This window comes from Micropterus salmoides, unplaced genomic scaffold (assembly GCF_014851395.1).
Source record: "Micropterus salmoides isolate LMB-PRFRI ecotype aquatic unplaced genomic scaffold, ASM1485139v1 Ms_hic_scaffold_1, whole genome shotgun sequence".
Classification (NCBI taxonomy): domain Eukaryota; kingdom Metazoa; phylum Chordata; class Actinopteri; order Centrarchiformes; family Centrarchidae; genus Micropterus; species Micropterus salmoides.
The window spans coordinates 21,060,422-21,132,510 of record NW_024040040.1 but is presented as its reverse complement, the minus strand read 5'-3'; the positions used below and the strand labels follow the sequence as shown (position 1 = coordinate 21,132,510).

At 41.1% G+C, this 72,089-nt stretch overlaps 1 protein-coding gene across 1 annotated transcript; it reads right to left on the bottom strand.

The window, feature by feature from the left end:
• Positions 1 to 26,872: 26,872 nt before the first annotated feature.
• Positions 26,873 to 61,107, bottom strand: LOC119905283 (activin receptor type-2A-like). The gene is made up of 4 exons (XM_038722152.1): positions 60,186 to 61,107; positions 31,785 to 31,992; positions 30,748 to 30,881; positions 26,873 to 28,499 (listed from the first exon to the last, which is right to left on the bottom strand). Exons 1-4 carry the CDS (start codon positions 60,238 to 60,240, stop codon positions 28,204 to 28,206), a joined length of 693 nt encoding a protein of 230 aa, XP_038578080.1. The 5' UTR covers positions 60,241 to 61,107; the 3' UTR covers positions 26,873 to 28,203.
• Between the last annotated feature and the right edge of the window lie 10,982 nt (positions 61,108 to 72,089).

Here is a 72,089-nt window from a genome sequence, read left to right as displayed (position 1 = left end):
ATACACATGTGACATTACTGTACAACTTGAGAAAGGGAGTTTGTTTTCTGCTCCAGCCTGCCTAAAAGAAAGCGTTTTTGGGATTAAATGGACTTTATTAGCTGCTGCAGTGCAGGATGAACTCAGAATAACCCATTTCTCACCTTATTATTCTAAACTGCAACGAAGAGAAAAATGCATAATAATCCTGGGACAAATCTGTCCACAATACTGTACAGCATGTAGTCTGATGAACAAGACTTGTGTTATCAGCTGACTTGGGCAGTGAAATGTTTTTTTTAATTCATGTGGTCATAGTTGTCCACAACTCAAATCAGAATATAAGAAGAAATGTTTTATACCACCTCAAGAAGGCTTCCTATCAGAAAGGTAGGAAGGTATTTCAATGTACAACTGCAGTACTTAACTAAGTAAGTAATTTCCCTGACATTTTTGTGTTACTTACTTTTAATAGACCATGTAACACGTTTTATACTTCCTGTGAGTATAATCCAATCAATCTTATTTCATACTGTATATCCGATGTGTATTTGATAAATTGTGTTGTAGTCGTGCTCGCATCTCAGAGAAGACTCTGACTGCAACGCGTCTTTGTAAAGAGAGAAACGGACAGAAAAGTCTCTACTCTTCTGCCTGTCAGCTCGCTCTGCTCCGTTAAAACTGAATTTCCATACAGAATTGAATACGAGTGCACTCCAGATTTAGCTGCAGCCAGCTGACCGTGTGCTTCTCCCTATACCGCAGTTCTGTGTCCATGCATGCAGCAACTGAAAGCACTGTCTGTCATAGCGTCTACGTGAAAAGAGAAGACATTGCTGGTAGTATTGTCTTCAGAGTTGTTAAACACTCAGCACTGAGGAAGCCATCTGACTGTGTGAGGGCAAGATCGTTGATGTCTGCAGGCAGAGTAGGCTCTCCTGTCTGACTGGTCCACCAATAGCAGAGAATGACCCCTTGTCAGCACGTAAGTTTGGTTCAGATGTGAGCATGTACACGTAAGTTACAACAACTTCCTGTGTCATGGCGAAGACTTGATCTTGACGCCACGCCACGGACACACCCATTGACGAAAACTCAAATAGCACAACTTTTCATCTTCAATGCCTTTAGAAGGCACAGCACAAATTTGAGGTCGGTCGGACTAAATCCCTAGGAGGAGTTCGTTAAAGTACGAAGTGTGTAAATCATCCAAAATTTGACGTAAAATTCAAAATGGCCGACTTCCTGTTGATTTTAGGCATCGCTCCAAGAGGCTTTTTTGTGCGTCTGGACAAGATACACGTACCACAGAAAATTCGTGCACGTAGGTGAAACGTGCGGCGGGGGCTGCTTCGTTAAAGGTCACTTCCTGTTGCCAGCAGGTGGCGCTATGACTGTGGGTGAATGTCGGCATGTACATGTGTTCAGGGCGGGACTCTCATCCTACATGTACAGTTTGGTCCAGATGTGAGCATACACTGAAGTTACAACAACTTCCTGTTTCATGCGAATCATCGACGCCACGCACGGACACCCCATTGACGAAAACGCGCAAATAGCACAACTTTTCATCTCAATGCCTTTAGAAGGCACAGCAGAAATTTGACGTCGATCCGACTAAATCCCTAGGAGGAGTTCGTTAAAGTACGAAGTGTGTAAATCATCCAAAAATGGCCGTAAAATTCAAATGGCCGACTTCCTGTTGACTTTAGGCTATGGGTTCTTGAGGCTTTTTTGTGCGTCTTGATATGATACATGTCCCCAGAAAATTTCGTACATGTAGGTTGAACGTGAACGAGGGGCTAATTTTTCCAATTTTCTAGGTGGCGCTAGCGAGTCATTTTGCCACGCCCATGTGCGAAACTTGTAGAATACGAAATTTTTCACCGGTTCTGACATGTTTGCAAATTTTGGTGAGTTTTCGAGTATGTTTAGGCCATGTCATTGGCCTACTTTGCAGAAAAAAAAAAAAAAAAAAAATTAAAGCTGCAAGCAGCGTTGGGCGGCCCTCGCACTTATAAGCGCGTCCGCGTGAGCCGGCCGAGTTGCATATTCTGGAGCTCTGCCGGTGCGGCTGTGAATTTCTACGCGTTTGACGCCGCATGAAGGTGTATATGTCACTTCCTGTGTCCCCTATGTGGAGCTACATAGCACTTGCCGCTATGAATATAAATCGGTATGCGTGTAGATGTCTGCGGGGTGGGAGAGTTATCAAGCACGTAAAGTTTGTTTCAGATGTGAGCATGTACACTGAACAATAATGTACCCAAACAATAAAATAAATTCCTTTTATATTTCCCTGCCTTGTTGTTTATGTGTACATACAGAGGAAGAATGTGAGAACAGCACACATTTCATCGTTACTGTGTGTTAGAGCATGGGAGAACAGTGGATACTTTTAATACAGCCCACACCCCTAATACTGTGTAACTATAACAAGTAGAGAACAGAAGAAAAAGATGTTCTTTCTTTACAACTGTCTGCATAGCTTATTCATATTGTGTAATGAATGAAATAAATAGGCCTACTAGGCTCCTCTCTACTTTGACATTTAAGATTAGCTTGTTTGATCCACCTTCATACACATGTGACATTACTGTACAACTTGAGAAAGGTGAGTTGTTTTCTGCTCCAGCCTGCCTAAAAGAAAAGCGTTTTGGGATTAAATGGACTTTATTAGCTGCTGCAGTGCAGGATGAACTCAGAATAGACCCATTTCTCACCTTATTATTCTAAATCATGCAACGAAGAAGAAGAAATGCATAAAAATCCTGGGACAAAATCTGTCCACAAATACTGTACAGCATGTAGTCTGATGACAAGACTTGTGTTATAGCTGACTTGGGCAGTGAAATGTTTTTTTAATTCATGTGGTCATAGTTGTCCACAACTCAAATCAGAATATAAGAAGAAATGTTTTATACCACCTCAAGAAGGCTTCCTATCAGAAAGGTAGGAAGGTATTTCAAATGTACAACTGCAGTACTTAAATCTAAGTAAAGTAATTTCCCTGACATTTTTGTGTTACTTTACTTTTAATAGACCCATGTAAGAGGTTTTATACTTCCTGTGAGTATAATCCAATCAATCTTATTTTCATACTGTATATCCGTTGTGTAATTTGATAAATTGTGTTGTATGTCGTGCTCGCATCTCAGAGAAGACTCTGACTGCAACATGCGTCTTTGTAAAGAGAGAAACGGACAGAAAAAGTCTCTAACTCTGCCTGTCAGCTCGCTCTGCTCCGTTAAAACTGAATTTACCATACAGAATTGAATACGAGTGCACTCCAGATTTAGCTGCAGCCAGCTGACCGTGTGCTTCTCCCTATACCGCAGTTCTGTGTCCATGCATGCAGCAAACTGAAAGCACTGTCTGTCGGAGCTCTACGTGAAAAGAGAAGGAAGACATTGCTGGTAGTATTGTCTTCAGAGTTGTTAAACCCTCAGCGCACTGAAGGAAGCCATCTGACTGTGTGAGGGGCAAGATCGTTGATGTCTGCAGGCAGAGTAGGAGCTCTCCTGTCTGACTGGTCCACCAATAGCAGAGAAGATGACCCCTTGAGACACAGCCCCTCCTCATTTGCATAATGAGCAGAAATGCATACAAAATTTAAAAAAGGCAGAAATAAATACCATGGGTGAAAATAAATAAGGTAAATAAATACAAAGGAAGAATAAAACAGACAAAAATATTAAACACACACATAAATAAATACATTAAAAAATTAGTAATAAATAAAGTTGAATAAACAAATAAGGTAATTATAACAAAGGTGAATAAGTAAAGGCACTAATTAAAATATATACATTTATGTCTCCTTGTATAATTTAATTACTACCTACATTTATTTATTTACTTATTTTTTTGTGTATTTAATTGGATGCTTATTTATTTATTGAGCATTTATTTATTTCTGTATTTATTTCTGACTGTGTCAGGATCGGTCCTCCATAGCGGGGTGGGAGAGTTATCAAGCACGTAAAGTTTGGTTCAGATGTGAGCATGTACACTGAAGTTACAACAACTTCCTGTGTCATGGCGAAGACTTGATCTCTGACGCCACGCCACGGACACACCCATTGACGAAAACTCGCAAATAGCACAACTTTTCATCTTCAATGCCTTTAGAAGGCACAGCACAAATTTGAAGTCGGTCGGACTAAATCCCTAGGAGGAGTTCGTTAAAGTACGAAGTGTGTAAATCATCCAAAATTTGACGTAAAATTCAAAATGGCCGACTTCCTGTTGATTTTAGGGCATCGCTCCAAGAGGCTTTTTTGTGCGTCTGGACAAGATACACGTACCACAGAAAATTCGTGCACGTAGGTAAAACGTGCGGCGGGGGCTGCTTCGTTAAAAGTCACTTCCTGTTGCCAGCAGGTGGCGCTATGACTGTGGGTGAATGTCAGCATGTACATGTGTTCAGGGCGGGACTCTCATCCTACATGTACAGTTTGGTCCAGATGTGAGCATGTACACTGAAGTTACGACAACTTCCGTGTCATGGCGAAGAGTGATCTTTGACGCCACGCCACGGACACGCCCATTGACGAAAACTTGCAAATAGCACAACTTTTCATCTTCAATGCCTTTAGAAGGCACAGCAAAATTTGAGGTCGGTCGGACTAAATCCCTAGGAGGAGTTCGTTAAAGTACGAAGTGTGTAAATCATCCAAAATTTGACGTAAAATTCAAAATGGCCGACTTCCTGTTGGTTTAGGCTATGGCTCCAAGAGACTTTTTTGTGCGTCTGGACAAGATACACGTACCACAGAAAATTCGTGCACGTAGGTGAAACGTGCGGCGGGGGCTGCTTCGTTAAAGGTCACTTTCTGTTGCCAGCAGGTGGCGCTATGACTGTGGGTGAATGTCGGCATGTACATGTGTTCAGGGCGGGACTCTCATCCTACATGTACAGTTTGGTCCAGATGTGAGCATGTACACTGAAGTTACAACAACTTCCTGTTTCATGCGAATCATCGACGCCACGGACACGCCCATTGACGAAAACTCGCAAATAGCACAACTTTTCATCGTCAATGCCTTTAGAAGGCACAGCAGAAATTTGACGTCGATCCGACTAAATCCCTAGGAGGAGTTCGTTAAAGTACGAAGTGTGTAAATCATCCAAAATGGCCATAAAATTCAAAATGGCCGACTTCCTGTTGACTTTAGGCTATGGGTTCTTGAGGCTTTTTTGTGCGTCTTGACGATACATGTCCCCAGAAAATTTCGTACATGTAGGTTGAACGTGAACGAGGGGCTAATTTTTTCCAATTTTCTAGGTGGCGCTAGCGAGTCATTTTGCACGCCCATGTGCGAAACTTGTAGAATACGAAATTTTTCACCGGTTCTGACATGTTTGCAAATTTTGGTGAGTTTTCGAGTATGTTTAGGCCATGTCATTGGCCTACTTTGCAGAAAAAAAAAAAAAAAAAAAAAAAAAAAAATAAAAAAGCATTCAATAGGGACCTCGCACGCGTGCTCGGCCCTAATTAAAGCTGCAAGCAGCGTTGGGCGGGCCCTCGCACTTGTAGCGCGTCCGCGTGTGAGCCGGCCGAGTTGCATATTCTGGAGCTCTGCCGGTGCGGCTGTGAATTTCCTACGCGGTTCCGACGCCGCATGAAGGTGCTATATGTCACTTCCTGTGTCCCCTATGTGGAGCTACATAGCACTTGCCGCTATGAATATAAATCGGTATTGGTGTGTAGATGTCTGCGGGGTGGGAGAGTTATCAAGCACGTAAAGTTTTTTCAGATGTGAGCATGTACACTGAACAATAATGTACCCAAACAATAAAATAATTCCTTTTATATTTCCCTGCCTTGTTGTTTATGTGTACATACAGAGGAAGAATGTGAGAACAGCACACATTTCATCGTTACTGTGTGTTAGAGCATGGGAGAACAGTGGATACTTTTAATACAGCCCACACCCCTAATACTGTGTAACTATAACAAGTAGAGAACAGAAGAAAAAGATGTTCTTTCTTTACAACTGTCTGCATAGCTTATTCATATTGTGTAATGAATGAAAATAAATAGGCCTACTAGGCTCCTCTCTACTTTGACATTTAAGATTAGCTTGTTTGATCCACCTTCATACACATGTGACATTACTGTACAACTTGAGAAAGGTGAGTTGTTTTCTGCTCCAGCCTGCCTAAAAGAAAAGCGTTTTTGGGATTAAATGGACTTTATTAGCTGCTGCAGTGCAGGATGAACTCAGAATAGACCCATTTCTCACCTTATTATTCTAAATCATGCAACGAAGAAGAAGAAATGCATAATAAATCCTGGGACAAAATCTGTCCACAAATACTGTACAGCATGTAGTCTGATGAACAAGACTTGTGTTATAGCTGACTTGGGCAGTGAAATGTTTAATTTTTAATTCATGTGGTCATAGTTGTCCACAACTCAAATCAGAATATAAGAAGAAATGTTTTATACCACCTCAAGAAGGCTTCCTATCAGAAAGGTAGGAAGGTATTTCAAATGTACAACTGCAGTACTTAAATCTAAGTAAAGTAATTTCCCTGACATTACTGTGTTACGCATGTAACAGGTTTTATACTTCCTGTGAGTATAATCCAATCAATCTTATTTTCATACTGTATATCCGTTGTGTAATTTGATAAATTGTGTTGTATGTGCTCTCGCACTGAGACTTCAGAGAAGACTCTGACTGCAACATGCGTCTTTGTAAAGAGAGAAACGGACAGAAAAAGTCTCTAACTCTGCCTGTCAGCTCGCTCTGCTCCGTTAAAACTGAATTTACCATACAGAATTGAATACGAGTGCACTCCAGATTTAGCTGCAGCCAGCTGACCGTGTGCTTCTCCCTATACCGCAGTTCTGTGTCCATGCATGCAGCAAACTGAAAGCACTGTCTGTCGGAGCGTCTACGTGAAAAGAGAAGGAAGACATTGCTGGTAGTATTGTCTTCAGAGTTGTTAAACACCTCAGCGCACTGAAGGAAGCCATCTGACTGTGTGAGGGGCAAGATCGTTGATGTCTGCAGGCAGAGTAGGAGCTCTCCTGTCTGACTGGTCCACCAATAGCAGAGAAGATGACCCCTTGAGACACAGCCCCTCCTCATTTGCATAATGAGGCAGAAATGCATACAAAAATTTAAAAAAGACAGGCAGAAATAAATACCATGGGTGAAAATAAATAAGGTAAATAAACAAAGGAAGAATAAAACAGACAAAAATATTAAAACACACACATAAATAAATACATTAAAAAATTAGTAATAAATAAAGTTGAATAAACAAATAAGGTAATTATAACAAAGGTGAATAAGTAAAGGCACTAATTAAAATATATACATTTATGTCTCCTTGTATAATTTAATTACTACCTACATTTATTTATTTACTTTATTTTTTTGTGTATTTAATTGGATGCTTATTTATTTATTGAGCATTTATTTATTTCTGTATTTATTTCTGACTGTGTCAGGATCGGTCCTCCATAGCGGGGTGGGAGAGTTATCAAGCACGTAAAGTTTGGTTCAGATGTGAGCATGTACACTGAAGTTACAACAACTTCCTGTGTCATGGCGAAGACTTGATCTCTGACGCCACGCCACGGACACACCCATTGACGAAAACTCGCAAATAGCACAACTTTTCATCTTCAATGCCTTTAGAAGGCACAGCACAAATTTGAAGTCGGTCGGACTAAATCCCTAGGAGGAGTTCGTTAAAGTACGAAGTGTGTAAATCATCCAAAATTTGACGTAAAATTCAAAATGGCCGACTTCCTGTTGATTTTAGGGCATCGCTCCAAGAGGCTTTTTTGTGCGTCTGGACAAGATACACGTACCACAGAAAATTCGTGCACGTAGGTAAACGTGCGGCGGGGGCTGCTTCGTTAAAAGTCACTTCCTGTTGCCAGCAGGTGGCGCTATGACTGTGTGAATGTCAGCATGTACATGTGTTCAGGGCGGGACTCTCATCCTACATGTACAGTTTGGTCCAGATGTGAGCATGTACACTGAAGTTACGACAACTTCCGTGTCATGGCGAAGAGCTGATCTTTGACGCCACGCCACGGACACGCCCATTGACGAAAACTTGCAAATAGCACAACTTTTCATCTTCAATGCCTTTAGAAGGCACAGCAAAATTTGAGGTCGGTCGGACTAAATCCCTAGGAGGAGTTCGTTAAAGTACGAAGTGTGTAAATCATCCAAAATTTGACGTAAAATTCAAAATGGCCGACTTCCTGTTGATTTAGGCTATGGCTCCAAGAGGCTTTTTTGTGCGTCTGGACAAGATACACGTACCACAGAAAATTCGTGCACGTAGGTGAAACGTGCGGCGGGGGCTGCTTCGTTAAAAGTCACTTCCTGTTGCCAGCAGGTGGCGCTATGACTGTGGGTGAATGTCAGCATGTACATGTGTTCAGGGCGGGACTCTCATCCTACATGTACAGTTTGGTCCAGATGTGAGCATGTACACTGAAGTTACGACAACTTCCGTGTCATGGCGAATCATCGACGCCACGGACACGCCCATTGACGAAAACTTGCAAATAGCACAACTTTTCATCTTCAATGCCTTTAGAAGGCACAGCACAAATTTGAGGTCGGTCGGACTAAATCCCTAGGAGGAGTTCGTTAAAGTACGAAGTGTGTAAATCATCCAAAATTTGACGTAAAATTCAAAATGGCCGACTTCCTGTTGATTTAGGCTATGGCTCCAGAGGCTTTTTTGTGCGTCTGGACAAGATACACGTACCACAGAAAATTCGTGCACGTAGGTGAAACGTGCGGCGGGGGCTGCTTCGTTAAAGGTCACTTTCTGTTGCCAGCAGGTGGCGCTATGACTGTGGGTGAATGTCGGCATGTACATGTGTTCAGGGCGGGACTCTCATCCTACATGTACAGTTTGGTCCAGATGTGAGCATGTACACTGAAGTTACAACAACTTCCTGTTTCATTGCGAATCATCGACGCCACGGACACGCCCATTGACGAAAACGCGCAAATAGCACAACTTTTCATCGTCAATGCCTTTAGAAGGCACAGCAGAAATTTGACGTCGATCCGACTAAATCCCTAGGAGGAGTTCGTTAAAGTACGAAGTGTGTAAATCATCCAAAAATGGCCATAAAATTCAAAATGGCCGACTTCCTGTTGACTTTAGGCTATGGGTTCTTGAGGCTTTTTTGTGCGTCTTGATACGATACATGTCCCCAGAAAATTTCGTACATGTAGGTTGAACGTGAACGAGGGGCTAATCATTTCCAATTTTCTAGGTGGCGCTAGCGAGTCATTTTGCCACGCCCATGTGCGAAACTTGTAGAATACGAAATTTTTCACCGGTTCTGACATGTTTGCAAATTTTGGTGAGTTTTCGAGTATGTTTAGGCCATGTCATTTGGGCCTACTTTGCAGAAAAAAAAAAAAAAAAAAAAAAAAAAAAAATCCGAAATTCAATAGGGACCTCGCACGGTCGTGCTCGGGCCCTAATTAAAGCTGCAAGCAGCGTTGGGCGGGCCCTCGCACTTGTAAGCGCGTCCGCGTGTGAGCCGGCCGAGTTGCACATTCTGGAGCTCTGCCGGCGGCTGTGAATTTCCTACGCGGTTCCGACGCCGCATGAAGGTGCTATATGTCACTTCCTGTGTCCCCTATGTGGAGCTACATAGCACTTGCCGCTATGAATATAAATCGGTATTGGCGTGTAGATGTCTGCGGGGTGGGAGTTATCAAGCACGTAAAGTTTGTTTCAGATGTGACCATGTACACTGAACAATAATGTACCCAAACAATAAAATAAATTCCTTTTATATTTCCCTGCCTTGTTGTTTATGTGTACATACAGAGGAAGAATGTGAGAACAGCACACATTTCATCGTTACTGTGTTTTCTGCTCCAGCCTGCCTAAAAGAAAAGCGTTTTTGGGATTAAATGGACTTTTTAGCTGCTGCAGTGCAGGATGAACTCAGAACAGACCCATTTCTCACCTTATTATTCTAAATCATGCAACGAAGAAGAAGAAATGCATAATAAATCCTGGGACAAAATCTGTCCACAGCATGTAGTCTATGAACAAGACTTGTGTTATAGCTGACTTGGGCAGTGAAATGTTTAATTTTTTTAATTCATGTGGTCATAGTTGTCCACAACTCAAATCAGAATATAAGAAGAAATGTTTTATACCACCTCAAGAAGGCTTCCTATCAGAAAGTAGGAAGGTATTTCAAATGTACAACTGCAGTACTTAAATCTAAGTAAAGTAATTTCCCTGACATTACGTGTTACGCATGTAACAGGTTTTATACTTCCTGTGAGTATAATCCAATCAATCTTATTTCATACTGTATATCCGTTGTGTAATTTGATAAATTGTGTTGTATGTGGTGCTCGCATCGGGTACTACTGAGACTTCATTGCCCTCTTCAGAGAAGACTCTGACTGCAACATGCGTCTTTGTAAAGAGAGAAACGGACAGAAAAAGTCTCTAACTCTGCCTGTCAGCTCGCTCTGCTCCGTTAAAACTGAATTTACCATACAGAATTGAATACGAGTGCACTCCAGATTTAGCTGCAGCCAGCTGACCGTGTGCTTCTCCCTATACCGCAGTTCTGTGTCCATGCATGCAGCAAACTGAAAGCACTGTCTGTCGGAGCGTCTACGTGAAAAGAGAAGGAAGACATTGCTGGTAGTATTGTCTTCAGAGTTGTTAAACACCTCAGCGCACTGAAGGAAGCCATCTGACTGTGTGAGGGGCAAGATCGTTGATGTCTGCAGGCAGAGTAGGAGCTCTCCTGTCTGACTGGTCCACCAATAGCAGAGAAGATGACCCCTTGAGACACAGCCCCTCCTCATTTGCATAATGAGGCAGAAATGCATACAAAAATTTAAAAAGACAGGCAGAAATAAATACCATGGGTGAAAATAATAAGGTAAATAAATACAAAGGAAGAATAAAACAGACAAAAATATTAAAACACACACATAAATAATACATTAAAAAAATTAGTAATAAATAAAGTTGAATAAACAAATAAGGTAATTATAACAAAGGTGAATAAGTAAAGGCACTAATTAAAATATACATTTATGTCTCCTTGTATAATTTAATTACTACCTACATTTATTTATTTACTTTATTTTTTGTGTATTTAATTGGATGCTTATTTATTTATTGAGCATTTATTTATTTCTGTATTTATTTCTGACTGTGTCAGGATCGGTCCTCCATAACGGGGTGGGAGAGTTATCAAGCACGTAAAGTTTGGTTAGATGTGAGCATGTACACTGAAGTTACAACAACTTCCTGTGTCATGGCGAAGACTTGATCTCTGACGCCACGCCACGGACACCCCATTGACGAAAACTTGCAAATAGCACAACTTTTCATCTTCAATGCCTTTAGAAGGCACAGCACAAATTTGAAGTCGGTCGGACTAAATCCCTAGGAGGAGTTCGTTAAAGTACGAAGTGTGTAAATCATCCAAAATTTGACGTAAAATTCAAAATGGCCGACTTCCTGTTGATTTTAGGGCATCGCTCCAAGAGGCTTTTTTGTGCGTCTGGACAAGATACACGTACCACAGAAAATTCGTGCACGTAGGTAAACGTGCGGCGGGGGCTGCTTCGTTAAAAGTCACTTCCTGTTGCCAGCAGGTGGCGCTATGACTGTGGGTGAATGTCAGCATGTACATGTGTTCAGGGCGGGACTCTCATCCTACATGTACAGTTTGGTCCAGATGTGAGCATGTACACTGAAGTTACAACAACTTCCTGTTTCATTGCGAATCATCGACGCCACGGACACGCCCATTGACGAAAACGCGCAAATAGCACAACTTTTCATCGTCAATGCCTTTAGAAGGCACAGCAGAAATTTGACGTCGATCCGACTAAATCCCTAGGAGGAGTTCGTTAAAGTACGAAGTGTGTAAATCATCCAAAAATGGCCATAAAATTCAAAATGGCCGACTTCCTGTTGACTTTAGGCTATGGGTTCTTGAGGCTTTTTTGTGCGTCTTGATACATGTCCCCAGAAAATTTCGTACATGTAGGTTGAACGTGAACGAGGGGCTAATCTTTTCCAATTTTCTAGGTGGCGCTAGCGAGTCATTTTGCCACGCCCATGTGCGAAACTTGTAGAATACGAAATTTTTCACCGGTTCTGACATGTTTGCAAATTTTGGTGAGTTTTCGAGTATGTTTAGGCCATGTCATTTGGGCCTACTTTGCAGAAAAAAAAAAAAAATAATTAAAGCTGCAAGCAGCGTTGGGCGGGCCCTCGCACTTGTAGCGCGTCCGCGCGTGAACCGGCCGAGTTGCATATTCTGGAGCTCTGCCGGTGCGGCTGTGAATTTCCTACGCGTTTCCGACGCCGCATGAATGTGCTATATGTCACTTCCTGTGTCCCCTATGTGGAGCTACATAGCACTTGCCGCTATGAATATAAATCGGTATTGACGTGTAGATGTCTGCGGGGTGGGAGAGTTATCAAGCACGTAAAGTTTGTTTCAGATGTGAGCATGTACACTGAACAATAATGTACCCAAACAATAAAATAAATTCCTTTTATATTTCCCTGCCTTGTTGTTTATGTGTACATACAGAGGAAGAATGTGAGAACAGCACACATTTCATCGTTACTGTGTGTTAGAGCATGGGAGAACAGTGGATACTTTTAATACAGCCCACACCCCTAATACTGTGTAACTATAACAAGTAGAGAACAGAAGAAAAAGATGTTCTTTCTTTACAACTGTCTGCATAGCTTATTCATATTGTGTAATGAATGAAAATAAATAGGCCTACTAGGCTCCTCTCTACTTTGACATTTAAGATTAGCTGTTTGATCCACCTTCATACACATGTGACATTACTGTACAACTTGAGAAAGGTGAGTTGTTTTCTGCTCCAGCCTGCCTAAAAGAAAAGCGTTTTTGGGATTAAATGGACTTTATTAGCTGCTGCAGTGCAGGATGAACTCAGAATAGACCCATTTCTCACCTTATTATTCTAAATCATGCAACGAAGAAGAAGAAATGCATAATAAATCCTGGGACAAAATCTGTCCACAGCATGTAGTCTGATGAACAAGACTTGTGTTATAGCTGACTTGGGCAGTGAAATGTTTAATTTTTTTAATTCATGTGGTCATAGTTGTCCACAACTCAAATCAGAATATAAGAAGAAATGTTTTATACCACCTCAAGAAGGCTTCCTATCAGAAAGTAGGAAGGTATTTCAAATGTACAACTGCAGTACTTAAATCTAAGTAAAGTAATTTCCCTGACATTACTGTGTTACGCATGTAACAGGTTTTATACTTCCTGTGAGTATAATCCAATCAATCTTATTTTCATACTGTATATCCGTTGTGTAATTTGATAAATTGTGTTGTATGTGTGCTCGCTCGTACACTGAGACTCATCTTCAGAGACTCTGACTGCAACATGCGTCTTTGTAAAGAGAGAAACGGACAGAAAAAGTCTCTAACTCTGCCTGTCAGCTCGCTCTGCTCCGTTAAAACTGAATTTACCATACAGAATTGAATACGAGTGCACTCCAGATTTAGCTGCAGCCAGCTGACCGTGTGCTTCTCCCTATACCGCAGTTCTGTGTCCATGCATGCAGCAAACTGAAAGCACTGTCTGTCGGAGCGTCTACGTGAAAAGAGAAGGAAGACATTGCTGGTAGTATTGTCTTCAGAGTTGTTAAACACCTCAGCGCACTGAAGGAAGCCATCTGACTGTGTGAGGGGCAAGATCGTTGATGTCTGCAGGCAGAGTAGGAGCTCTCCTGTCTGACTGGTCCACCAATAGCAGAGAAGATGACCCCTTGAGACACAGCCCCTCCTCATTTGCATAATGAGGCAGAAATGCATACAAAAATTTAAAAAAGACAGGCAGAAATAAATACCATGGGTGAAAATAAATAAGGTAAATAAATACAAAGGAAGAATAAAACAGACAAAAATATTAAAACACACACATAAATAAATACATTAAAAAAATTAGTAATAAATAAAGTTGAATAAACAAATAAGGTAATTATAACAAAGGTGAATAAGTAAAGGCACTAATTAAATATACATTTATGTCTCCTTGTATAATTTAATTACTACCTACATTTATTTATTTACTTTATTTTTTTGTGTATTTAATTGGATGCTTATTTATTTATTGAGCATTTATTTATTTCTGTATTTATTTCTGACTGTGTCAGGATCGGTCCTCCATACGGGGTGGGAGAGTTATCAAGCACGTAAAGTTTGGTTCAGATGTGAGCATGTACACTGAAGTTACAACAACTTCCTGTGTCATGGCGAAGACTTGATCTCTGACGCCACGCCACGGACACACCCATTGACGAAAACTCGCAAATAGCACAACTTTTCATCTTCAATGCCTTTAGAAGGCACAGCACAAATTTGAAGTCGGTCGGACTAAATCCCTAGGAGGAGTTCGTTAAAGTACGAAGTGTGTAAATCATCCAAAATTTGACGTAAAATTCAAAATGGCCGACTTCCTGTTGATTTTAGGGCATCGCTCCAAGAGGCTTTTTTGTGCGTCTGGACAAGATACACGTACCACAGAAAATTCGTGCACGTAGGTAAACGTGCGGCGGGGGCTGCTTCGTTAAAAGTCACTTCCTGTTGCCAGCAGGTGGCGCTATGACTGTGTGAATGTCAGCATGTACATGTGTTCAGGGCGGGACTCTCATCCTACATGTACAGTTTGGTCCAGATGTGAGCATGTACACTGAAGTTACGACAACTTCCGTGTCATGGCGAAGAGTTGATCTTTGACGCCACGCCACGGACACGCCCATTGACGAAAACTTGCAAATAGCACAACTTTTCATCTTCAATGCCTTTAGAAGGCACAGCACAAATTTGAGGTCGGTCGGACTAAATCCCTAGGAGGAGTTCGTTAAAGTACGAAGTGTGTAAATCATCCAAAATTTGACGTAAAATTCAAAATGGCCGACTTCCTGTTGATTTTAGGCTATGGCTCCAAGAGGCTTTTTTGTGCGTCTGGACAAGATACACGTACCACAGAAAATTCGTGCACGTAGGTGAAACGTGCGGCGGGGGCTGCTTCGTTAAAAGTCACTTCCTGTTGCCAGCAGGTGGCGCTATGACTGTGGGTGAATGTCAGCATGTACATGTGTTCAGGGCGGGACTCTCATCCTACATGTACAGTTTGGTCCAGATGTGAGCATGTACACTGAAGTTACGACAACTTCCGTGTCATGGCGAAGAGTTGATCTTTGACGCCACGCCACGGACACGCCCATTGACGAAAACTTGCAAATAGCACAACTTTTCATCTTCAATGCCTTTAGAAGGCACAGCACAAATTTGAGGTCGGTCGGACTAAATCCCTAGGAGGAGTTCGTTAAAGTACGAAGTGTGTAAATCATCCAAAATTTGACGTAAAATTCAAAATGGCCGACTTCCTGTTGGGTTTAGGCTATGGCTCCAAGAGGCTTTTTTGTGCGTCTGGACAAGATACACGTACCACAGAAAATTCGTGCACGTAGGTGAAACGTGCGGCGGGGGCTGCTTCGTTAAAGTCACTTCCTGTTGCCAGCAGGTGGCGCTATGACTGTGGGTGAATGTCAGCATGTACATGTGTTCAGGGCGGGACTCTCATCCTACATGTACAGTTTGGTCCAGATGTGAGCATGTACACTGAAGTTACGACAACTTCCGTGTCATGGCGAAGAGTGATCTTTGACGCCACGCCACGGACACGCCCATTGACGAAAACTTGCAAATAGCACAACTTTTCATCTTCAATGCCTTTAGAAGGCACAGCACAAATTTGAGGTCGGTCGGACTAAATCCCTAGGAGGAGTTCGTTAAAGTACGAAGTGTGTAAATCATCCAAAATTTGACGTAAAATTCAAAATGGCCGACTTCCTGTTGGGTTTAGGCTATGGCTCCAAGAGGCTTTTTTGTGCGTCTGGACAAGATACACGTACCACAGAAAATTCGTGCACGTAGGTGAAACGTGCGGCGGGGGCTGCTTCGTTAAAGGTCACTTTCTGTTGCCAGCAGGTGGCGCTATGACTGTGGGTGAATGTCGGCATGTACATGTGTTCAGGGCGGGACTCTCATCCTACATGTACAGTTTGGTCCAGATGTGAGCATGTACACTGAAGTTACAACAACTTCCTGTTTCATGCGAATCATCGACGCCACGGACACGCCCATTGACGAAAACGCGCAAATAGCACAACTTTTCATCGTCAATGCCTTTAGAAGGCACAGCAGAAATTTGACGTCGATCCGACTAAATCCCTAGGAGGAGTTCGTTAAAGTACGAAGTGTGTAAATCATCCAAAAATGGCCATAAAATTCAAAATGGCCGACTTCCTGTTGACTTTAGGCTATGGGTTCTTGAGGCTTTTTTGTGCGTCTTGACATGATACATGTCCCCAGAAAATTTCGTACATGTAGGTTGAACGTGAACGAGGGGCTAATTTTTCCAATTTTCTAGGTGGCGCTAGCGAGTCATTTTGCAACGCCCATGTGCGAAACTTGTAGAATACGAAATTTTTCACCGGTTCTGACATGTTTGCAAATTTTGGTGAGTTTTCGAGTATGTTTAGGCCATGTCATTTGGGCCTACTTTGCAGAAAAAAAAAAAAAAAAAAATTAAAGCTGCAAGCAGCGTTGGGCGGGCCCTCGCACTTGTAAGCGCGTCCGCGCGTGAGCCGGCCGAGTTGCACATTCTGGAGCTCTGCCGGTGCGGCTGTGAATTTCCTACGCGGTTCCGACGCCGCATGAAGTGCTATATGTCACTTCCTGTGTCCCCTATGTGGAGCTACATAGCACTTGCCGCTATGAATATAAATCGGTATTGGTGTAGATGTCTGCGGGGTGGGAGAGTTATCAAGCACGTAAAGTTTGTTTCAGATGTGACATGTACACTGAACAATAATGTACCCAAACAATAAAATAAATTCCTTGCCTTGTTGTTTATGTGTACATACAGAGGAAGAATGTGAGAACAGCACACATTTCATCGTTACTGTGTGTTAGAGCATGGGAGAACAGTGGATACTTTTAATACAGCCCACACCCCTAATACTGTGTAACTATAACAAGTAGAGAACAGAAGAAAAAGATGTTCTTTCTTTACAACTGTCTGCATAGCTTATTCATATTGTGTAATGAATGAAAATAAATAGGCCTACTAGGCTCCTCTCTACTTTGACATTTAAGATTAGCTTGTTTGATCCACCTTCATACACATGTGACATTACTGTACAACTTGAGAAAGGTGAGTTGTTTTCTGCTCCAGCCTGCCTAAAAGAAAAGCGTTTTTGGGATTAAATGGACTTTATTAGCTGCTGCAGTGCAGGATGAACTCAGAATAGACCCATTTCTCACCTTATTATTCTAAATCATGCAACGAAGAAGAAGAAATGCATAAGAAATCCTGGGACAAAATCTGTCCACAAATACTGTACAGCATGTAGTCTGATGAACAAGACTTGTGTTATAGCTGACTTGGGCAGTGAAATGTTTAATTTTTTTAATTCATGTGGTCATAGTTGTCCACAACTCAAATCAGAATATAAGAAGAAATGTTTTATACCACCTCAAGAAGGCTTCCTATCAGAAAGGTAGGAAGGTATTTCAAATGTACAACTGCAGTACTTAAATCTAAGTAAAGTAATTTCCCTGACATTTTGTGTTACTTTACTTTTAATAGACCCATGTAAGAGGTTTTATACTTCCTGTGAGTATAATCCAATCAATCTTATTTTCATACTGTATATCCGTTGTGTAATTTGATAAATTGTGTTGTATGTCGTGCTCGCATCTCAGAGAAGACTCTGACTGCAACATGCGTCTTTGTAAAGAGAGAAACAGACAGAAAAAGTCTCTAACTCTGCCTGTCAGCTCGCTCTGCTCCGTTAAAACTGAATTTACCATACAGAATTGAATACGAGTGCACTCCAGATTTAGCTGCAGCCAGCTGACCGTGTGCTTCTCCCTATACCGCAGTTCTGTGTCCATGCATGCAGCAAACTGAAAGCACTGTCTGTCGGTGCTCTACGTGAAAAGAGAAGGAAGACATTGCTGGTAGTATTGTCTTCAGAGTTGTTAAACACCTCAGCGCACTGAAGGAAGCCATCTGACTGTGTGAGGGGCAAGATCGTTGATGTCTGCAGGCAGAGTAGGAGCTCTCCTGTCTGACTGGTCCACCAATAGCAGAGAAGATGACCCCTTGAGACACAGCCCCTCCTCATTTGCATAGTGAGGCAGAAATGCATACAAAAATTTAAGACAGGCAGAAATAAATACCATGGGTGAAAATAAATAAGGTAAATAAATACAAAGGAAGAATAAAACAGACAAAAATATTAAAACACACACATAAATAAATACATTAAAAAAATTAGTAATAAATAAAGTTGAATAAACAAATAAGGTAATTATAACAAAGGTGAATAAGTAAAGGCACTAATTAAAATATATACATTTATGTCTCCTTGTATAATTTAATTACTACCTACATTTATTTATTTACTTAATTTTTTTGTGTATTTAATTGGATGCTTATTTATTTATTGAGCATTTATTTATTTCTGTATTTATTTCTGACTGTGTCAGGATCGGTCCTCCATAGCGGGGTGGGAGAGTTATCAAGCACGTAAAGTTTGGTTCAGATGTGAGCATGTACACTGAAGTTACAACAACTTCCTGTGTCATGGCGAAGACTTGATCTCTGACGCCACGCCACGGACACACCCATTGACGAAAACTCGCAAATAGCACAACTTTTCATCTTCAATGCCTTTAGAAGGCACAGCACAAATTTGAAGTCGGTCGGACTAAATCCCTAGGAGGAGTTCGTTAAAGTACGAAGTGTGTAAATCATCCAAAATTTGACGTAAAATTCAAAATGGCCGACTTCCTGTTGATTTTAGGGCATCGCTCCAAGAGGCTTTTTTGTGCGTCTGGACAAGATACACGTACCACAGAAAATTCGTGCACGTAGGTAAACGTGCGGCGGGGGCTGCTTCGTTAAAAGTCACTTCCTGTTGCCAGTAGGTGGCGCTATGACTGTCTGTGAATGTGAGCATGTACATGTGTTCAGGGCGGGACTCTCATCCTACATGTACAGTTTGGTCCAGATGTGAGCATGTACACTGAAGTTACGACAACTTCCGTGTCATGGCGAAGAGCTGATATTTGACGCCACGCCACGGACACGCCCATTGACGAAAACTTGCAAATAGCACAACTTTTCATCTTCAATGCCTTTAGAAGGCACAGCACAAATTTGAGGTCGGTCGGACTAAATCCCTAGGAGGAGTTCGTTAAAGTACGAAGTGTGTAAATCATCCAAAATTTGACGTAAAATTCAAAATGGCCGACTTCCTGTTGATTTTAGGGCATCGCTCCAAGAGGCTTTTTTGTGCGTCTGGACAAGATACACGTACCACAGAAAATTCGTGCACGTAGGTAAACGTGCGGCGGGGGCTGCTTCGTTAAAAGTCACTTCCTGTTGCCAGCAGGTGGCGCTATGACTGTCTGTGAATGTCGGCATGTACATGTGTTCAGGGCGGGACTCTCATCCTACATGTACAGTTTGGTCCAGATGTGAGCATGTACACTGAAGTTACGACAACTTCCGTGTCATGGCGAAGAGCTGATCTTTGACGCCACGCCACGGACACGCCCATTGACGAAAACTTGCAAATAGCACAACTTTTCATCTTCAATGCCTTTAGAAGGCACAGCACAAATTTGAGGTCGGTCGGACTAAATCCCTAGGAGGAGTTCGTTAAAGTACGAAGTGTGTAAATCATCCAAAATTTGACGTAAAATTCAAAATGGCCGACTTCCTGTTGATTTTAGGCTATGGCTCCAAGAGGCTTTTTTGTGCGTCTGGACATGATACACGTACCACAGAAAATTCGTGCACGTAGGTGAAACGTGCGGCGGGGGCTGCTTCGTTAAAGGTCACTTTCTGTTGCCAGCAGGTGGCGCTATGACTGTGGGTGAATGTCGGCATGTACATGTGTTCAGGGCGGGACTCTCATCCTACATGTACAGTTTGGTCCAGATGTGAGCATGTACACTGAAGTTACAACAACTTCCTGTTTCATTGCGAATCATCGACGCCACGGACACGCCCATTGACGAAAACTCGCAAATAGCACAACTTTTCATCGTCAATGCCTTTAGAAGGCACAGCAGAAATTTGACGTCGATCCGACTAAATCCCTAGGAGGAGTTCGTTAAAGTACGAAGTGTGTAAATCATCCAAAAATGGCCATAAAATTCAAAATGGCCGACTTCCTGTTGACTTTAGGCTATGGGTTCTTGAGGCTTTTTTGTGCGTCTTGATACGATACATGTCCCCAGAAAATTTCGTACATGTAGGTTGAACGTGAACGAGGGGCTAATCATTTCCAATTTTCAAGGTGGCGCTAGCGAGTCATTTTGCCACGCCCATGTGCGAAACTTGTAGAATACGAAATTTTTCACCGGTTCTGACATGTTTGCAAATTTTGGTGAGTTTTCGAGTATGTTTAGGCCATGTCATTTGGGCCTACTTTGCAGAAAAAAAAAAAAAAAAAAAAAAAAAATAAATCCGAGCAGATTCAATAGGGACCTCGCACGGTCGTGCTCGGGCCCTAATAATCCGAGCAAATTCAATAGGGACCTCGCACGGTCGTGCTCGGGCCCTAATAATCCGAGCAAATTCAATAGGGACCTCGCACGGTCGTGCTCGGGCCCTAAAAATAATCCGAGCAAATTCAATAGGGACCTTGCACGGTCATGCTCGGGCCCTAATAATATGATACCGTTTTGTTAGACATATGAATTCATATTTTGTCAGGTCTGTCAGCAAGACCACAACTTTTAAAATAACGTTACGCGTTTTCTGAATGGAGGTCGGATCGATCAGGGCTATGCTATGCTAACCTGTTCACAGTAAAGTACAATGACAGCTGGAATAAAGTTACAGACACACATTTTCTAAACTCACTTACTCATGCTGGCTGTTGGAGGCTAATGCTAAACTGAATTGCTAAACTTCATGCAAGCTCTCATTTCAGCCTCTCTCTTAAACAAGCAGTAGATGCTTCTGTCTCTTTAAGCCCGCCCCAAGCCCACTGTGTTCTGATTGGCCGAGATCCTGAAGCAGGATGATTATGCCGCTCAGCAGTACAGACAGATTATGCATAGGAGTTGCCAGTTGTTATTGAGTTACATAAGACAGAAAATATAAGAAGCCTAATAAGTCTCCTTTAATGTGTGTGTGTGTGTGTGTGTGTGTGTGTGTGTGTGTGTGTGTGTGTGCGCGCGCGCGCACACTGTATACGTGTACTGTGTGACCGAGAGACAGGTGGACTGTAAGACTGAGACAGAGAGACAGGTGGACTATATGACTGTGAGACAGACTGTGTGAGAGAGAGACAGGTGCACTGTAAGACTGTGAGACGGACTGTGAGAGAGAGAGAGAGAGTGGTGGACTAAAAGACTGTGAGACGGAATGTGAGACAGAGAGAGAAGTCTCCTTTAGTGTGTGTGTGTGTGTGTGAGACAGAGAGACAGGTGGACAGGTGGACAATGAGACTGAGACGGACTGTGAGAGAGACACAGTTGGACTATAAGACTGTGACACCGTGAGACACAGAGACCCAACTGTTTCCAATGAAGAGAACAGTGTGTGTGTGTGTGTGTGTGTGTTTGTGTCTCTGTGTGTGTGTTAGTTGTAGTACCAGGTAGTAGTAGTAGTAATTAGTGCAGTAGTAGTGGTTGTAGTAGCAGATGCAGTACACTTGACTTCATTCAAGAAATAGCTTAACGTCTGTCCACCAATCGGAACACAGGACCAAGTATGTGTGTGTGTGTGTGTGAGAGAGAATGTGTGTGCGTGTGTGTCTCCCTTTGATCTCTCTCTGCTTATTAACATCACCTGGGCAACCAGCTATCCTTTATAGACAGATGGCAAAATCTCTCTCAGATTTTGCCTCAAACAAACCTGCCCAGAGACAAAACTGTAGGTTGTATCGGCGAAATGACCTGACCGTCTGCAGCAGCCTTTGCGAAAGATGTGATATATTATTTGTTTGGATAAAGTTGAAAAAAGGGACCACTTTGGCGAGTTGAAAAACTGGTATGTTCTGCTCTGGTCAAGAAATGTTGAGGAGAATTTATTATTGAAGCCTATGGAGGATTTTCTGTCACTCTTGTCCTTTGGAAGGACACAGAGACAAATCTATAAGTCTGAGGGATTTACTAAACACATGTGAGGAACCACAACAAAAATACCTACATTTCTAGCATACATTGATGCCTGAAGAGTTAAAATTGTGGCCAGGCCAGCGATTTAAAAATTATTTTTTACGATGAGTTCTCAAGCTGGCTGCCCTCTAGCGATGACATCACGTGCTCTAGCTCTGAACATTCTGTCTCATCCGCTTCCATTATAAACTCAGAAAAAGCCTGAATTCTTTACCTGACTAAAATCGCGATAGTGGAAAAAGTATCAACCTAAGTAAGATATCAAAAGTTGAATACAAGCTGAATAGCTTAAAGATTTGTGAACATTTTACAGTTGAAATGACAAAATAGCTGAAAGTATGCAGAAGCAGTAGGCTTTGAAAGCTTAATAGTTTAAAAAGTATAAAAAGGTAGAAAAGAGTTATATACAAGCCCACATGTCCTTAAAAAGCTGAACATTTTGATAGCTGAATGGTTTTTGTAGCACAAAGTAGAGAGGAGTTGAAACGTTGCGAAAAACGTACGGAAGAATAATAATAAAGATTTGGATAACAATAGTGTGAATGCTGGAGGCATTAACTCTGACCTCCTCCCGCTGGTAAACGGCGTAGTTGAATTCAGACTACTAACAGGTGTTTATTTTTCCGAAAGCTGCAGTGCTACTCCCCGTCCACTTCCCTGTTCTTTAGCAGCTCCCCGTCTGTCATTACCATAGACTGTATATAAGAAATGGACATAGTCATCGTGACGTCACCCGTTGGTTTGTGGACTGCCGTTTTGAAGCCTCGAGTTTGGCCGACAGGGCGCCGCCATGTCAAGTTTTTGCAACCAGGAAGTGCCTGGAAGTGACGATACGGCGGAGCTAACAGCCGTGTGCGGAGCTAGCTAGCTTGCTTAGCTAGGTGCAACTGTAACTCACGTTAACTGTCATTTTAACAGGGCTGATAACTTTGTCTAGCGAACAACAGTCTTAAAACTAAATGTACTCACCAGAGAAAGTGAACAGCCAACTCCTAATAAGCTTTTTCAACGGCGCTGGTTAAATTTACACAGCGCCGAGAGTACGAGTCGGCTCTAGCCTGATTGACAGGTCACCATGGTAACGACTTGTCAATCATAGATAACCCCGCCCTGAAACATACTCTGCTTTGTGGTCTATTTTAAATAAAAAAGGACCATAATTTACTAAATGAACATCATTTTGTGTTGAAGAAGACTTGAAACTAGTGACTGAGACCATAAACTCATCAGGACAGTGTTTACTGGGGTAATTATTCAGCTGAGAAGTAGGGTAATTTTCCCATTATTTCTAATGGAGCCGGACTTCTTTTTGCAACCAGAAGAGTCGCCCCCTGCTGGATTTTCAATAGAATGCAGGTTTCAGGGACTTCCGCATTCGCTTCATATTGTAGAGCGGAAGCTTCCCGCTTGGTCATTACACCGCTTGCCTGGTCCTCTCCAAACAATGCTCCGAAGCCGCCGGTGACGTTATGGACAATCTCACCGCTGATAGGCTTTTGCAACATCGCGTCAAGCGAATTTCTCTCCCAAGTTGAAAAATTTTAACTCGCGCGAACCAGCAAATTGCGCAAAAAACGCCTATTTCATGCCACCCGGTGTCTTTGCATTGACTTTGTATGTAATCAAGCCGCCAAAAATGCTGGATTTGCTTTCGGTGGGGATGCACCGTAAGTCACATTAAATGCGACCTGAGTGTCCAGACTGAGGTCTGATCTGTATCGGTTTGGACCACATATGGAAGTGGCCCAATTCCGAACTGGAAAAGATCAGATTCCATGTGACTTGGCCTGTTCACACTGTCAGAAAAAGATCAGATTTGAGTCACATATGGGCAACATTGGCCTGCAGTCTGAACGTAGCCTTATGTGATCAAAGGATAAGTGGTATCTGCACATTTCGCCCGATCCCAAATAAGTTCTTAAGTTTGATACACATCTATATGGAACAAAAATAAATGTTAGGGGAAGAAAGCAAATTTAAGTCCCTCGCTGAGGAGATTTAAAGCATAGGTAAGTATGAAAAAAAACAACTATCTCAAATACAAAAAAGTAGGCCTTTCTCAACCTGTGTCATTGTTTGCTCTGTATTGTATAGAATTCATTGGAATTTCACATGGCAACATGTGCAGAACAGCTGAGAGCAAAGACAAAATAGCAGGTGGTGAAACTACAATCACAATTCAGACGTCATAATTTTTATTTCTTTAACAACGTGTCAAAATCATTTTGGAGCAATCAAAGGGATTTACAGGCTTTTCAGGACATTTGGTGACCACTGGCCTTTTAGTAGTTCTTTGGAAAGCTGCACCCAGACAAACAAGACGCAAGTAGCTCCATAATAAAGCAATTGATGAGATTTTGGTCAGAATCAATCTGCGAGATGGATAGAGATAAGAAAATAGGGTCCAGGTCGAAAAATGGACTTATGTTTAAGTGCTCCAGGCCTCTCGGTGTGAAAGCTGTGGGTCTGTGTACTCAGACAGAATCAATTCCAGTTTGCCTCCACTTGGCACTGTGGTGTGAATAATGGAGGATTGGTAGCAAATATGCAGCCCGTGATGGACCACGATGATGACATAATGACAGCGTGCAATAAAGTTACTTTGCTGCATAAAATTCCCTGCGTTTCGCACTGGATCATTTTAACGTTTGCAGAGTCTATAAAGGAAGTACGGTGTGGAGGAAAATAATTTTTTTGATTCAATAACCCCCCTTCTTTTTTTGAACCAGCCTGGCCCAACATAAAGCTGACATTTATATGTGAAAGTACAGCAGGAGCTCTTTCCACTGGGTTGGTTTCCTTTCCTTCCTTTCTTTCTTTCTTCAGTGCCCTGCATCATAAAATTAGAGAATAGAGGCGTGATAATGAATCCATTAATGATCATTAAGTGGGAACAATTACGTTTGCATCATGAAGACTGCATGTTTCATTACTTTGCAAAGAAAATAATTTAATGCATTTTTCTTTGACTGACTTTTTGACAAACTGACAAACTTTTGAGATCAAAATCAATGTAGAAAACCGCACGAGACATTTTGGACTGATAGGTTTCTATGCATGTGATTCTAAACCTACATGTGTATTTCTACATTTATCTATGTTGTTTGAATATCACAATACAGCCCTTTAGTTTATGATCCCATTGCCAATTTCCAGTAGCATGAAGAAGTTCAAGGTTCAGTGCCATAGTATCCTGAAAAAAGTATGTAACGCCTTTGACTCTGGCTCTGCTCAGACTGCAGCTGCTTGTTTATGACATAATCACATTCCTGATCCTTTTAATTAGAGATTTTGATTAAATGTGAACAGTGTGATGCAGGCCTTTGCCCATTTTAGAAGACGCAGTAGTATAGTTGGCAGAAAAAAATTGTCTGTTACTAACAACACCTATGATGAACAACTATAATGACTGCCCATACACACAGGAACTATCAACAGGTGAGGGCAATTTGATGCTGCCACATTACAAAATACACGAGTACAGTGCATTATGCTCTGATGAATGCAGTACAGAAACCAGCACGATAAAACATAAAAGAAAGTCCAGTCTACTGGATAAAATCTATAATCTTTTTTAGGTTTCACTGAGTTGATGAAAGTTGATATGAAAAATAATGAGTTATTTTAATGTAATGAGTTCATGTCTCTTTCAAAATCTAGACAAATTATTCAAATTGCATCTGACAAGTGTTTTAGTGGTGTTTACACAGAGAAGTGCAAAAGGCTGTTCACAATTTGTTAAGTGTATTTGGACATTTGGAGAGTGACTTAAAGGAACAGTTCAGCATTTTATGAAAAAAGTTTTCTTGCCAAGAGATTGATTAGAAGGTTGATACCACTCTCATGTTAGTGTGTCCAGTATGGAATTAGTTTTGATTTCATGTCATTTTTAACCGTAGGCGTCTCAAATGTCAGATATTACATATATATGTAATTCAGTAACCTCTGGTGGAACAGATGTGGGTTGCGGTGTGTTTTTACTCTCAACAGCGCAAGAAGTGCTGGAAGCCGTCCTCGATGACTTTGCAAGAGTGAGCTCTTTGAATGATTGTCGGAGTCACCTCAGCTTTTTTTAAATACAGCCTGTGGTGCAACAAAAAACACATCCTTCAACAACAACCCCCAAAATGAAGATAGAAATAAATACCTCCACATGCCCCCTCCTGCTGCCTCCATCTCTTTGCTCTCCTGCTTTAATCGATTACAAAACAAGCTACAGACGCCACAACAACTTCATGTGTATTAGATAGTGATTGTTTGTTTTAGGTGAGGTTTACTGCATCACCTCCTTCCAGAAAAGCATGAGTTGACTTCTAAATACATTCCTGTACGAGTGACCTCCTTTCCTTCTCCTGTCCTTGTACACCTACTCATTCATGCACTAATACACTTCTGCATGCGCACACATGCACATGATTACACACATCCGGCTTGACTTCATTTATTCTATCCCAGCTATTTCATTTCATTTTCTTCCCCTTGTGATTTTATGAATATTTTAGCTGTTTGTTTTTTTTTTCTACTGTGACATCATTAGTTATCTGATCCACTCTTCTTTGGTCGTGATCTTATTTTGTTTTATGTTGTTTATTTATTCATTCATCTGTTTCCAGGTAAGACTTTCATAAGCCTCTTAGCAGTGTCGTTTTTCCAAGGCACATTAGCATTTGTTTCTGGATTGTATTGTGTCACTGTCTTTTTATCTTCCCTGCAATGCTTTAGCACTGTGCAAATACAATAACTAAGTTGAGAGAATTGCATGTCTCTCCTCTCTTCCTCCCACGCACTCCCCATCCACCCACCACCACCAGGCAAAGCTGTGAGTGTCTCTGTGTTTAGTTTTGTTTGCCTATATAAAGCCTCATCAATAATGCAGAGGCCCCTGACTCCTCTTCCATAAGGTGGAAGCTCAGCATGGGTTTTCTTTTTCCCCTGCTGCCGAGCAGCAGAGAATATAGCTCTGCTGCTGTCGGGTTAAAACCGCCTCGGAATTGTGAAAAACGAAATGAATCAGGAGTTTGGAAAAGCAGCCTTATTCTCAGTCCTACAAAAAAGGAGATTTGAGAAAATGTTTACAAAGGTGATGAAACATGGCTAATTCAAGTGAAGACATGAAATGGATCAAAAGTGTAGATATGAGATTTTCCAGTGTGGGTCTCTATTTTGCCAACAATTATTTTAACCTAATCAGCCCTATGTGCACTTAAAAGTTTTTAAGAAAATAAATATTAATCTAACAACTTGTGTGTGATTAAATGCCTTTCTGGCACAATATGAACTGTCCCAATTACAGTCATATCCAAACACTAGTCTGGCGAATTAAAAGCAAGTCTGGGAAGTGTTTACTCAGAAAGAAAAAAGATACAGACAGAAGCAGGGCTCATCTTGTCCTTCTATACAACTTTGAAAGAAGAAACTGAAAAAGCAATTATCCCAACGTAAACTCTCCACACAGTGTGTCTGCTCTGGCTGCCCGTAACTCTGTCCCTCTGCTGCACGGGGCAGGAAAGGCCAAGGCTGTTTCAGCCCACTGAGAAACTAGATCAGCTGTGGAGTTGAAGGTTGGTTAAATAGAGACGGCAGAGTACAATGTTTCTACTGTTTCATGCTGCAAACTTCAAACAACACATGAGTCTTTTTACAGCAGCAACTAATGAGCATTGACTCAGGTAGGAAATAAATATCAACACAATCGACCAGAGCTGAGTCAAGACATTTTCTGCAATAAATAATTTGAGATTTTTTTTACCTGCTTGCAAGTTCTATGTTTATTCCCACTGCACTTACAGTATGTGTTTCCAGGAAAGAAATCATTTGCCCCCCTGCAACTGATGCATTTTACATTTCCCTTTTGTTTGCAATTAACAGACGAAGATAGACACGATGGCCACTACAGCTGAACAGACAAAAAGAGAAACTCTAAATGCATCATCAGCAACTTTGAAAGAAAGAGGTCACCCCAGTCCCTGCACCACTGTTTGATTGACAGGTGACCTCTGCAAATGCACTACAGTGATGAGCGCTGTGGACCAAACATGAAGACAAAAAAAGTGGTGAAGGGATTTACACGTTTTCACCCTGCTGGTGAGACTTACATGTGTGGGGACGAGGGCAGCTGGATAGGCCAGTTTGTGATGTCTCCACATCCAGAAAGAGAAGAGGACAACGGCGGCCAGGCCTATGATGGGAACCAGCGAGTAAAGCAGAGTGCTGAAGAGCTGGGGCTTCTGGGAAAATGGGTTGGAGGTGGCTGTGTGGAGAGAAATAGAGAGGGTTGTGGGAAGAAGAAGAAAAATTTGATATGACTTTTGACTGGCTTATTATATCTTCATAGGAAGAAAAATAAAGCAATGAAATATCAAAAATGATGGACATTGTCAAGGAGAAAACAGAAAGAAAAAAAGAAAGATAAAAAAAGGATGCCGGATTGGCCTGACATTGTGCTACATCATCAGTAAGTGCAGCACTAACCCTGCTTTCAGCTTACTGCCAGGGTGTTTTGGGATCATATCAATACACACACACACACACACACACACACACACACACACACACACACACACACACACACACACACACACACACGGATTAGCAAATACATCTCGTGACATAACGTAATCCGCCTGCCAAAAATAACGGACTCTGAACTGTGTCCGACCCCTGTGGGAGTCGCCTGCTGGCTCAGCCTGTCCTCCCATCACAAGGTGTGACAGTCTGATTCGGCAGGGCTGTCAAAGCGTTCACGCTTGGCCGTCGATTGCCACTGCCGTCCCTGGGGTGGCAGTGAAAAGCAAGGGGAGAAACTGGGTAGGGGCCGATGGGGCTGCACCAACTGCATCATGGGACTCTAGAGGCGATTGCCAGAAAAAAATGTGAAAGGTTCTTCTCTACAGGGTGTCCTGCAGGTTCCAGGAATTCAAATTAAAAAGGAATACTAAGAGACAGACTGGCCTGTTGGACAATTTAGCTAAAGTCAAAAGTGCAAGGACACCAGAGCTGCCATTGGCTGGTGAATGCACACAAGCACTCAGCTTTTTTACTCCGAGCTAGCTCTCAAATCCATCTGAAACACACCTATTATTGTAAATTCTGTGGTAAATAACTCCTTTGCTAATTGTCTCTGTTTTGAGCTTATTTTAGTCTTCTCAGTATTGTTATCTGTCTTTCAGTAATGTTTCATCTGTTGCTTGATGTTGGGCATTCACTTTATTGAGTGATAACAGGCACTGTGCTGACTCTTATTGATTATTTGGTTTTATAGTAGGTTCAGTGCTTTGGGCCTACTACATTATACTATAACGCATTGGCAAGTATAAATATATGAATATAACACTACATGCTTACACTTTTGTCAGTGGTTGACAATGATATGGATTTAACTGCAATATGTTCACTAAATTTCAAATCAGATTTTAATATATATTATGTTTTATCCTGGGCATTATATTTATCAAGAATCATTTAGTTCATTTTATCCAGGTGAGAACTTTGCCATTTCAACTCTGCCTGCACCAACTAAAGCACACGTCTTTTTGAATCTTTTGTTACTTCTATTTATCCTTCCTCAAATCCTTAAATATTTTATAAGCCTTGAACACCTGGAAGCTCAGTAGCTGGCAAACATCCAGTATCTTACATCACACACTTTGTGGAGGACTGTGTCTTCAATGTAAAAGCCTGGATGTTGCATCAGTGTTTCGAGACGGTAGAAGAAAGTTAAATATACATCTAACTTCAGAAAAATTCAGCTAAACATATGTGCTCAGGCAACAAGTTACTTTGAAAAGTTACTTTTCCCACTATTGCTTTTGTTGGTAACTCCTGGTTCATCTGTACAGCTGGGTATCTGGAACCAGTTCCCAGTTGGAATCGGTACCAGATTTCCAAGAACCGTGGAATTGTTAAGACACATGCATTTGGATGCTGCTCATCCTCATCCCCCCCCTCCCTTTTTTGCATATTTCAGTCAGCATTTCACAGTCCATAAAAGTGTCACTTATCTGCTTAATGCTAACAGTAGCAACGTCTCACGCTCAGGTACAAAACACAAGTGAGTTGACATTCACCTTTTATACTGAAGGCAAATGAATGATGTCTACAAATGATTCTAATATATATTTTTCTTAGATATGAGTCCCCAGAGACGGCCCTCTAGTACAGAGACTCCTTTCACCTTAGCCATGAGGGGGAAGATGAGCAAGGAGGAACAGGATGAAGGTCACAGAGCGATTAAGATATGAGGTTAAGGAATCAGAACCGAGATTCCATAAGAACCGGATTTGATAAGAAGAATCAGAATAGATAAAATTAAAACGATACGCAACCCTGTTCATCTGTAATAGAGTGGTGTAAACCTTAAAATACAAATAATATCTAAATGCTGACTTTTAAACTCAGACCAAAGAATCAATTCAAGGTGTGGTTGCACATTAAAATAAACACTGACATTTTCAGTGCACTATATCTGTGTGTGTGCATGCATGCGGGACTGTACATACTGTAGGCAGTTGAATGGTGCGGGTCACTCTGTGGGGGCGCATCAGGGGCGTACAGGAACCTCTCGTTGCACATGTTGCCTTCACAGCAGCAGAAGAAAACGTCAGGACTCTCCTTCCTCTCCACACACTCGTTACTGCAGAGGACATGGAGGTGGAAATGAGAAACAAAAAAAACACACTCCCAAATCTCTCTCTTTCCTCCCTGCACACTGCTAAGGACATAGAACCAATTTAATTTTTTAAGTGCATGTGAGTGCACACACATAGACAAAACACTTTTGCACAAATGAAGCAGCAAGCGCTTACACACTTTTCCATGCACTCACTGCAGGAGACACAATGTTTTCTAAAAAAGTACGCGCACACACAGGCGCACACACACCTCTCCTTCCTCTCCAATCCCTCTGCCGCCAATACACACATGCAAACAAACGCACATGTAACACTAACAATCTCACACATACACTCACTCTCTCACTTTCACACTCACACAGTCATCAGATAGAAGCCAAAGGAAGTGGCAGCCGCCCTCGACTTGCTCTGGACTCTCCAGGGAGGCGAGGCGGCGCCGTCTGAGCAGAGGTACCCAAACTGTGAGGGCAGCAGAATCTACAGCAACTTTATTGCTCAGGAATCAAAGGAAAACACAAGCAGGCTGTAACCAGCATCTGATGCTAGGTGGATGTTCTAGCAAGGAAGAAACTAGAATAATACGCTCTATTAATTACATTAACTGTTTATTGTTCTGGGCTTGGATACACACAATCAGGCTGAATCCATTTTCACTAAGCAATTTATATTTCCTTATTCTGTGCTGATGTGCAAGGCATTCAGGTGGAGAAGCACGCAGAGGGACAAAAACTGTGCTCATGGAGATTTTAGGTGTATTCAGAGTCCAACCTGCCTCAGGGTGTGCTGGTTTGAGGGACACTTTACCTGACTTTTTCAAAGCCCTGCTGAAGGCCTGACTTTGATTTGGTAATGTTGGTAATTTATCATTTGCTGGATGCCTGTATCTCTGGCTGCTTCCTGTGTACCTGTCGTAGCAGTTGACGTCATCCAGCCAGCAGCCTTGCTTGACGACCTCCACGGTTCCAGAGACATTCTTCCACGTGGCGAAGCAATGTCGCCGCTTGTCTTTCTCGCCATAGCAGGGCTCGATGCCACTGCGGTTGGTGCGCTCCTTTTCCCAGCTGGAGTTGTAGTAGGCGCACTCCTGCGTCTCCGAGCGTCCCAGGATGGCACCTGGAGAGGACGAAGACAGGATCCTTTACTATTTTTTGTCTTTGAATTTGAAGGGGTGTCATTGTTAAGACAGCATCAATGCATTGTTGACTTTTCCTGTGGGAGGTACAGATTGAAAATAACAATTACTCTATCAAACATCTTGCCGACTTTTGAATTTGAGAATTTACAAGGCACCGTGGCTGCAAGAAGAAAAAGTTATTTTCCTTCCCTGTCATTGACAGAAAATATCATTTAGTTTTTATATCAATAACCGGTGGAAGGACACGTTCTTTACAGGCTCAAAGTATGCGATACAGTGAAGCCGTAAAACATTTAGTGATAATAAAATTCACTTCTGTGGTACTTTTTAATAAGAGTTCCCAAGTGCTTTAGAGTCAATACACCAATGAAAAATTAAAGCTTTTCTAAGATGAACAATAAAAACCTGCCAGGCATGAAAACGAGGTTATAGAACAAAGAAGAGAAACCAAGATCTTGTTCACAAAAACAATTGAAGCGAGCCAATCCACTTCTCTCCCCAGTAAGTTTCCTGCAGATGAACACAGGCAGCAGCTCTCCACAAACCGATATCCAGGGGAAAATACTGCATGACAGCTCGTCAGTTTCGCGTTGCTGCTGCCACCTCTCATCACCTGTCAGACAGTTAGTCCCGTTTAGACTGCTGACAAGACTGAAGATAGTCCGCCTCCGTTTGCTTGCTTCCTGGCGCAGCAAACCAAACGGTTCAGACACACAGGAAAACAGGATTGCTTCCTACATTTCATTTTGTTTGTGCATTTAAAAGCGTTTTTACTGTTCTGATGATCGGATGCATTGTCCAGTGCTCAGTGCCATGATAAATGAGTTCTTGACACAAGAAACCAAATTCATTTACTCATTTTATTCTTCCAGTATTTATCAAAGTGATACTTTTTGTTAGACATTTCTGCTGCAAATCACACTTGACAGCCAGCTTACTTACATATGCATTATGAACTTCCTTGGCAGCCCTAATCCTGCAACATGTGTGATTTGTGTTTAGTAAAAATGTAAATGGCACATAATGCCAGGTGTATCTCTTTTATTTCCTTTGACTCCACTGGGGTTGTGTGTCCATTTCAATTCCATAATGTTTATCATTTTCTAAAAATGTGCTTTTTATTGGGAGTTAAATGCTGTAATTTAGGTTCTAATGTGTGATTACTGAGGTTTGGGATGTATCAGGGCTGTTAGCAGAAATGTATAGAAATAGGATCTGTTATTTATGTCTTTTATTTACTTTAAATGATTTTTTTTAATTCTTCCAGCCTGCAAAGATCTGCACTCTTAACCATACCGTTTTTTATTTATTGTTGCTTTTAATGTCTCAAAAGCACTCTGTAATTTAACAGAAAAGCACAGGACAAATAAAGAATAATGCTCCAATTTATGTGATCATTATCCCCTCTCCTCTGCCAGTGAAATAACGTTGCAGAGGAAAAGTGTTTTGACTGCCCTGAACGTGTCTCTAGTCACAGTAGTGGCCACAAATTAGGGCTTAGCTTGCGTAGTGCAGGTTACCTTTAGGAAGATAATGTATTTTTTACTAAAATGGCTGTAAAGCCAGTTGATGCCAATCAGGGCCCTGGAAGCGCTGCAGGTCTCTTTTCAACTACATCAGTAGCTGCAGATGGAAGAGAGTGGAGTGGCTACTTCACTGGCAGGTGAGGTCACTGTCTCTTAGCAGCACTGACGCCTTTTTCTCAATGCAACTACAAACTAATGCCTGTGCGATCGAGAGCAAATGGTAAAGAGAGAGAAGAGAAAAATAGTCCCCAAGCAAGCATGTTGAAAATGCAAAAACAATAGTTTAAAAAAAAAAAGCACAAGTATTTACATAGAAAAAAATAACGCATGGACCAAACTGTATGTATACATGGAAGGAAAGAAAAACACATGTAAATAGACACACAAAGGTATATCACTATCTGCTTGTGGAAAAAATTTGTTTGCCCAAATGTGCACATTAGCACCTCAGGGAAGATTACATCATTTGGCATGTGGTTCATGTGGTCGTAATTTCACTCCCTCCTGCAGACTCCTGGAAAAAATGCCTTTAGTGCAAACAGATCACTCCAGATGTTTTTAATTGAAAATTTGGTTTAATCAAATAAAAAAAACATATTTCATTACAATGTCTGCACCAAATCAAGGTAAACAGGAGTTCTTAGACATGAAAGCAAAAAGTTCAAATCACTGCTTGAGCTGGCAAAAAAAACCCAAAAAAAACAACAACTGTGCCATGGAAAAGGAAAATTAACTTCTTTCTTCAACACTTAATGCTGCCAAGATGCCCTTGAGCAATATATCAAAATGCGCAGAAGAGATTAGGTGTGAAAAAGAGTTACTGAAAAGACAGGGCCTCCTGTCAGAACCATAAAATGTCACCCCTAAAAACACACTTAAAATTAAAGCTGCAAGCAGCGTTGGGCGGGCCCTCGCACTTGTAAGCGCGTCCGCGCGTGAGCCGGCCGAGTTGCACATTCTGGAGTTCTGCCGGTGCGGCTGTGAATTTCCTACGCGTTTCCGACGCCGCATGAATGTACTATATGTCACTTCCTGTGTCCCCTATGTGGAGCTACATAGCACTTGCCGCTATGAATATAAATCGGTATTGACGTGTAGATGTCTGCGGGGTGGGAGAGTTATCAAGCACGTAAAGTTTGTTTCAGATGTGAGCATGTACACTGAACAATAATGTACCCAAACAATAAAATAAATTCCTTTTATATTTCCCTGCCTTGTTGTTTATGTGTACATACAGAGGAAGAATGTGAGAACAGCACACATTTCATCGTTACTGTGTGTTAGAGCATGGGAGAACAGTGGATACTTTTAATACAGCCCACACCCCTAATACTGTGTAACTATAACAAGTAGAGAACAGAAGAAAAAGATGTTCTTTCTTTACAACTGTCTGCATAGCTTATTCATATTGTGTAATGAATGAAAATAAATAGGCCTACTAGGCTCCTCTCCACTTTGACATTTAAGATTAGCTCTTTTGATCCACCTTCATACACATGTGACATTACTGTACAACTTGAGAAAGGTGAGTTGTTTTCTGCTCCAGCCTGCCTAAAAGAAAAGCGTTTTGGGGATTAAATGGACTTTATTAGCTGCTGCAGTGCAGGATGAACTCAGAATAGACCCATTTCTCACCTTATTATTCTAAATCATGCAACGAAGAAGAAGAAATGCATAATAAATCCTGGGACAAAATCTGTCCACAAATACTGTACAGCATGTAGTCTGATGATCAAGACTTGTGTTATAGCTGACTTGGGCAGTGAAATGTTTTTTTAATTCATGTGGTCATAGTTGTCCACAACTCAAATCAGAATATAAGAAGAAATGTTTTATACCACCTCAAGAAGGCTTCCTATCAGAAAGGTAGGAAGGTATTTCAAATGTACAACTGCAGTACTTAAATCTAAGTAAAGTAATTTCCCTGACATTTTTGTGTTACTTTACTTTTAATAGACCCATGTAAGAGGTTTTATACTTCCTGTGAGTATAATCCAATCAATCTTATTTTCATACTGTATATCCGTTGTGTAATTTGATAAATTGTGTTGTATGTCGTGCTCGCATCTCAGAGAAGACTCTGACTGCAACATGCGTCTTTGTAAAGAGAGAAACAGACAGAAAAAGTCTCTAACTCTGCCTGTCAGCTCGCTCTGCTCCGTTAAAACTGAATTTACCATACAGAATTGAATACGAGTGCACTCCAGATTTAGCTGCAGCCAGCTGACCGTGTGCTTCTCCCTATACCGCAGTTCTGTGTCCATGCATGCAGCAAACTGAAAGCACTGTCTGTCGGTGCTTCTACGTGAAAAGAGAAGGAAGACATTGCTGGTAGTATTGTCTTCAGAGTTGTTAAACACCTCAGCGCACTGAAGGAAGCCATCTGACTGTGTGAGGGGCAAGATCGTTGATGTCTGCAGGCAGAGTAGGAGCTCTCCTGTCTGACTGGTCCACCAATAGCAGAGAAGATGACCCCTTGAGACACAGCCCCTCCTCATTTGCATAATGAGGCAGAAATGCATACAAAAATTTAAGACAGGCAGAAATAAATACCATGGGTGAAAATAAATAAGGTAAATAAATACAAAGGAAGAATAAAACAGACAAAAATATTAAAACACACACATAAATAAATACATTAAAAAAATTAGTAATAAATAAAGTTGAATAAACAAATAAGGTAATTATAACAAAGGTGAATAAGTAAAGGCACTAATTAAAATATATACATTTATGTCTCCTTGTATAATTTAATTACTACCTACATTTATTTATTTACTTTATTTTTTTTGTGTATTTAATTGGATGCTTATTTATTTATTGAGCATTTATTTATTTCTGTATTTATTTCTGACTGTGTCAGGATCGGTCCTCCATAGTGGGGTGGGAGAGTTATCAAGCACGTAAAGTTTGGTTCAGATGTGAGCATGTACACTGAAGTTACAACAACTTCCTGTGTCATGGCGAAGACTTGATCTCTGACGCCACGCCACGGACACACCCATTGACGAAAACTCGCAAATACCACAACTTTTCATCTTCAATGCCTTTAGAAGGCACAGCACAAATTTGAAGTCGGTCGGACTAAATCCCTAGGAGGAGTTCGTTAAAGTACGAAGTGTGTAAATCATCCAAAATTTGACGTAAAATTCAAAATGGCCGACTTCCTGTTGATTTTAGGGCATCGCTCCAAGAGGCTTTTTTGTGCGTCCGGACAAGATACACGTACCACAGAAAATTCGTGTACGTAGGTAAAACGTGCGGCGGGGGCTGCTTTGTTAAAAGTCACTTCCTGTTGCCAGCAGGTGGCGCTATGACTGTCTGTGAATGTCAGCATGTACATGTGTTCAGGGCGGGACTCTCATACTACATGTACAGTTTGGTCCAGATGTGAGCATGTACACTGAAGTTACGACAACTTCCGTGTCATGGCGAAGAGCTGATCTTTGACGCCACGCCACGGACACGCCCATTGACGAAAACTTGCAAATAGCACAACTTTTCATCTTCAATGCCTTTAGAAGGCACAGCAAAAATTTGAGGTCGGTCGGACTAAATCCCTAGGAGGAGTTCGTTAAAGTACGAAGTGTGTAAATCATCCAAAATTTGACGTAAAATTCAAAATGGCCGACTTCCTGTTGATTTTAGGGCATCGCTCCAAGAGGCTTTTTTGTGCGTCTGGACAAGATACACGTACCACAGAAAATTCGTGCACGTAGGTGAAACGTGCGGCGGGGGCTGCTTCGTTAAAAGTCACTTTCTGTTGCCAGCAGGTGGCGCTATGACTGTGGGTGAATATCAGCATGTACATGTGTTCAGGGTGGGACTCTCATCCTACATGTACAGTTTGGTCCAGATGTGAGCATGTACACTGAAGTTACAACAACTTCCTGTGTCATGGCGAAGACTTGATCTCTGACGCCACGCCACGGACACGCCCATTGACGAAAACTTGCAAATAGCACAACTTTTCATCTTCAATGCCTTTAGAAGGCACAGCAGAAATTTGAGGTCGGTCGGACTAAATCCCTAGGAGGAGTTCGTTAAAGTACGAAGTGTGTAAATCATCCAAAATTTGACGTAAAATTCAAAATAGCCGACTTCCTGTTGGGTTTAGGCTATGGCTCCAAGAGACTTTTTTGTGCGTCTGGACAAGATACACGTACCACAGAAAATTCGTGCACGTAGGTGAAACATGCGGCGGGGGCTGCTTCGTTAAAGGTCACTTTCTATTGCCAGCAGGTGGCGCTATGACTGTGGGTGAATGTCAGCATGTACATGTGTTCAGGGCGGGACTATCATCCTAGATGTACAGTTTGGTCCAGATGTGAGCATGTACACTGAAGTTACAACAACTTCCTGTTTCATAGCGAATCATCGACGCCACGGACACGCCCATTGACGAAAACGCGCAAATAGCACAACTTTTCATCGTCAATGCCTTTAGAAGGCACAGCAGAAATTTGACGTCGATCCGACTAAATCCCTAGGAGGAGTTCGTTAAAGTACGAAGTGTGTAAATCATCCAAAAATGGCCGTAAAATTCAAAATGGCCGACTTCCTGTTGACTTTAGGCTATGGGTTCTTGAGGCTTTTTTGTGCGTCTTGATATGATACATGTCCCCAGAAAATTTCGTACATGTAGGTTGAACGTGAACGAGGGGCTAATTTGTTCCAATTTTCTAGGTGGCGCTAGCGAGTCATTTTGCAACGCCCATGTGCGAAACTTGTAGAATACGAAATTTTTCACCGGTTCTGACACGTTTGCAAATTTTGGTGAGTTTTCGAGAATGTTTAGGCCATGTCAGTTGAGCCTACTTTGCAGAAAAAAAAAAAAAAAAAAAATATATATATAATCCGAGCAAATTCAATAGGGACCTCACACGGTCGTGCTCGGGCCCTAATAATGCAAACAATATATACTGTAGTCAACTCAAGTGTTTGTTATGAGCCTATAGACATCTCTTCATGCCTTTAGGGCAGTCTTATGGTGCTTTTCCATTACCAATACTGGCTCAACTCGCCTCGCCCCGGCTCCATTTTCAATTTGCAGATAGTACCCAGAGGTAGTACCCCTCAATGTAGCTGGTTGTCATAGCGACGCCACACACAACTGCCGTGAGGTAATGTTCAATGCAACACACACACCAGCGATCCACACACGATCTTGATTTAAGTTAAAACGTTTCAACATTCCTCAGAATGTAAAGACAGATAAGCGGTATGAAAACCTTACAGCTGTGTTTTCCTCTGCCGTTGTTGCTGCAGCGGTCTGTGTGACGGTGGGAGCAGAGGGCTCTGTGAGCGGGCGGATGGCCGGCGTCGGGAGCTCTTCCCACGATTTGGCACAGGCATCCCCCGCAGCCACTTGCGGGGCTCCTCAACTCCAAAAATATTCAAGCACATTTTTGTTCCACCATCACTTCTCGTAAAACTGTCAATATTTGAAATCTACACAGCTGATTTCTCACCTCAAAACTTCTCAGAAGTGGATTTAGTGATGAAATTATATACAAAAACTGTAAAATATAAAACCTTCTGCTGCTGGCCTCTGTCTGGCGCACGCAATGATGACGTAGTGAATAGTGACGATTCTCTCTGACCAATCAGAAGTCTGCCGTGTTTTCACGTCACATTTTAGTATCGCCTCAGCTCGCTTGGAAACTCGATGGAGGTGATACGAAAAAAAGTACCTGGAAACAGGTACAACTTTTCCACAATGTAAAACCAAACAAAGGCGAGGCGAGCTGAACAACGCCTTGGTACTGGCTGTTACAACTAAACAAAGAATTTTCTTTACATTTATTTATCAGTACATTCACAATAATGACAGCTCCCTCTCTCTTGTTGACTGTCCCTTCAGGTCCCTGTCGTTTCCCTCTTTTCTGTGGATCGCTGCTACAATGGGGGTAAAAACAGGCTAGGAAATCAAACTATGCGATATGTTCTGTCTATCGATCTCCTCTGCTCCGTTTCTTTTTTCCAGATTTATTTCACCATTTCACAGCACAAAAGGCCCACTGGCTCAGCTGTGTAATTATATGCCTTCTTTATCAGTAGTTTACAAATGTAGATGTTATGGCAATTCATGTTAACGTGAACTTAATACTCAACTTAACATAAACTACTAAAATAACACAAAAGGAGTACACATTAAAGAAAGGTAGCGCAAGGAAACAATGCCAGGCAGAACTCACATTTCACTTTCATGGCTGAAAAGAGGAAAAATGGGTGTACAATCCATAGAATAATATAAATCCTAGTAAAAAGGCAGCTCAGAAAATCTTTTGGACCCGTGCAAAAGACAGGAGGAAGTGACGTTCAGTTATTGGAGCTGGACAGAGCGATTGGATGCAAAATTGAGACACAAATTAATGGCAGGTGTAAATGTAATCACGTTAAAGACCTATCTAGATACATCCTGGATAGGAGATGCAATTTAACGGCAGGTGTAAAGGATGCCCATGATGTATGAGGTGCAAACTCCCTAGCTGTGTTTGGTAAGTCTATCCACTCCATCACGCCCTTCAGCAAATTAAGTGTCCATTGTATGGCACCTGGTTTCTATTCTTTCTTACAATTCATCCAGGATGGGGATGAATGCATCGTTCCCTTCACTGGCCCTCGTGGGAGCTGAAGGCGATAATTATGGAGAGGTATGCGGATGTAAAGCGGAAAGTTAGCTCATTAGCCACTTCTGGTGAAACAGCATTAGCCATGCTAGCGCCGATCCCCATGGGCATTACATTGAGGTGCTTGGCATATGCATTTCCATTTTATTTGGGAGTGATTTACAGGGGATGCTGCAGAAGGATAAGCCCGAGTTCAAATTTATTACAGGCAGACCATAATAATGAGCGTGCAGGACACCGAAAGCAGGTGAAATAAATAAATACTGTATATTTGTGTTGCTTCAGAACTGGTGTAAGATTACAAAAGATAAAAAAAAAAAAGTGCTAGATAATTTTTCAGATTTTAGTTTCTCTTTAAATGTGTAGAACCCTATGGATATATTAGGAGACTAGTTCACTGAAAGGCATTATACAGTGTTATTATAATACAAGCAATGGTTTCAAACAGTTGCAACTAACGGTTCAATCAATTTGTCTGCAGATTATTTTCTCAATTAGTCCCATAATCATTTTGTCTCAGGGTTTCTGCAGGTTTCACCTAGTAAAATTTAAAACTTTTAAAGACCCCCCGGAAACCCTGTGTCTGTATGTCAGATTATATTAAAACATTATGATTTCCCACAATCCAAAGTGATGTATTAAAATTGTCCTAATCCCAAGACATTAAATCATATAACACATTGGAGAAGCAAAAGTTTGCCATTTTTGGCTTGAAAAATGACTAAAACAATTAATTTATTATTAAAATAGTTAGTAAAGTAGTTTGAGTAATTGATTAACTGACAAATTGTTGCAGCTCTAGTTACAAACATATGCTAGGTTTGTTCACCTGCGCTAACAGGAAAGTTTACTCTTGCTGTGAGATGAGTTGGTTTCTGAGCTCCTCCCTTAAGGCTTAGAGTGCATACCTATAAAGTGTACGCACTAAGACAAACTTAACCTTGTGTAAATTGACCGTAAAGTGATGTTTTTCTAAATATGACAGTGTTAAAATTTAAAAAGCAAGACAAAAGGCCTTTCGTCTTTGTTCTTCAGCCAAAGCAAGCTGCAACACCTCAACCGCTCCATTGATAACACCTCCATTCAGGTATTGGACTGTGTGAGAAAGCTGCGAGCAATGTGAACTGCAAATACAGTGCTCTGTGGTAAATACAGCCATTAAGAGTTCAAATCAATCACTTCTCTGAAATGAGGTGACAGTACACACCGGCTGCCTTTAGGACTGTGTGCGAAAAGTGGGCAGGAGCTGCCCGACAGTATGGCGGACATGAAGGATATAAAGCAGAAAAATCAATCTTCTGAATAAGTTGCAGCTCAGAATTCACTAAAGCGGATAATGTCACAGAGTGCAGAGCCTACACGAATGATCGTGCAAGGACATACAACAGGCTTCCACCCACAAGCACACATCCAGGCAATAAAGAGAGAAGCCTCTTTGTCTCAGAAAGATATTTCACGCATGGAAATGTCAAACACAAGTGGCACAGGCTCACTTTGTTTGACGTAAAAAGTTTGAGAAACAAATACAGCGTTGCGTAACTAAAGCCACACGCTGTTAATTCAAGGTCGTTTTCGAAGAAATGAGGTGGGTAATGTGTTTAATTCACTACGTACTAAAGGATAAGAGTCAAAATAAAAGAAGGAAAACAAGTGGAACAAAAGAGGAAAATAGACAGACAGGGAGACTGCTTCACACAACATGCTGGAACCTCAGGGTAAACCCCTACTGCAACGTTACAGCAATAGTTTTATCAGCTGCAGGTTGAACTAATCCATGCTCGTTACATGATCACGGTACATTTACTGCATTTAGCTGACGTGCTACATCGTTAGCTCGCCTGCTGCTTTCAGTAACTATCTTGACTATCTGTGTGTGTCTTTCACCGGAGGCTCAGCAATGTCAGCACAGCTAAATGTATTGGATGATAACGAAACGGGTAGTGAGCTGGACTGAATATTATAACGAGATTGTGTCACACTTTATAATAAGACCGCAGTAAGTAAATTTAATGTAGTGTCAGTGGATGGCTCTTCCTCTGTGTTATTGTGACCGTTTTGTTGCAGTGTTTTATATTATGTGGGTCGCGTTAGTTACAGCGACTGAGAGATGGAGAAGTTGTGTACCTGAGTATCAGTAAAGCCACAATAAATCTAAATTGAATGTTACGAAGCAAACAGCTGTGGATCTGTGCTAGCGATAGCTGTCTGCCTCTTCCCTGTATGGATGGCTCTTCCTCTGGGTTGTATATTATGTGGGTCATATTAGTTACAGCGACTGAGAGATGGAGAAGCTGTGTACCTGAGTATCGGTAAAAGGCATAAATCTAAATTGAACGTTACGAAGCAAACAGCGGCAGGTCCGAGCTAATGTAACATTGGTTGCATCACTATAGGATAGCAAACAAATCATTCCACATTTGCTTTTTACCCTTACATAATTTCTTGCTTTGACACTTTGACATTATATCTGTGGTACACAGGATAGTAATATGGGTCGCATTAGTTGGTGAATTAATGTGGAAAGCGATATAACTTTGCACCGGATAACAACAGCAACTGCTCGGTGTTAGCCGGCGAGCTAACGTGACTTTCTCTGTGTTTCTCCAGCTTTACGAATGCTCTCTTTGTTTTTACTCGACATCATCTGAACCTGTTTGGTCTGATGGGCTTCAGCACATGAACCTTTATTGTATCCTTACATGGAGCCTGTGTTTTGCTATGAGTCGGTTGTTTAATGGTGTTATTGGACTGCTTATCATTAGCTCCTGTGTTGTCGCTGTAGTGTGAGAGGGGCTCGGGAGTGCGCACAGAGCTGAATCCAACCCGGAGACCTCACATTAAAAGCAAAATAGTGACAGATGCAAGCAACGTAGAAAACAGGCATGTGCTTCATTTCTAAGTGAGTTTTGAGCCCATTGACAATAAGGCAATGAAACTCCAACTATAAACCAATGACTTTTTTGTGATGTTTAATTTATGAGTTCCTTCAAAAGGAAAACACCTCCTCTGTCGATTACTTCATCAAGATGAATATTTGCTCACAAGGGACACGACTCTATCAACACTATCAACGTAAGTCCAATCAGTCCAATCAGTCCAATCACTGCAACAGCTTACAGAATGCATGTTTTCCCTCCTACACAATTTCCTTTCTTGTGAAAAAGAAATGACCACAAAGCATTTCATAGAGGCTCCTTACTCTGTCCCAGTCACACAAGGGATTTATCAAGGTTAACTGTGACCTACTTTATCTGTGGACATTTCAGCAATGCCTCCCCTGCAAAACGTCTAAACACCTGACCCACTTCTCAATCCACTGGGGCTTTTTGAAAAACTGCTTCTCGCCCCTCGCTGGCTGCCCGGTGGCTCTGAAAATTCACTCTGACATTTTAAATTTCACATTTCTGGGCTTTTAGCTGATGCACTTCGACACAGTGATTAAGATGCCAGCTACAAACTTACAAGAAATAAAGTAAGTGTGCAGGATATCGCTGCAATCACAGAATGATCAGATAAGGCAATTACACAGAATTGTTTTAAAGAACAATTAGACTGAAAACAGGGGGTGTGAGTCACTAGAGACAGTGTAATATGAATATGAAAAAGATTGTGAACTTGGCAGAGATGCTGCATCAGGAGGAAATTACTGATTATCTGAAAATGTTATCTTTTGTATGGCAGCCAAGAGGTCACAGGTAGAAGCAATGCAGAGAGCCTGAATCTGAAAGTTGCAGCGGAGGCCTTGACACTGAGAGCAGGATGAAGAGGGTGATACTTTGCTCTCTGATAGAGATGCACTGTGATAGACCTGAAGGCTGACAAACAGCCAACTTGCTGCTGGCCTGAGTTCACCTGAAGCTTCATTTCTGCAATTTTGATTAGGGCTGCAGCCAACGATGATTTTAATACTCGAAGCTTCTATAGATTATTTCAACGATTCATCGATGTGTCGTTTAAGAAGTACGGGATCAGCTGTGCACGTTTATAGGTGATTTATAGGTATTTATTGGTCCTTTCGGAAATTCATAGTGTGTCATACAGCAAACATTAGACCAACAACCAAACAGCTGCTTTACAAACAAACAGGACACGAGTGCTATACAAGTTATACTAAAGGCTCGTGCAGACTACACGACTTTCAGCGTCGGTCAATGGCCGTGCCGTTCAGACTACACAGCTTGCCGTCTTGTGACGGGAGTCTTGAAGTCGTTGTGGTGTTCACACTATGTGACTGATTGGTGACAGGGGGTCACACACTACACGAGCTGACAGCGGCTGTGTCACCTGACGTAGGTCTCCAAACCACGTTTTGTCAAGAAAACACACGTGAAATGTGAAACGGGAAGCAAACCTACACATGAAACAGCAGTTGTTTGTTATTATGAAGATAGCAATTATAAAGACAAACAACTCACGGCCCAAAAAGGAGAACAACAAACGCACGAGTGTACATTTTCAGCTGAGGACTGCGACTTACTTTGGCTAGCCTGAAACTCAACAATCAATCATGATTTCAGTTAAATGCTAAAGTTGCTGTTGCCTAGGCAACATAAGTTTTGTTTTACAGTGGACGGACGGTAACATTACAGAGTTGTTGTTTTCTTTAGTTTGAAATAATCCCATACTTTGGACACTTCTTTGTCCTTCGCTATTTTCTTTCTCTTCCTACACTTTGTAAACAGCGCCATCATAATCATGTTGTTCACAGCGTAAGTGCAATGTGCGACAGTAATAAATGTCAGTGCGAAACAGTGAGTTATATGTATTATACGAAGCCTCGATGCAAAGAATTTTCGTCGATGCATTTTAGTAATCGATTTAATCGATGAATCGTTTCAGCCCTAATATTGATTCAAGCTCTCATGATGTGGCATCTTAAAATCTTCAAAAGATTTTTTCATATTTTTCCATTTGTGTTTTTGTGTAAAAATAATCCCAACAGGTGTTGATGCCAAATTGCATGTTGACAGGTGTTTATACTGAAACACACATGAGGCTGCACCAATGAGAAGAAGAGATACAATCCAGGGCATTGAACTAGCTAGACAACCATAGCAACAGTGGACAGTGAGGGTTAATCAAAGAACTGCGATACATCGTCGACTACAGCAGTGACCACGGTGTTAAGTATAAAAGTGCAGCTGTAGGCTACCAGTGAGCTACGCTGTGACATCTTGTTTTTTTCTTTCGGACATGTAGAAAGGGTGGAGGGAAAACCACTGTTAATGTCGAAGGATGAAACTGAACGCTCCTTCCAATGGATTTATCATTGCCTTAGTCCTGACAATTAATACGGCAAGAGATACAGTTTTGAACCATCAAAGAACACATGAATATCTTATGTCCAATAAAGAACCAAACACTTTCCTTTTATAATACCAAGATACATTATCTTATTATTATTATTATTATTCTTTGTTCCCATTATATATCATATTCTCTCTCATATTATGGAATATGACCATAAGAAATTTCTCTTCTAAGCATTTTCTTTTACGAGACAGTAAGTAGCCTGAGCTGAGTTATAGCACAAATTCACTTTCTTACTCTCTTCACCGCCGCTTCCACGAATAAATATAAGCCAAACAAAAGTCCTGAGGGAGCGCTGTATCAGATCCTGTGTATTGGCACATGTCTCTTTATTAGCAAAGTGAGAGTGTTACAAGGTGGGAGCCACGTGGCAGAGATGGTTCTGGACTGATCTGTGGTCAGCCCGGTGATGTGCATGCTGGGTGGAAAATGACCACCAACCACCTGCCAAATGGAGAAATTTTGACTAGGTCACTTTGGCAGGTAGCCAGCTAACGCCCGGGTGGTTTGTTCTCTCTACTCCAAAACTACAGCTGGCTGCTGAAACACATAAGTGTCTGATTAATTTAGGAATCCATGAGCTTATGTGGCAGGAAGGTTGTTTTGTTCCTGTGAGTTTTAACAGCAACACTAACAGCAATAATAACAACAGCCAAAGAGGCTACATTTTAGCCTCAGTTTTAAACACATATCATATCTTTTTAGAAATAAATGTATGCTAGGCTTGTCTCCATTGACAACTGTATTAACACCACAATGATTCAACCTAAACCGTGTTCAAGAAAGATTTTTCATTTGCTGTTGCAAACACACCGATAGCGTTTTCCTTTTTCTTCCCGTCACATGCAAAGCAATGCCTCCACGTTTCTGGTTTCACTGACAGGTGATCTCTGGGCCGTGCAGTGCGGAAACACCACAGCAATAAGTGTTAGCTCTAAAGATGCAGAGAAAAATGTAAGAAATTAAAAGTGAAAGAAAAATAGTACAGGTAAAGTTATTATCGGTCAGTAATTGCATTTAAATGAGACATTTCAGACTCAACAACTGTCCATCAGACATGTTTTGCCTGACAACTACTAAAGGAATACAGGAGCTAATATCCAATTTCCTCTCTGAGGCTGGTCATAGGGGCAGGCTGTGCTGCACTCTGCTCTCTAGCCTCATAATGAACTGGCATTTTGGCGGGCCAGGCCTGCACATGGCACTGCACGCACCGAAGTAGGTAAACAACTCATTCATCAAGGCTTTTTTGTGTGCCTGCCAGGAGCGGGGATTGTTCGTTATGATGGAATTTGTTCTAAGGGTCAACTTATCATCTGCGTCCGGGCAGAGGTGAAATAGATTTGAGGTGATGTATGGTTGTTTGGGGCGCTGGTTTGTGTGGGAATATGTGCAAACAGCGCTAAAAACAAACCTGAGTGATGACTTTTGAACAGTGTTGAATAAAGAAGTTAGGCTAAGGTCAGGGGTCAAAATGCTTTCTGCAGAGCTGGCCTCTTGGCTTGCAGTTGCTGCTGATGCAACTTGACACTCCTCTCCCACATAACTGACTCAAGACACAACTAAATACAGCTTTTGCACGTGTGAATAACCACATGCATTAGTAGAAAACTTATGACAGTAGTGTTCACACCTTGTTGCACCCACTGAATAAAAGCAGTGGTAGATTCTGGAGGAAAAAAAGTCCATATATCTTGCATATATTCTGCACTAGTTCTTTCATGTTGTGCAGTAGAAGAAGCAGTCACGTCTGTGTGTGTGTGTGTCTCTGTGTGTGTGTGTGTGTGTGTCATACTTTTGTAAGCTGGAGGCCTTGATCGGGAGACAGCCCTATTCAAATCTGAAATTTAAGGCCTATGCTGTACTCTTCTTCTGAATGTGTGTAAACAGATAAGTAACTGTTACTAGCATGTATTTAGGTTTTTTTAAAAATCCACAAAAGCACATGTATATGTAATTTCCCTGTAAGATGGGGCTAACAGATCACAGTAAGCAAGAAACAAGTGCATGCTGATCCCGCAATAACAGAGAGATCACATTTAAAAAACATAATACATATCATTTTAACAAACTAAAAAGGTATGATTCTCCCCATCCGACCTCTCTTTTTACACCACCGCCATCAATCCTTTCTCCCTGACTTTAAAACGTGGGCACTGCCGATTAGAACTGCATCCCACCACTTGCCTTTAGGGCAGCTCCTGGCCGGCTTGGATAAAGATTTTTTATACCACTATATATATCACAGGCACTACGGGAGGCATGGGAGTACACTGGCCCACGGCGAGGTTACCACCTGAGTGTATATATTAAAACACCATTTCCAGGTCCCACTGCACTAAGAACTTATCCTCAGTGCTTCTGTGATGTGAGACAGCTTTATCAAGTACCTGATGGTAATAATCATACAAATAATTCTAAAGGAGATTTTGGGGGAAAAAAAGGATAAGAGTACAGATTGGTCCAGAGATTATTAACTTACATTTTCTCCAGCAGGAGTGGTGAGAAGTTGCTGTGGCTGAATAAATAGAGGGGTCACAGTGTAGTCTGTGCAGAGACGCTCAGCCAAACGCTGTTTTACAGTAGACAGTATTTTTACAGAGCAGCCTTGGTCTCTTTGGAGTCCTACAGTAATGCTCTAATCAGATGGTGTCGTGACATCGCAGGGCAGGTCGGGTTGGCTCGGGTGAGCTGGTCACAAAGAATGCACTCTTTCCACAGGCAGGAGGAGGGAACACGGAGGCAGCGGTTATGGGGTGGGGGCATTTTAAAAAAAACAAAAAAAAAACTAAAACAAAAACTACACAGCGCTCAGCAACTGAATCCAATCCCTTTAATCCCCGTTGGTATGCCTGAGAGACAAACGCCCATTGGTTACTACCTCAATTAGCGCTGATGGGGCCGGTTGCCGGACGGGTCAGAGAGAGTGCCTGCGTCTCTCGCCGTGAATTTGTGCAGACTTTACTGTTTGTACAAGTAGCACATACCAGTGTAGCCCTGTGTCTCGTGTGCAATGGGCCACTGCATACCGTACATTCTCTACAGAACGAGCAATTTAAAACTCCTCGTTATCTCTTGCAGGCTACTGTAGAAGGATCCGCAAAACCCCCTCTGCATCCCCTGGTCCCTCCTATCCCCTCCGTGCTTGAATTGTTTGGATTTATTTGAAGGCTGTGTTAAGGGTTTAAAGCTGACTTGTGCATTGAGTTTGTAGCAATACTGCAATATCACAAAGCCTGCAGCATGGGCATTTCAATTCATCTTTATAAAACAATATATACAGTGGGTACGGAAAGTATTCAGATCCCTTTAAATTTTTTACTCTTTGTTTCATTGCAGCCATTTTCCAAAAATCAAAAAAGTTCATTTTATTTCTCAGTAATGTACACTCAGCACCCCATCTTGACAGAAAAAAACAGAAGCGTTGAAATTTTTGCAAATTTATTAAAAAAGAAAAACTGAAATATCACATGGTCATAAGTATTCAGACCCTTTGCTCAGTTTTTAGTAGAAGCACCCTTTTGATCTAATACAGCCATGAGTCGTTTTGGGAAAGATGCAACAAGTTTTTCACATCTGGATTTGGGTATCCTCTGCCATTCCTCCTTGCAGATGCTCTCCAGTTCTGTCAGGTTGGATGGTAAACGTTGGTGGACAGCCATTTTCAGGTCTCTCCAGAGATGCTCAATTGGGTTTAAGTCAGGGCTCTGGCTGGGCCATTCAAGAACAGCCACGGAGTTGTTGTGAAGCCACTCCTTCGTTATTTTAGCGGTGTGCTTAGGGTCATTGTCTTGTTGGAAGGTAAACCTTCGGCCCAGTCTGAGGTCCAGAGCACTCTGGAAAAGGTTTTCGTCCAGGATATCCCTGTACTTGGCCGCATTCATCTTTCCCTCGATTGCAACCAGTCGTCCTGTCCCTGCAGCCGAAAAACACCCCCACAGCATGATGCTGCCACCACCATGCTTTACTGTTGAGACTGTATTGGACAGGTGATGAGCAGTGCCTGGTTTACCGCTTAGAATTAAGGCCAAAAAGTTCTATCTTGGTCTCATCAGACCAGAGGATCTTATTTATCACCATCTTGGAGTCCTTCAGGTGTTTTTTAGCAAACTCCATGCGGGCTTTCATGTGTCTTGCACTGAGGAGAGGCTTCCGTCGGGCCACTCTGCCATAAAGCCCCGACTGGTGAATTGCTGCAGTGATGGTTGACTTACTACAACTTTCTCCCATCTCCCGACTGCATCTCTGGAGCTCAGCCACAGTGACCTTTGGGTTCTTCTTTACCTCTCTCACCAAGGCTCTTCTCCCCCGATAGCTCAGTTTGGCCGGACGGCCAGCTCTAGGAAGGGTTCTGGTCGTCCCAAACGTCTTCCATTTGAGGATTATGGAGGCCACTGTGCTCTTAGGAACCTTAAGTGCAGCAGAAATGTTTTTGTAACCTTGGCCAGATCTGTACCTTGCCACAATTCTGTCTCTGAGCTCTTCAGGCAGTTCCTTTGACCTCATGATTCTCATTTGCTCTGACATGCACTGTGAGCTGTAAGGTCTTATATAGACAGGTGTGTGGCTTTCCTAATCAAGTCCAATCAGTATAATCAAACACAGCTGGACTCAAATGAAGGTGTAGAACCATCTCAAGGATGATCAGAAGAAATAGACAGCACCTGAGTTAAATATGAGTGTCACGGCAAAGGGTCTGAATACTTATGACCATGTGATATTTCAGTTTTTCTTTTTTAATAAATTTGCAAAAATTTCTACATTTCTGTTTTTTTCTGTCAAGATGGGGTGCTGAGTGTACATTACTGAGAAATAAAATGAACTTTTTTGATTTTTGGAAAATGGCTGCAATGAAACAAAGAGTGAAAAATTTAAAGGGGTCTGAATACTTTCCGTACCCACTGTATATATAAAAGGAGATTGGTCCTTTGTGAGTGCAATCCAGATCAGTGAGAGAAATTTCCCATATTCCACCGCTGTAAAGCTATTGAATGTGCTCCAAGCAGCCATCACAAGGTAACACAGACTTAGAATAAAGCCTTTAAAAACTGTATTACGGTTCATATTGCAAATTCCATTACCATCAAGGCAACCAAAATACAATATCGTGTTCACCTGCAGTTTATCTCACACTAGAAACCAAAAGAGGAGAGAAAGTCTAATAAGTGAACAGAAATACGCTGCGTGGTCAAGGTTGGCGCACAATAGATCACAGGCTGTTGCTGATGTGTGGAAGTTACGGGCCGCCCCATTCTGAGTCACCTCACGCTGACCCTCCAAGACATGTTGTCTGCCTCTCTGTTTGCACTTACTGAGTTCGCATTTGTACAAGTCAACCCAATAAACATCGAGAGTCAATAAATCCCCCTCTTTCATCCATCCAGCCATTAGACGACCTCGCTGACTCCTGCCTCATCTTTATATTTAGTGTAAAGTAATGACACACACTGGTCACGGGGCCCCTCACAGCCAAAATAAAACCAACACTTGTGTATTTTTAATTGGGATTATATTACAGGTGCAGTTAGCTAAGAATATAACTCCCCTAGATGCAGAGAATAACCATAATATATCTGCAGGGTTTATAGTTTTGTTTATCAATACCAATAATACTTTATTTGTAAAGTACCTTTCACACAGCAAATGGCGCTCAAAGTGCTAAACAAAGAAACGACATGCACCAAGTGATTCAAAGAAAAAAAAACATAGAATGAACATAAAAACGGGGATATAATAGCATAATTAATGAAAAAAAAAAACTTAATAATTGTAAGAAGATAAAGATGAGAAAGGAATACAAAGAATGCATCTTCACGTGAAAAAAGCAAAATCACCATTAAAACAGGGATAGAACTGCATAATTACAGTAAAATAAGATGAGAAGAAATTCAGCGAGCTGGCTTCCGTGGTGTCTATAGGTGGTGTGCTTCGTAGCTTCGGGGTGCAATTGACATCAGCCTGACTGTCTGATGATGATTCAGTGATTACCAAGCCCTGCTGAGATTTCAACGCTCTCTTTCCTGTCAGTACTGCTTGGGAAGAAAATCTTGTTCACCACTATGAGTTTCAAGACTGAACAAACCCCCTCTTCACCTCACCTTGCAATTCAGATGGAGGTTTGAGTTACAAGGTAGCCACCAGTGTCAAAGGACAAGCCAGCTACAAGAGCTAAAAAGCCTTGTGTTCAAGGTCGAAAAGAGCTTTTTTTATTATTCTGGTCTTCAGTAGACATTCCTGCTGGATTTTTGTACTGACTTATAGATATGTAGCTGTTCCTCTTCTATGTAAATGTGTTATTTGTGTTGATTACAGGACAATAAATGTCAGACCAAAGACCTGTTGGTGTTCTTGCAGTTCAAATGACTGCTGCTCAGTGCATCCTAAATGGCATTTGAGGTTCATTAGATAGTAACACAAAGTGACAGCAATAATAATGGCAGGATGATGAACCCACAATATCACGAGCAAACAGTGTTCACCCTGATCCCGCCGAGTCCCCGAGACACCATTACCCTTTAGTGGTTTTGGTGATAAGAGGTTAGAGCGACCTTCATGACAGCAAGGAATCTTGGCAAGAGATGGACAAAGATGAGGAGGAGGAGGGTGAAGGAGGGAGCGTAAAAGTAGGCGAGGACCCTTGAGAGAACCTGAAACAAGAGCATGATGAATGTACAGCTCGCAGTTTTTAATCAAGGATCAAAGCAGGGCCTCTCCGTCTGAGCAGCCAGCCTGTCTAGACTGAAACTCTCGCAAGCACATAAAGCAACATCTGCAGGATACATTAATTACATTAAAGGACCGTTCTGGACCACTCTCTGGGGTACCGACACATCAAGTGGTCTAGACTGAGATAGTCCTGTGTACATGAATAGTTTTATCCAAAAAGCGATTTAAGCAGATCTACATATTGAGACAGAAAATATGTCAAAAAAATACAGGCTCAACACAAAAGCTGATTTTTTCAATCCGTGACTTAGCATCTTCCCTATCATTTGTTTTAATTTGAGTCAGTAATGGTTACAGGGACAGTTCATTGACTTCTCATTACAGAGGTGTGCTCCGTCTGCATTCACATTTTAGGCTTTTAGCTGATGCTCTTATCTGGTGTGATTTACAATAATCGGAGCAGGTAGCGTTTTGCTCAAGGACGTATGGCTGTAGTGGATGTCGAACATTTGACATTTTGGTTACAGGGTGGACTCTGTAGCCTCTCGTTGACCCCACCTATCTACTACGACTTCGCAATTAATCAGGTATAGTTGTATATCAAATATGAAACATACAAAAATGCTGATCACAGAAACAGAATATAGCACACGGCCAGTCATGTTCTGTATCATTTCTTTCATTTACACCCACTGGATGCACAATAAACTATTTAGATGCAAGCAGGTCAAAACAATGATGCTCTAAAGGTAATGGAGTCTGATTAGCATGTGATTAATAGCTATGATAACAATATTAACAATATAATTATAGCCAGAGGCAGTGCGGCTCAAACTGCCTTTCTTCCGTCTTCTTCCAAGCCTACACCTCTGCTTCCTCCAAGGAGGTGAAAGCTGAATTAAATATGTATGTTATTTTAGTCCTTTCACTGCCTCTACACTGCCGTTATAAAAAGACTCGAGAGCCTTACAGTATTTGCAAATAATCCTTTGCATTTGCTTTGACCTGTTTGACGTGTCTAAGATTTACTGCATTAGATGGTGTCAGCCTCAGAAGAGTACACTAAACTGGCTTTCAAATGATTTTCTCTAATTACTTAACCCTGTGTGGTGAGTATTGTCCTGTGTGGCAATACTCAGCCCAATGATACCAGGCGCAGGTTGAAACAAATCGCTGCTGCTGAAGAAAATCCCCTCACTAGCAATTATGCTGTTTTGATGAATCTTAAATTGGAGTGAAAGTTTAGATAGTCACTTATGTGGTGCATGTCTGTGAGGTCGTGTTTTAAGAGGCCTTGGGCCTTCAAAGCTGTTAGTCTTAGTTTCATTAACGCCTGTCTCATGCAAGAAAGTGAAGATTAAGTTGACTGCCGTTGATCAAAATGCATAAGTTGGCCACAATCTCTATTTACAAGAAAAAAAGGTGAAGCTTTGGCTCATTGTAAACTCCAACGTCCTTTTTTGACTTCAACTTTAAAAACACTACCTAAAATTTGGCTAACTTGAGCATTAACGTTGAGGAAATTGCAGTCTCAACAACTGGCGATTGCATATATATATATATATATATATATATATATATATATATATATATATATATATATATATATGCAATCGCCAGTTGTTGAGATGACGGTGGCCAGGTGGAACATTTCAACATATCGCCAAACCCTGGTGAGCACAAAGCGTAAAACACCTGGCCATGGTCTAAATTTAACCAGTGCTCTGACTGGTAGGGGGTCATAATAACGATGGGAAATTGAGGCTACATCTGGTCTTACCAAATACACCTGTGCTTTTGGAGCCTAATGCATAATGCAAGAGAACATATTAGAAATAGATAGGGGGGAAATGGGACAGAGCTGGTAGCCGGACTCAGACGGCTCTAGGAAAGACAGAAAACACAGCAGCAGAGGGTACAGGATTTTTGAGTCGCTTTCAAAATGGTTTAAATGTAGTGACAAATACTAAACCATGTGTGCATTAAACAGCCCTGTTTTTATTTCACGATGGCCACATTTCCAAGTGGTTTTACACTTTTGAAAGTTCTTACATGTGTTACTTGTTGTGTTTCACAAGCCACACACAGAAATACAGAGATAGGTAGCCTTTTGAATTAGACACAAAAAAAAGAGCTATTTCCAAAATGGATTGAGTTTCTTGCTTTCTACTCTTTCATTTAACTTTCAATTCAGTGCACTTCTCATGATTTTTAAGCAAAGCAAGAATAAAGAAACTAATCAACTCAGGCAAACAGAGTAAACATCACATTTAGTCAGCAATTAGGACAGTTTGTATTTATTTAAGTTTCATATTTTTAATATCTGAATCTATTTTTTCCTTCTGTTCACGTGTTTCTGGGCTTTTTAGTTTAACACTACATAAATCCTATTCATGTCTTCTAATGATTAACTGTGTCTGGGAGGGGGTGTCATTTGCCAAGTGAAGCCAAAGGCAAAATGTTCGCCTTGTCTGAACAACTAAGTTGTATTGAATTGTACTCAAATGATTAATTGACCAAAAACATATTCATCAAAAATGACTTGATGTTTATGGTCCTAAATTTAAATAGCCATGTCGTCATATATCTTGCATTTGATAGGTTGATAAACAGTAAAACACAATTACAGGAATATTATCTGATAATTTACACAGCATGCTGGAGGGAATGGTCTCATTGTCTCCGTCAGTGCTCTACAGGGAGGTCAGAGGTTTTCAGAGGGTTGACTGTAAAACACAGAGCTTGGAGCTGAGTGATGTTTAGCGTCCTGCTCAAAAACACTGTGGACAGTTAATGCAACTGATAAATCTTATGGGACGGAACACAGAGGCCCTGGTCTGGTGATCGACTGAGCTCACATACCGTTTCAAGTTGAGTTTGATGTGTAGCAGGGCTGAAACTGAATCATCAGATCTATTGTGCTGCTGAGGATTTTTTTAAAAACCACAACTGCTTCATCCTCGCCATATTGATGTAACCTTACACTGGTGTGCAAGAGGATCAATGTCTGTGTGAAACTGCAGCAGTGTACAAAAACGAGGCCAAATGTGAAGGCATGAGCATGAGACTCAACTTATCAGCCTCCGCGGTGGATATAAGCAGACAGCCATTTCCAACACATTACCAGCAAAACAGGACTTTTACACCGCTGAATGACCTCCACAACCAGCGGGTGATTGCTTGAGCTGCATTCACATCATGTCAGAAGAGGAGAAACAGGACAGGGTCTTGTTGCTTCAACTTCAACCCATTTATCCTCATTAACTCATTTGAGAAGGCACATATCGCTGTTACCCACCGTCTTAGAAATAAAGCACTCTACTACCTTTTCTGACACTGAACAGGAAACATCTGGGCCAAAAACAAAATCAGCGCCAAGTTTCCTTCAGCCGTCAGCTCATATTCAAATTGAATCGGATCTGAACGTGCCATAACGTGTGAGGCGGCACAGTAAATATTTACCAATCTGCAGTTCAAGCGATCAAGAGATCTGAGGCAGAGGTCTCCTATCAAACAGACGACCTGAGTTAAACACGGCTCGCTTAGGCAGCGTCACTTTATCAGTTCCTAGGAAGGAAAATGTCACTTTCCTGTTCAGCAGACTCAAACTCAACCCAAAGTAGCAAAACTTCCACAAGAGGACCATTTACTGTCCTGTCACATCAACACTTTAGTAAACAACCTTGACCCGCCAGTGTGGATCAGAACACTGGGCAGCTGCTGAACCAGTGTTTCCCTTACATGCATTCAGGAGCCGCGGTGCGCCGCTGCTCAATCATGACCGCCGCTACTAAAATTTCCCACAATCATTTAACTATGTGCTACAAATGTTTTCACTCACACACTGTGCAAGCACAACAACACTAAGTGCTTGGCTAGCTTCCTCTCTTCGTTCTATACAGAATATCTACGCGACAGATTGTGTTATAGGAGCACTCCTGAGTCACTCCTGTAAGGAATCGGGAGGTGCGTAGCGAGTGTTTGATTGTCCGAGCGGCAGAAAGTGATGGTGATTGCGAGCAGGGAAACTTATACAGTAGGCTACGTTTTATGGCTCTATGTAACTTAACATTAGCTCAATTTATAGAAAGTAACTGGTAGCTGTATTTTATTACTGCCTACTTGTCCAATGTTGAGAACATCATGTACAAACTTAGACTAAACTAGTGTAGCCTACAGCTCTGTCCTGTCCAGACTGATGTACTTATTTTTCAGTTTTCAGATAAGTGGTTTTTAGGAAAGCAAAGGACGGTGGTGACTGGAGGAGCTGAGGTTAGTAAAGCAAATTAGTGATGCAAACTAGTCCTTTTAAGGTAATGAGGAGATACTTCTTTTTGGATTTTAATGTGCAAATAAAATACACCTCAGAAGTGAGGTGGTTTTTCATGTTGCCTATTTTTTATATTAATGTCTATACAGATAAATGTCAAAAGCTGTAAAATGAAGACACAAAAGGCAAACATGAACAATCGTATCTATAATGATTCTGAGGTCATATTAACAGGGTTTTCTTGCTGTTAAGGCTTAGTGGGTTATGCCCAAAACATGCTGTGCCTTAAATGTAAAATCACTGGAGAGAATCATAACCAACCAAATTACTTTCCCCAAATCTAAAGGTGCGCAATACTGCGCATGAAATGGTATGAAAATTTCATATAACGATTATAGTGACCAAAATTATCACGGTTATCAGTATTATCACGGTATTGTAAAAATGTGCCGAAAAATATTAAAATGTACTGCTACACACACTGAAACCATTTCAACAAGTTTTATATTGAAAACTACAAATAAAATTGCCATTTTGTTTGCATGAACAATAAAACAACAGCCAATACCTTTTGTAAACATAAAATCCATCTAAGTGTGCATCATCAAGATTTTATAGGTAATGCAATGACCACATGCACAATTACATGAAAACAAATAAGCCTTTAGAAGACAGTGATAGTAACTGCAATGAGCCCAACAACTGATATAAATACAGAGGAGTCTGCAGCGTTTCTCCTGTTCTGACACTTTTACAACTAACTTCATAGCTGCTGGATTTAAAATTAACAATATATGCTGGTTGGTTGACTAAACCGCGTAAGGTGTGCAGTCAACGGATCGAGTCTGCAAGACACAACGCACACAGCAGCAGAACAACATATAGCGTGTAGCGTTTTTACAAGCGCAGCTAACACGGAGAGCTTCAGTTTACAAGCTGTTAGCAAGTCAGACAGACAAATCAAAGCTAAAAATTAACTCACTCTACCTTTACCATAAGGTCATTTTCTTCAATCAAGCCTCCATCAGCGCTCTCATAAAAACTAAAATAGGACCAGACTTCAGAGTGACTGAAAAATCTCCATAGAGCTGTCTTTCAACCCATGTCGCATACTGCGCATGCACGCCTGCTTCTGGGAGACTGACACTTATTTTGGTTGATGCTGCACAGTATTTGCTGTGAGTATATTATAGCGCAGTAACCGAACCCGGTTATGATGATAATTACAATGTGTACTGTAATAATAACCATCGGGAATTTTACCATGGTTTATCGTTAAACCGGTAAATGTTTCATCCCTACCTCCAGTAGACTGATCTTTCGGTGTTGTTTATCTTTAATTATCTGCTCTAACTTTTCCAACTATTTGTTCAGCGATATAGTGAATATAATGGCTCAATATGATGTTTATACATATTTGTCATTGGAAAATGTAAAATTTTCTTGGGGGAGGAGTCCCAACCCTCCCCACCCCTCTGACCATGACTACCACTACCAAAACATTAATCTAAAGCTCACATAAAACTATAGGAAAACACTGAAATTTTAAGCTATTCTAATCTGCATCGCATGCTCATGGACACAAGAGCAATGCTGCTGAGACATGTTGTGTTGGGGTTTTATACAAAAATTTTGCTCCACCACCGCTGTTACAACTCCATACTAGGGGAAATACTGGCTGAACACAACTTAAACAAAAATGAAATCGATTGCTTGCTTGCTTTTTATATTCAGTAAACTGAAAATTAGTTTTTTTCCCCTGCCTGGTGAAATATACATACTAGAATAAAATCTGAACAAAATAAAAAGACAGTGTTACTTAAGCTGTTAGTTGCCAAATAACTACAGTTTTGAAGTCTGAATAAAAATCTTAATGTTATCTTTAATTTTAGGGCATGTTGCAATAGGCCTCATCAAATAAAACCACTCTGGGCTAAGTGCCCTGCCCTTATCAGAGGTTTGTTGGTGTCGTCTTGAGCTGTGCCAATTCAACTTGGATTTCATAAAGGATTATTATTCCACCTCAAGTAGGAACCATTCATTTCCCCACTTCAGACAGTAATGAGCGAGTGGAATAATCATCTGCTGCACTGAGCAATACAGAGAGCACCTGGCTTACACTCTAACCAACCCCAACTATTATTTTATTATTTATTTTATAACCGTATTTGAGAAGCCTTTTAATTTCTACTGAAATGCTCAAACACCCCAGGGCTGGCTGTAAAAAGCACACTTTCATTAAAACTTTTTATTTTACCTTTTCCATCTCTTAAGTCCTATTTGGAACAGCTTTTATACAGGTACGCTGGATATATTTTATAAGCAAGGTCATTTAGTTGAACAAGCACATGAACAATGGCCAATAACATTTTACATTTTGAAAGAAACTTCTTTCACTAATGAATGCACTTATCCAGTAATCCCATGTCTGCTTACAAACAATTATAGAAAAAAAATCCACCTCCAGGTCTGATTTTTGATTCTTTCTACCTATACAATCTCTGTGGTTAATCACAATCAAGTCAAACCATTAAATGACACAATGCGAAACTAAGGTTGTTCTTGTTAGCAGCATGGACCTGTTGTTATTTAGGGTGTTGCAAGAAATGGAAGTTCAAAGCACCGTTTTACTATTTATCACCTTTCTGGTATGGGATGGAGGAAATCTCACAACAAACTCAGGTATTTTGATCCTTGTCTCAGTTTCCCGCTGCGCTTTGAACGTTGTTGCACGTTGAGCACTGCATGGCCATAGACTTCCCCCCCCGCCCCGTAACATTCTGGTGTTATGTGAGGCTAGACAGTGTCATTTTGGGAGGAGGAACAGGTTTACTGAGGCCTGGGCTGCATCCATTGGAACATCAAGCCATCACCATTTGTACATTTAAACAAAATCAAGCAGAGATTTTATCATTAAAAGCTTCATGCTGATTCCCTCTTCCTCCTTCCTGTCGTCTCACTGACCCCGCTTACATTCATTAGGCATCCAGCCCTGTCATATGAGGACACACGAACAATGTTCACCAGCATGAAGGCTGAAAATTGCTTTGCTGCGACAAAGTGTGATCATTACAATGTTATAATACTGACTAAATGTGCTGTAGAAACAAAAGGTTAAAGTTGACACACCTTCTTATATCTGAATCAATCTTTCCATGCCCTTTTCAGACAATATACTTAGAAGATACTGACTTTATATAAGATAAAAGCTTTAAAAAGAGCCTTTTCAAATATTTTTTATAAAATACAATAGTGATTATTTGTCTTATGGTGAGCCCAACTTGGGTTTCAAATAATAACTGCTTTTTATTTCCACTCGGTGTGTTTAACTAATGTTCTTTAAATCAGCCCTATATAATGTTACATTTTACTTGGCAGTTATTTACATAACTGTCTATACTGTAAGCCTTTGGTCATCCTCACACAGTCCCATGGTGTCCCTTCTATTCTCTTCATGAAATTAAACTATAAAAACTACTTTGTTCTTGTATTTCCCGCTAGGAGCCTCTCAAGGACCCCTTGAGGTCCCCAGCTTGGGCTCACTTGACGTCTGCAGCATGTACAATGCATATCCACACAGGGAGTATACGAATAAAGGGCACCAAAAATGAGGCGGCACGGCAGATGTGGGATCCCCCCCTTCCCACTGGGTTGCACCGCAAATATAACAACAAGCTATGCATTGCACACTGCAGAGATAACAATAAGCATTGCACTGAATTCTCCACAGCTGACAATAAGCCATGCATAACCCCCTCCACACCCACCTGAAGAGCAGGAGATGAGGAAAACGGCGAAGGCCAGTTTGGTGGCGTCTCCCATTTTCCATCCGAATCTGATCCTCTGACTAGAAAGAGAATAAAGAAAAACAAAAAAGCCCAACAATCTCAAGACGACTGAGTAAAATTAAATGTCTTGCTGCTCTAGAGGGCACTGTCTCTGCAAAAAGGACATTATTAAAAATGCCAAGATCGAGCCTAAATCCAAAATATCCCAGGTAATGCCAGTCTTGTTAGTCCAAAAAAAGAAGGGAGGAAGAGGTGGGGGTGAAGAAGAGGAGGGGATGGTTGTTGGTATTTCCAGGTTTACAGACACGCAATGGAGGGCGACTTGTTGGCATTCAGGCCAGGGCTGTCATTTACTTGCCAGGTCTGCAGCATTGTTATGAACAGACGCGTTCACCTGTGCTTGTTGGTGTTTAACCTGTTATTTTCAGACCAGGGGAGCAGAGAGCCGAGCCACAGCCGGGCAGGGCTAACATCCATCGGACTGGAAATCAAGCGCACTCAGCTCTCCAATCAAACTTCTCTTTGACAGGTTCCGTAGTATAGCTTTAAAACGTCAAAATGAAAATGACCTCCCACCACGGTTCATAACGTATTGCTGTTATATTCCGTGTGGAAGCGTCAGTTTCGTCCGACAGTCCGGTGGGGCTGCCCGGCCACAACCAGAGCACCGTCCGCTCCAACAGCGAAACAACCGATTACCAGGCTCCCTCCGTTTTGTTAGCCCGCTCCAAAGTGTGCCAAACAGCCTTCGTCCGTCGAAATTACTTGAAGATGAAACACTATCATATGATAACAATAACCTCTAAAGCTGCCGTTAATCCCTGGTGCTAATGCAGCGATCGCGTTTAGTACGAGCTGCTTTTCCCAAGTCCGTCGCCTCCTCTTGTCGGGACAATTTCAAGATGGCGTCACTGATTCACGTCAAGTCAGCCAAATTAATATATTCAGCTTCCTGTTAAGCATTCCAAAATAAAATGTTACAATTGAACGCGCGATGGGGCACACGGGTTAATCTGAACATGGTGCTAGGGATCTAATTTTTCTCAAATTGTGGGATTTTTAATTTGCGCCGCTAAAATTAACTACCCCACTTTTACAAAGTAATTACTCGGGAATAAAAATCACAGGCAGAATCAGCCATTTCTGGTATCAGCTTGGTGCACTCGGGCCAACTTGATGAAACTGATTTACGAGCCAGGGATTGTTTTTAATTCGGAAAGGCTGCTCGTTTTACACTCTAGCGTGTGCCGTTGCAAGAACAGAAGGCGGTCAGAGTCAGACAGTCGTCTCAAAATAATAAGTAACCCAAAGCTGTGTTTACCACGTATTGTTATGACATGTATTTGCAGATAAAAAGTTATTGTAGGCTACAATCTGTGTATGATTGTGTACAGTGTATCTTGTAGGCTATTATTATGCATAGGCCTATGTGTATTTTTCTGTCCAAAATATACAACAAACGTAAAGAAAAGGTATATATTAGAGATCCTAAACGCATCCATCGTCAATTATAGCGATGTTTCATAAGGTTTAAACCATAAAATATATTATATTTTAAATCCATAGCTTGCTCATAAAATATAGACTCTATGTAGGTCAACACATATTGCCTTATGCTGCAGTATGTGCTACTATACGGTCACATATCAGGTTTCAACATGTGTTGGGTGCTCTATAATAAATGCTGAGAATACCATGAAGTACAGATATAGGCTTGGCCCGTTCCCAAATCTGCCTGACACTAATCTCTCTAATAGCCTGGAGCAGATCTCCAACCATAAGCGCTGCTAAAAGATTTGGAGGTCAAAGGTCTACAGGGATTTCTCTACCAAGCTGGAAGCTGAGTCACCTGTTCTATATAGGAGCGTTGACCTTCATCTTGGGCAAAACACACGGTCCTTTGCATTACTAAATGGTTAGATATTAAGAAACTAACACTGGCCAGGTGAGGAGTTGAGTTCCTGTAGATGTTATTCCCCTGTCATCGGTTAGGAACTTTCATCGCAAATGAACTCTCTCTGGAAAGAGGAAGAACAGGTCATCTCTCACATGGGAATGCGGGGGATGTTTAACACACATACAATTAACTAATACAATTACAGGAATTTACTTTGAACCCTGCATGAACTCTTAACTGTTAACCATACTTCACCACTGAGGATTTTTAAAATATAATATTTTAGCATTTGTGGTAAAGTTTTGTGCGAAGATTGCTTTATTCAACAACTGTTGATCATACATTTGTTTTCAAAGACGTTCCTTGTCAGAAATTGTATCACAGGTAGACGTTAATGAATAGCATGAGATAATGTGTGTTATATCTGAACAACAGTAGATGTTTCTGATTTATTTGAAATAATATGCATGAAAAGCAGTAGCCAACATGTAAAGCTTAGTTAGACATTATGTCTGGACCATGTGGTTGAAATCAATAATCACAATAACTGACCTGACACATAACAACTGACTAACTTATAGAGCTACAAAGCATACTGAATTATTATTATTTTCTATGTATTGTTTCTAATGTATTGTACTGAGATGTTAAAAAGACAGACACAAAACATGTTAACAGAGAATTAAACAATAAAATATTAATACAAACTAATCTGAAACAATAACTATCCACACTAAAGAAATAAACATTTCACCCCAATTCAAATACACTGTTACAATTCATACGTTAAGAGCAATTTAATTGTGCCCACTTTTGCCTTACGTCAAAAGCCTTTACAAATGTAAAAGAAAAAGTAAAATCACAGTATTTATAGATTTTTGCAAACTTGAAGAAAGTTCACTTAGTCTGTCTGTGGAATCTGGTTTGCAGCTTGCAGACGTCTCTCAGCAAGTAAAGATGACACTGTTGTAACTTAAATTAGATATGAGCTTAATTCCAGGACCAAGTTATCACAGAAGATGAATACATTCATGCACATGCGTCATTCAGTTCCTTTTTGGCTCTTTGTAAGTTTGCTTGAGGTCACTGAAAACCTGCCAGCTGCAGAGATGCAGGTAAATATAGTTTTTGCCATTAAGAAGGAAAGTTTCCTGAACTGTATGGTGAAGTGTTCTCTTATTCAAAACGTCTCTATATATGTGAGCTCGTGAGTGGGGCCAGAGGCTCAGACTCTATGTGAAATAGCCTGTTCTGTTTCAGAAGCTTTCCACTTTCATATAAAAAGGAAAGAAATGCTGAATGAAGGCCATTTTTTTCAATGAGAAAAAAAACCCATAGATCCCAAGCTCATCTTAAACCAGTGCTGGCTTTCAGTGACTTAAGTTAAAGTAATCCACATTATTATGTTTTTTTTATGTTGTTAAATCAACAACTGTCTATACCTGTGTTTAGTGAGAGGAAATAAGTCTATTTCTGTCATAAAAGTTTATTCATAAGACATCCTACAGGGAGTCAGACCTTTCTGCGTTCTAACTGACCTCAAATAATCAGTATGTAATATAACATTGTATATATTTTTTGTCTGCATTCAGGCACAGCCCATATAAAATGTAGAACATGAAATGTGACCATCTTTGGTATAATAAGGCAAGGCAAGTTTATTTGTATAGAACTTTACAACAACAAAGTAATTCAAAGTGCTTTACATAAAACATAAAAGCATTATAGGGAAATAAAAAAAGACAGTGAAATACAATTTTTAAAAGAGTTGAATAGAAAATAAAAACAGGATAAAACAGGACAGTAGAAATTATAGTGCAGTGTAAGTTACCAATCTACAGCCTTAAATTTGATTTTATTAAAGGCAGTGGTAAAAAGAAATGTCTTCAGTCTTGATTTAAAAGACCTGAGACTTTCAGCAGACCTGTAGTTTTCTGGGAGTTTGTTCCAGATGTATGGAGCATAAATCTGAATGCTGCTTCTCCATGTTTAGTTTTGACTCTGGGGACAGAAAGCAGACCTGTCCCAGACAACCTGAGAGGTCTGGATGGTTCATAATGAAGAAGAAGCCTGTGTAAAGACCTCAGAACTGGAGTGATGTGATCCACTTTGTTGGTCTTAGTGAGGACTTGAGCAGCAGTGTTCTGAATCAGCTGCAGCAATCTGATTGATTTTTAGGGAGCCCTGTAAAGACACCGTTACAGTAGTTGAGTCGACTGAAGATGCATGGACATCCAGGTCCTGCTAAGTCCTTTAATCCTTGATCTGTTCTTTAGGTGATAGTAGGCTGACTTTGTAAGTGGCTTAATAAATGATAAAAATGCTTTATGCCAATTTTTTTATTCATCTTCATCAAGTCTTCAAGTTTGTGTCAAAGGAAAAAATATGACTTCAATACTTTTGTTACATATTAGGTTTTAAAATGTGAAAAACCCCATCTGTGAAAACCCAAAAAATTAAGAAGTAAAGGCAATGTCAACAGAACACAAAGGTTAAAAACTGTAATCAGAAACAAAAGATTGATTTACATGCATTGTAATTGGGATGACTGTGTGTTTCTGTGTGGGGTGAGAGAGAAAAAAGCACAAAAGGGGGGCTTCGAAGCATAAGATGAAGATTAATACTATAAAGAATTGCAACAGTCCTGATACACACATGAATTCTCTAACAGTGAACATTAAAGGAGTCAGCATACTCCATCAGAAGTGCTTGTCAGATGCTGAAATATGCCTCTGCACCTTCCCGATTCAGATTACGGGTGGGAATCTGTCCGACCATTTCTGTATCATTTCTTCTCCGAAACCGACGATTGAACATTCATACCCACTTCACATCGTGATTGGTCAGCTGTGCAGAGGTGAGAAAGGTGCCGGGGTTTGAACTTCTCTCTCTAGCTATCTTTCTTCATTCTTGGCACAACTATTTCTGCCACTTTTGAATGTTTTCCAGGAGAGACTGTCTGAAAATGTGGGCCATTAACCACTGTATTTACAAGATATTGAGCTGTGTAAATGAGGATGAAAAGAAACAGAAAACACATTAGTAAGCATTCAGCCATGACAAAGAGATGACTTGCATTACTCACTTGTGGAAAAGGTGGGTTGGGTTGTGTGTCTATCTGTCTTCCTTTGAGTGGGGAAGACCTACAGATCTGGTGCTGGAGATTTACTGCCCAGCTAATCCCATTACTCAACTATCAGATGCCAAATCCCCTCTAATGGCATTACACGTGCCAGAATTACATATGATGATGCTTGCTAATGAGAGCTCAGCAGATATACCTTACTGGAACCAGTGGCCCTGGCGTACAGAGTAGCTCCATGGCTCTGCGGCTTAATGGACTCCGAGTATTGAGTGTCGAGGGAAGTCAAATTTATCGACAAAGTGCTTTTAACAAAAAGCAGGTTGCTTGCAAAGTGCATTGTAGCGCAACAAAGGATGTAAATACATCGAAAACTGCAAGCATACTCATCGAAATGTTAATAGTTGAGGGTAGAGTTAGTGTGTATTTGCCATGTGTGGCAAGGGGACACTTTAAGATGCAAGCTTGACTGATGAACGGAAGGATGGCGTTTCTGACACTAACCTCATTCAGGCTGTTGCCTCCATCTACCTAGGTCGTTTTCAAGAGTTCAAAAATAAAAGTCTTTATAAATGTATATACAATTTAATTAGTGTTGTCTTTGACTCTGTCTACATCTGCTGAGGGTAAAAAACCTGCTGCTATAACAGCCTCAACTCCTATGGTTTCAGACTTTCCACCTGATTTTGGAACCTAGCTTCAGCAATTTGTGCCTATTCAGCCACAAGAGCATTGATGTTGGAGGACGAGGCCTTGCTCACAGTCGGCGTTACACTACATCCCAAAACTGTTGGATGGGACAGAGGTCAGGGTTCTTTGCAGGTCAGCCAAGATGTTCCACGTCAAACTGAGAAAACCATTTCTTTATGGACCTGACTTTGTTCACAGGGATGTGTTAAAACAGGAAAAAGGCTTTTCCAAAGTGTTGTCACAAAGTTAGAAGCATGTTGTTGTGTAAAATATCCTGGTATGGTGTTGCATAGATATTTACCTTCACTGGAACAAAGTGGACAGAGCTGGCAGTGTGATGTGTTATTTTGAGGGGACAGCAAATGTACACTGTTACACAAGCAGTACACTCACTACTTTACATTGTAGCAAAGTTTCATTTCTTCAGTGTCGCCAGATGAAAAGATTTAATCAAATATTTACAAATATGTGAGGGGTGTACTCACTTTTGTGAGATACTGTATACATATATCACCTACTTCCTCTTATGATACCCTGACATGTTGCACTAAACTTGCCAGAAGCTTAAATTCACTTCATGGACATTCCTCCAGTCTTTGTTATGACACTAAATGGATTTAACCAGTGATTAAGTTGTTTTGCAAACATAAAAAACTGCAGAAAGTATGCAGCCCAGCACATGAGCAAAAATAGATTCAAAGTCACATTAAAGAGGCAGCAAAGTAACATTTCCTACAGTGTGCATTCCACCAGGCAGCGGTCCAATATCGAGCCAGCAGCCTCCTCGTGGGCCAAGACTGTTTAAAGCCTTTTTCAGATCCTTCAGTATCACTTTAAAACTCAGCAAGTGAGCAATCCTACATCATTTCAGCATTGTGCTCCACTAAGAGTTAGAATCACACAAGAAGCCCCTCTTGTCTAGTTTAAGGCATGTGATTAAAAACAATACCATCAGCAGGTAGTTCAGTGGCCGGGCAGTGAGGCAGGTGTCGGCTCCGGCTACACAAAGCTAAAATCAAAGCATCTCCTTTTGCTCTTTAAGTGCCCAGGAAGATGATTTATAAGCCTGCTTTTGGCTTGTCGCGATGCCACTCAGAGCAATTTATCTTGTCTTGGCTCTGTCTCTCTGTAGCAGCAGCCAGCCAACCTCCCCCTCCCTCCTTTCTGTTGTTTCAGCATGAATGATCTTTTCCATTGACAGCTTTGTTCATCCCTGCAGGCAGATCTGCACCTGTAACCAAAGCCCGGTGGATACTGGCCTAATTACCGTTCTCATCTGGCACCCAGCTGCCTTCCTTGTCCTCGCACGAACCCATACAGCAAACCGCTGAGGAGGAGGCATTAGCGAGTTAAAAATGAGCCTTCATCGCTGTAGCTGCCACGCGAAAACCACGTATCTCCAAAGCAGCACAGACAAAGCCTAGAGGAAAGGGTTTCAAGGTCAGGAATGAGTCAAAGAAGGAAAGAACACACTAAATCTACAGTTACATTGTCAATCGTTGACGACAGTTCACACTTATGTCATGGAGGCAGGTATCACGGTCTTCTTAATCCCCCAGCATGCCTCCCGTGATCTGCAACCGCTACTGTTTTTACACAGAGACATGCTAGAGCTGTCATCAGAAGAGCCTCAAAACGTCAAGCTGTAAAGGCCGGCTGGAGGGGGAAATTGCTTGTGCCTGAAAGGTTGACGGGCTCAATCTGAATCAAACTCAGAATCAGTGCACAACGGAAAGCAATTTTACTGGTTGTAACTGTATGTGAGGCGTGTGGGCGTTGAAAAATGAGCATGCATCCTTCCCTGCTTGAGTAAAGGTCAAATAAACAATATTTTCTGTACTGGAGTGAATGTTTCTATATTGAAACATACCATATGATGACGCACACTACAGAGACGCACACTGTATGGAATAAACTCAACAAAAGGACAAACTTATTGTGAGGTTTAAAGCTCTGGCATGAAATGGTTTTCATTAATTCTGTTCAGAGCTCAATGCCGAATGTACTCATATCAAGGCCAGCCTCCGCAGCATTTATATGCAAATCTTGACCTTTGCCAAGCTGTTAGATGAATACTATACATCTCCTTGTTTTTCCTCCCATTCTTATCCACTATACAGTTGTTTGCAGTCAGATTTGCAGCATTTCCAGCTGGATTATGTTCCTGTGTAGTCATATCAAGTCGCCAAGCAACAGCGGTGGATCCTCTGAGCCCTGATCAGTCGTACAGAAAATGGAGTTTGATGTTTTGAGGTTGAGTTTAGGATCCGGTCACCAAGCAGTCGAACACTGTTGAACTGAACCACCTCTCCTGAAATATGACTTGTTTTCCTCTTTATTTTCCTCTCCGGAGGGAGTCGGGGGGGTGACGAGTCGCTGACAGCTCTAAATTTAATACACTGTGGCACAAAAATACGCATCGGCATGACCAGGCTAGTTTGAAAATAACACCACGTTAAAGCTGAGGCGGCCCTGCTCCAAGCATGACGTGACTCTTATGCAATCGCACAATGAAAGTGCAATATTTGGGGAATGTAACTTAATACCCCAAGACCTTTATAGACAAGTTGTTGCCAATGTTTAGGAGGGCAACTGTGCAGTCAACCTGCATGCATAGAGGGCCAAATCCAAACCAAGAGAAGTTCAAGTTTCTTTGGATTTTAAGCAGATTTCAGGATTACAGTGGAAATGAATGGAATCGACCTAATCACTCTCAAGATGTCATAGTCTCATTGCTTTTGTATTTTATTATATCCAGACTATCATAAAATAAAGACATTTTATTATAAGTTTCAGACGTTTCCGGGAGGTAACAGCATATTTAATAAAGCAATATTAAATTCTGTGTAATTTCTGATATTTGTCTGATGGTTAAATTGTAAAAATAAAGGTTATCCCTGCTTCCAGTGGTTTTGTAATCTGGTTATGAAGGACCTCAAGTTAAGTGTTAGATTCAGTTGTATCTTGCTGAATTACGTCAAAGCACGCAACAGTAGGAGTAAAGCTGAATTTTCTTGAAATAATGAACATCAAACTGTTTCTTTTATGAATGTTTTTACACAAAAAAGACACACAAGACTTACCTGTTGTGTTGACAATGCATCACCTTTTGATTTGATTTTTAGCTCGTCAAAAGGTATTTCCATCTCACTCTTGGTCTGTTCAACAGTTTCACTCCATACTTTGCATTAAAGGAGAAAGAAAAGTTGTCAGACAAGTGAAAAAAACCCACTTTCACTTATTTTAAGTTTTGACACAGTTTCGGCTACTTGTCTCAGTCGGCTACCTCACTGATTTTGCCCACAAGATAATTTTTATTCCGAAATTAAGATCGAAAACCCCAAATGGATCGTGAATTGAGTTTCTTATTTTTGTATATTACTGCACAGGTCTATTGATAGTTATTATAACTCTCTTATTTTGACTTTGTTTTATTTTTATTTTACGTTAAGAGGTTTAAGAATAACCCTAACCCCCTAAACAGTAAAAACATTTAATTAGTTCAATACCAAAACCCTGCAAAATCAATGATATTCCCATCAGCCTCAGCTGTACTTTGGGCTTATGACTAATCAGCAACAAGCCAAAATGCAAAACTAAGATGGCAAAAATTATATATCAGACTGGCATTGCGTCATCAAGCAGCAAGCGCCAAGGCTACACCCCGTTTTGGGGGAAAGTATCATGGAAAATGTCAACAATCTGTTGTGCAGCAGGTTGTAAAATGAATAAACATAGGAATCCAAATCTGACTTGAGGAACATAACATACCTGTAAATTCACTGTTAGTGTGGTAAATAGCTAAATGATGCTGGTGACAGTTACTACTGATGGATAGCTAGCTTGAGTGGGAGGGTGCTGGAGTACAGTTACACAGTAGCTGCAGTAGCAGCATCAGAGTGTTGTTGCCTGCTAAATCTCAGCCTAGCCCCTCAAACATTTATATTTTCATATATATATATTTGAGGTGGCATCAGGACTCGTGGCACCAACAAACTGGGCAAGCTGGTGAAGAAGGCCAGCTCAGTGGTGGGGATGGAACTGGACAGTGTGGCGACAGTGACAGAGGAGGATGAGAGGGAAGCTGAAAACTATCATGGACAACCCCTCTCATCCTCTCTATGCTGAGCTGAGGTAGAACAACCCAAACCAGCTTCACAAGTGAGCTTTTTCACTTTGCAAACCTATTACATGCACAAAAAATATATATAAAACACTGTAAACCCGAACACGCTGCTTACTCAAAAGAATTATGAGTTCAGCAATCAAAAACTGCTAATAAGTATACTATACACTAAACAACCAAGTCTTCTTAACGAGTTATGTTGTTTTAATTATGTGTGTATCATCGTTTTTGAGTGATGATGGATTTCTTCAAGTATTGAGACACACACTGACGTGTGACGTTATTAACGGTTAACGGTTTACGTTTTCAGAAAATTCAAGATGGCTACCCGATGCGAGGGAGACGGTTTTGCAAGTAACGGAGCAAAACTGTTAATAACCTATTTAACAAAAGTCAAGAGAACCAGTATTTATTACCTCGTCTGAAGTGGCTGTAATGTTAATATGCATTTGTAAAGGAGTAACATTAACGTTATTTTTCCACTGTGGTAATGAAACCTTTTAACTGGTGAAGAATGCTCAGTTTTCATTGAAACTATTTTATCATTTGTTCATTTTGGAAGATGTTTGTGGTAATGTTATGTTGACATGAGTTGCATTATTACACAAAAGAGTGTGTGTTATTTAGCATCGGCAGCACAACTGCAGTTTCCAAAATGATCATACAGTCGAATCAACAACTCTCTGAAACAGTTTCATCCAAAACTGAACATTATCATTGTTATGGAGGATTTATGGCAGGAATGTTGTATTACTGCATTACTTTTTAGCTAGATGTAACTATTGAACTGGTAACTTACTCTTAAGAGACTAAATACATTTCTCACAACATTAAACTATTCCAGTATCACGTTTGTGAGAAGTGTTTACATGGCCATTATTTTGTAAACTAATAAAAAGTTGGTGTTCATATGTGTGCCCATTAAGGACTATAGAGAGTCCTGCTGAAGGGATTTCATCTTGTCCATAATCACCTGACTTGCGAAAGCAGCTCTTGTATCGCTGAGTAAGTGAAATGATAAAATATAGTATTTCTTTGTGTTTTATCTGCTCCTGCAGGATTAAGTATTGAGTGACACTACAGCTATCCAAGGTATGTTTTCAATTTGCACATCTCTGCATAAGAGTTAGTATAATTCTTTTGAATTATTTAAGATTATGTAGACTTGATGCTTTTTATACTTCATAGATTTGAAAGACTTGAGTTAAGGTATCAGAATCAGTTTTATTGCCAGGTATGTGTACACATACGAGGAATTTGACTCAGGAGTGTACATTGCTCACGATCTGCTTACTTATACAATATAATTATATAATAATATAATAATAAAATCAGACAAAAAATACAGAGTAGACAACACTAATATACACACTATGAACCAAACAATATAGACATATTGACAAATAGTGCAGTAATCAGAGTGCAAAGGATGCAAGAGTAAACTATTATCATTATGTACATGTTGAAGGTGGATATGATATACAGGTACACATACATGCATACATGTATACATGTACACAGTGTGATGGCGCATAGTGCAAAGGATGCTGGAAAAAATAAATAAGACCTATGACCTTATGACCTGAGGTAGGTGTATTGGTATACAGTATATACAATATGACATAGTATGAACAGCACTGAAATAGAGAATGGTGAATAAATAAATAATAAGTGGAAACCAGTAAACAGGTGCTAATTAGAAACAGAGTTACTGGGTTATTGCACAGGAATTGTTCCTGACACTGTGAGTCAGAAATCAGCTGTTCATCAGAGTGATGGCTTGTGGGAAGAAACTGTTCCTGACTCTGTTGGTTTTGGCGTACAGTGCTCTGTAGCGCCTACCAGAGGAGCTGGAACAGGTTGTGTCCGGGGTGAGATGGATCTGCAGTGATGTTTCCTGCCCGTTTCCTGACTCTGGAAATGTATGCAAGTCCTGAATGGAGGGGCAGGTTGGCACAGATTATTTTTTCTGCAGTCCTGGTTGTAGTCTGTCCTTGTCCTTTTTGGTGGCAGATCCAAACCAGACAGTGATGGAGGTGCAGAGAACAGACTGGATGATGGCTGTGTAGAACTGGATCAGCAGCTCAT

Excerpts from the sequence above, each read along its gene's own strand:
- LOC119905283 (XM_038722152.1), bottom strand. The coding sequence starts at position 60,240 with ATGGGAGACGCCACCAAACTGGCCTTCGCCGTTTTCCTCATCTCCTGC. Across the intron at positions 30,882-31,784 it reads GACGTCAACTGCTACGACAG|TAACGAGTGTGTGGAGAGGA; the intron begins GTACACAGGAAG and ends TGTCCTCTGCAG. Across the intron at positions 28,500-30,747 it reads GCACCATTCAACTGCCTACA|CCACCTCCAACCCATTTTCC; the intron begins GTATGTACAGTC and ends CTCTCCACACAG.